The sequence below is a fragment of the Rattus norvegicus genome, chromosome 1, assembly GCF_021556685.1.
Source record: "Rattus norvegicus strain SHRSP/BbbUtx chromosome 1, alternate assembly SHRSP_T2T, whole genome shotgun sequence".
NCBI classification, from domain to species: domain Eukaryota; kingdom Metazoa; phylum Chordata; class Mammalia; order Rodentia; family Muridae; genus Rattus; species Rattus norvegicus.
In genome coordinates, this window is record NC_141534.1 from 174,760,848 (window position 1) to 174,832,936 (window position 72,089).

The following is a 72,089-nucleotide window of genomic DNA, read 5'->3' on the forward strand; positions in this document are numbered from 1 at the left end:
AGATTCCTCTGTTGAGAATTCTCTGTTTATCTCTGTACCCCATTTTTAAAAGGGTTATTTTGTTTGTTGAAGTCTAATTTTTGGAATTCTTTACATATTTTGTATATTAGTTCTCTATCAGATGTAGGGTTAGTGAAGATAATTTCTCCAGTGTATAATTTACTGTTTTGTCCTACTTGTCAGTAGCTTTTCACTCTTATGAAATCCCGTTAATCAACCATTGATCTGAGAACCTGAGCCATTGGTATCCTGTTCAGGAAATTATCTCTAGTACCAATGCTCTCAAGGCTATTTCCTATTTTCTCTTCTATTAGATTTAATGTACCCAGGTTTATATTGAGGTCCTTGGTCTGCTTGGACATGAGGTTTGTGGTGGGTGATAAATATGGATCAATTTTCGTTCTTTTTTTTTATGTTTTTTCCCAACTTTATTAACTTGAGTATTTCTTATTTACATTTCGATTGTTATTCCCCTTCCCGGTTTCCAGGCCAACATTGCCCTAACCCCTCCAGCTCCCCTTTTATATGGGTGTTCCCCTCCACATCCTACCCCTATTACCCCCTTTCCCCAATAATCATGTTCACTGGGGGTTCAGTCTTGGTAGGATCAAGGGCTTCCCCTTCCACTGGTGCTCTTAGGCTATTCATTGCTACCTATGAGGTTGGAGTCCAGGGTCAGTCCATGTATAGTCTTTGGGTAGTGGCTTAGTCTCTGGAAGCTCTGGTTGGTTGGCATTGTTGTTCATATGTGGTCTGTCTCAAGCCCCTTCAAGCTCTTCCAGTCCTTTCTCTGATTCCTTCAACGGTTGTCCCATTCTCAGTTCAGTGGTTTGCTGTTGGCATTCGCCTATGTATTTCCTGTATTCTGGCTGTGTCTCTCAGGAGAGATCTACATCCGGTTCCTGTCAGCCTGCACTTCTTTGCTTCATCCATCTTATCTACTTTGGTGGCTGTATATGTATGGGCCACATGTGGGGCAGGCTCTGAATGGGAGTTCCTTCTGCCTCTGTTCTAAACTTTGCCTCCCTATTCCCTCCCAAGGGTATTCTTGTTCCCCTTTTAAAGAAGGAGTGAAGCATTCACATTTTGGTCATCTGTCTTGAGTTTCATGTGTTCTGTGCATCTAGGGTAATTCAAGCATTTGGGCTAATAGCCACTTATCAATGAGTGCATACTATGTATGTTTTTCTGTGATTGGTTACCTCACTCAGTATGATATTTTCCAGTTCCATCCATTTGCCTATGAATTTCATAAAGTCATTGTTTTTGATAGCTGAGTAATATTCCATTGTGTAGATGTACCACATTTTCTGTATTCATTTTTCTGTTGAAGGGCATCTGGGCTCTTTCCAGCTTCTGGCTAGTATAAATAAGGCTGCTATGAACATAGTGGAGAACGTGTCTTTATTATATGTTGGGGCATCTTTTGGGTATATGCCGAAGAGAGGTATAACTGGGTCCTCAGGTAGTTCAATGTCCAATTTTCTGAGGAACCTCCAGACTGATTTCCAGAGAGATTGTACCAGTTTGCAAGCCCTCCAACAATGGAGGACTGTTCCTCTTTCTCCATATCCTCAACAGCATCTGCTGTTGCCTGAGTTTTTCTTTTCTTTTTTGTTCCGGAGCTGGGGACCAAACACAGGGCCTTGTGCTCCCTAGGCAAGCGCTCTACCACTGAGCTAAATCCCCAACCCCCTCTGAGTTTTTGATCTTAGCCATTCTCACTGGTGTGAGGTAAAATCTCAGGGTTGTTTTGATTTGCATTTCTCTTATGACTAAGGATGTTGAATATTCTTTAGGTGCTTCTCCGCCCTTTGATGTTCCTTAGTTGTGAATTCTCTGTTTAGCTCTGTAGCTCATTCTTTAATTGGGTTTTTTGTCTCCCTGTGGTCTAACTTATTGAGTTCTTTATATATATTGAATAAAAGCCCTCTATCCGTTGTAGGATTGGTAAAGATCTTTTCCCAATCTGTTGGTTGCCACTTTGTCCTAATGACAGTGTTCTTTGCCTTTCAGAACCTTTACCATTTTATGAGGTTCCATTTGTCAATTCTTGATCTTAGAGCATAAGCCATTGGTGTTCTGTTCAGGAAATTTTCCCCAGTGCCCATGTGTTCGAGATTATTCCCCACTTTTTCTTCTATTAGTTTGAGTGTATCTGGTTTGATGTGGAGGTCCTTGATCCACTTGGACCTAAGCTTTGTACAGGGTGATAAGCATGGATCGATCTGCATTCTTCTACATGTTGACCTCCAGTTGAACGAGCACCATTTGTTGAAAATGCTATCTTTTTTCCATTGGATGGTTTTGGCTCCTTTGTCAAAGATCTGGTGACCATAGGTGTGTGGGTTCATTTCTGGTTCTTCAATTCTATTCCACTAGTTTATCTGCCTGTCTCTGTACCAATAACATTCTGTTTTTATCACTATTGCTCTGTAATACTGCTCAAGGTCAGGGATGGTGATTCCCCCAGAAGTTCTTTTATTGTTGAGGATAATTTTAGCTATCCTGAGTTTTTTGTTATTCCAGATGAATTTGCAAATGTTTCATTCTAACTCTATGAAGAATTGAATTGGAATTTTCATAGGGATTGCATTGAATCTGTAGATTGCTTTTGGCAAAATGGCCATTTTTACTATATTAATCCTCCACTCATGAGCATGGGAAGTCTTTCCATCTTCTGAGATCTTCCTTAGTTTCTTTCTTCAGAGACTTGGAGTACTTATCATACAGGTCTTTCACTTGCTTGGTTAAAGTCACACCGAAGTATTTTTTTTTAATTATTTGGGACTATTATCAAGGGTGTCTTTTCCCTAATTCCTTTCTCAGCCTGTTTATCCTCTAAGTAGAGAAAGGCTACTCATTTGTTTGAGTTAATTTTATACCAGCCACTTTGCTGAAGTTCTTTATCAGGTTTAGTAGTTCTCTGGTGGACATTTTGCAGTCACTTAAGTATACTGTCATATCATCTGCAAATAGTGATATTTTGATTTCTTCCTTTCCAATTTGTATCCCTTTGACCGCCTTTTGTTGTCTGATTGCTCTGTCTAGGACTTCAAGAACTATATTGAATAAGTAGGGAGAGAGTGGACAGCCTTGCTTAGTCTGTGATTTTAGCGGGATTGCTTCAAATTTCTTTCTATTTAGTTTAATATGAGCTACCGATTTGCTGTATATGGCTTTTACTATGTTTAGGTATGGACCTTGAATTCCTGTTCTTTCCATTACTTTTATTATGAAGGGGTGTCGAATTTTGTCAGATGTTTTCTGAGTATCTAATGAAATGATCATGTGATTTTTATCTTTGAGTTTGCTTATACAGTGGATTACATTGATGGTTTTCTGTATATTGTACCATCCCTGCATACCTTGGATGAAGCCTACGTGATCATGATGGATGATTGTTTTGATGTGTTCTTGGATTCGGTTAATGAGAATTTTATTGAGTATTTTGGTGTTGATATTTATAAGGGTTTTTGTTCTGAAGATCTCTTTGTTTGTTTGGTCTTTGTGTGGTTTAGGTATAAGAATAATTGTGGCTTCATAGAAGGAATTTGGTAGTGCTCTGTCTGTTTGTATTTTGTGGAATAGCTTGGATAGTATTGGTATGAAGTCTTCTATGAAGGTCTGATAGAATTCTGTACTAAATACAACTGGTCCTGGGCTCTTTTTGGTTGGGAGACTTTTAATAACTGCTTTTTTTTCTTTAGGATTTATGGGGTTGTTTAGATGGTTTATCTGTTCCTGATTTAACTTTGGTACCTGGTATCTGTCTAGAAAATTGTCCATTTCCTCCAGATTTTCATATTTTGTTGAATATAGGCTTTTGTGGTAGGATCTGATGATTATTTTTAATTTCCTCAGATTCTGTTATTATTTCTCCTTTTTCATTCCTGATTTTGTTAATTTGGATATACTTTCTTTGCCCTCTGGTTAGTCTGGCTAAGGGTTTATCTCTCTTCTTGATTTTCTCAAAAAACCAGCTCCTAGTTTTGTTGATTCTTTGTATAGTCCTTTTTGTTTCTACTTGGTTGATTTCAGCTCTGAGTTTGATTATTTCCTGCCTTCTACTCCTCCTGGGTGTATTTGCTTCCTTTTGTCCTAGAGCTTTTAGGTGTGCTGTCAAGGTGCTGATATATGCTCTTTCCTGTTTCTTTCTGCAGGCACTCATAGCCATGAGATTTCCTCTTAGCACAGCTTTCATTGTGTCCCCTACGTTAGGGTATCTTATACCTTCATTTCATTATATTCTAAGAAGTCTTTAGTTTCTTTTTTATTTCTTCCTTGACCAAATTATCATTGAGTACAGCATTGTTCAACTTCCATGTATATGTCGACATTCTTTCCTTATTGTTTTTTTGAAGACCAGCCTTAGTCCGTGGTGATCTGATAGGATGCATTCGATTATTTCTAGTATTCTTTATCTGTTGAGGACTGTTTTCTGGCAAATTATATGGTCAATTTTGGAGAAGGTACCATGAGGTAGTGAGAAGAAAGTATATCCTTTTGTTTTAGGATGGAATGTTCTATAAATATCCGTTAAGTCCATTTGGTTCATAACTTCTGTTAGTCTCTCTATGTCTCTGTTTAATTTCTATTTCCATGATCTCTCCATTGATGAGAGTGAGATGATTGAGGAGATGTTGAAATCTCCTACTATTATTGTGTGAGGTGCAGTGTGTGCTTTGAGTTTTAGTAAGGTTTCTTTTATAAATGTAGGTACCCTTTTATTTGGAGCAAAGAAATTTGGGAATGAGAGTTCATCTTGGTGGATTTTTCCTTTGATGAATATGAATTTTCCTTCCGTATCTTTTTTGATGACTTTTGTTTGAAAGTTGATTTTATTCAATATTAGAATGGCTACTTCAGCTTGCTTCTTCAGACCACTTGATTGGGATTTTTTTCCCATCCTTTTACTCTTAGGCAATGTCTATCTTTGTCTGTGATGTGTGTTTCCTGTAGGCAGAAATATACTGGGTTCTCTTTATGTATCCAATATATTAATCTGTGTTTTCATTTGGGAATTGAGTCCATTGATGTTGAGAGATATTAAGGAATAGTGATTGTTGCTTCATCTTATTTTTGAATTTATAGGTGGGATTATATTTGTGTGCTTTTCTTCTTTTGGTTTTGTTGCAAGGAGATTAATTTCTTGCTTTTTCTAGGGTGTAGTTTCCTTCCTTGGGTTGGCTTTTTCTATTTATTATCCTTTGTAGGGCTGGATTTTGGAAAGATTTTGTGTAAATTTGGTTTTGTCATGAAGTAACTTGATTTCTCTCTCAATGTTAATTGATAGTTTTGCTGGATATAGTAGCCTGGTCTGGCATTTGCATTGTCTTAGGTTCTGTATGGTATCTCTTCAGAAACTTCCGACTTTCATAGTCTCTGGTGAGAAGTCTGGTCTAATTCTGATAGGTCTGCCTTTATCTGTTACTTGACCTTTTCCCCTTACTGCTTTTAATATTCTTTTTTTGTTTTGTGTGTTCGATGTTTTGATTATTAGGTGATGGGAGGATTTTCTTTTCTGGTCCAATCTAGTTGGAGTTCTGTAGGCTTCTTTTACGGTTATGGGCATCGTTTTCTTTAGGTTAGTGAAGTTTCCTCCTACAATTTTGTTGAAGATATTCACTGGCCTTTTAAGTTGGGAGTCTTCACTCTCTTCTATACCTGTGATCTTTTGATTTGATCTCATTGTGTCCTGGATTTCCTGTATGTTTTAAATTAGGAGCTTTTTCCCTTTTACATTATCTTTGACTGTTGTGTCGATGTTTTTCTATGGTATCTTCTGCTCCTGAAATTCTCTCTCTATCTCTTTTATTCTGTTGGTAATGCTCACATCTGTGACTCCTGATCTCTTCCCCAAATTTTCTACCTCCACGGTTGTCTTCCATTGTGCTTTCTTTATTGTTTCTATTTCCATTTTTTAACTCCTGGATGGTTTTGTTCATTTCCTTCTTCTGTTTGGTTGTTTTTCCTGTAGTTCTTTCAGGGATTTTTGTGTTTCCTCTTTAAGGGCTTCTACTTGTTTACTTGTGCTGTCCTGTACTTCTTTAAGGGAGTTATTTATGACCTTCTTAAAGTCCTCCATCATCATGATAAAATGTGATTTTAATTCTAAAGCTTTCCTTTCCAGTGTGTTTGGATATTCACTGTTTGCTTTGGTGAGAGAACTGGGCTCTGATGATGCCAAGTAGTCTTGGTTTCTGTTGCTTGGGTTCCTGCGCTTGCCTCTTCTCATCAACTTGTCTCTGGTGTTAGCTTGTCTTGCTGTTTCTGATGGTGGCTTGAACCTCCTGTGGCCTTGTGTGTCAGCACTCCTGCAGACCTGTTTTCTTTCAGCCACTTACGGGAACAGCGTGTTCTGCTCTCAGGCATGTAGTTGCTCCTGTTGGCTGGCTTTCAGCTCTAGGCAAAAGCAGCAACTGAAAGGGTCCTGCCACTATTGCTTGTAGGTCCCTGTGTGCAGGGAGCACAGATAGCACTAGGTGCTTTCCTCCTGAGTCGAGAATGTGGGCAGAGAATATTCTCTTCTGGTTCTCTTCAGGAGTGTCCACAGTTCTGAGGGTCACCAGATTTGGGTGCAGGGAGGTATTTGACTGGTTCAGTTCAGATCTGGGCACAGAACTAGACTGTGGGGCTCCTGCAGCTGACTACTTCTATATTCCTGTGTCCAGAGGCACTATTCAGTTTCTTCTTGGGCCAGTGATGTGGGATAATTGGGCCGAAATGGCAGGATTGCCTGCATTTCTGGGTGTTCAGCTCTCTCTCCCACAGGATTTGGTAGCAGGGCTTTGTGGGTCAGGATTAGAGAAGTTCCAGCCTCAGCCAGAAACTGGAAGCACTCAGTCCCAGTGGACTTCTGCCTTTGTGTGTCCTGAGTCCATCAGGCAGGTCACTTGGAGCTGAAGAGTTGGCTTTACCTCTGCTCTCAAGAGTGTAGTCGCTCCTTGTGGCTGGATTTCCTAGATTTCTTTTTGTAAGACGACCATATCCATATTAATCTTAACAATTCATAAATGTGGGAAATATTTTTTGTCTTCCAATTTCTTTCTCCATGGACTTGAAGTTCTTGTCATATAGATATCTCACTTGCTTGATTCAACATACACCAAGACATTTCACATTATTTGTTGTCAGTCTGTGTACTGGAAGCTATTCATAGAGACCTCTACTGTGGCCCAGTGGGAAGATTCAAGCTTGGGAAAGGCATAAAGAGGGATCTGGAAGCGCCATGTTTCCCTGATCTCTAAGACTTTTATCAAGAAGGATATTGTGTGTTTCCAAAGGGTTTTTCAGGTCTAAGAGATGTTCATGTTTTTTTTTTTCTTGATTGACAGTTTGTTTATATGATGGATTACATATGCATGGGATGAAGTCTATTTAATCATGGTGGATGATTTTTTTGATGTGTCATTGGATTCAGTTTTGAATATTTTACTAAATATTTTTGCATCACTTTTCACAAGGGAAATTTGTCTGTAATTCTCTTTCTTTGTTGGGTGTTTTTGTGGTTTGAGTATCAGGGTTACTGTAGCCCAAAAAATGAATTTTGCAATGGTTCTTCTATTTTTACTTTGTGGAATAATTTGAGGAGTATTGGCATCATTTCTTCTTTGAAAGTCCAGTAGAATTCCAACTAAAACCACCAGGCCCTGAGCTTTTATGGTTGAGAGATTTTCAATGATTGCTTCTATTTCCTTAAGAATTATAGGTCTATTTAAATTGTTTATCTAAATGTAATTTCACTATTTTAAGTGGTGTGTATCAAAATGTCCATTTCTTTTATATTTTTCTAATTCTTCAGCATCCATTGTTATGTCCCCCTTTTTGTTAATTTGGATATTTCCTTTAGGTCTTTTAGTTAGAACCAACTATTTCACTGATGTTCTCTTTGTTTCTATTTCAATGATCTCAGCCTTCAATTTGATTATTTACTGCCATCTATTACTCTTTAATATGTTGCTTCTTTTCATTCTAGAGCTTTCAGAAGTGCTGTTAAAATGCTGATGTGAGATCTCTCCAATTCTTATGAAGGCACTTAGTACCTCTTAAGAGAATTTTCCTCTTAATTTAACACTCATGGTGACCTACAAGTATGGGTATGTTGTACATTCATTTCCATTGAATTCTAGGTAGTCTCTAATTTCTTTATTTTTTCTTGACCCAGTGATCCTCATTTAGTAGAGAGTTGTTCAGTTCCCATAAATTTGTAGGCTTTCTGTTGTTTCTGTTGTCGAGGACCAGTTTTATAATGTGGTGGTTTGGTAGGATGTAGGGGGTCATTTTAATTTTCTTGTATCTGCTGAGGCTTGCTTAATGACTGAGTATGGGTCTATTTTGGAGAAAGTTCTGTGAGGCGATAAGAAGAATGTAGTCTATTGTGTTTGGGCACAATGTTCTGTAAATATCTGTTAGATCTATTCGGTTCATAATATTTACTAAGGTTCATTATTTTCCTATTTAGTTTTTGTCTGAATGACCTGTTTTGTTTATTGGTGAGACTAGGGTATTGAAGTCTCCCACTATTAATGTGTGAGGTTTAATGTATAATTTAAGGTATATTAATGTTGTTTTTATGAAAGTGGTTCCCCTGTTATTTAGGGCACTCACTCACACACACACACATACACACACACACACACACACACACACACAAAGATGTATCTGTATCTGTAGTTATATCTATATCTATATCTATCTATATCTATATCTATATCTTCTATCTATATCTATCTATACCTATATTATCTATAAAAGAATGGAGAGTCCATCATGATAGACTTTTCCTTTTAGGAGTATGAGATGAACTTCTCCATTGGTTTTGGTTAATTTTGTTTGGAAGTCTATTTTGATAGGTATTAGAATTGCTATACTAGCTTGCTTCTTTGTTTCATTTGCTTAGAAAATCTTTTTCTAATCCTTTGCTCATAGGAAATATCTATCTTTTTTTTTCCCTTTTCTTTTCTTTTTTTTTTTTTTTTTTTCGGAGCTGGGGACCGAACCCAGGGCCTTGCGCTTGCTAGGCAAGCGCTCTACCACTGAGCTAAATCCCCAACCCCGGAAATATCTATCTTTGATATTGAGATATATTTCTTGTATGCAGCTGAAGGATAGGTCCTGTTTTCACATTCATTCTTTAAGCTTGTATCTTTTTATTGTGAATCGTGTCCATTGATATTTAGAGATATAAAAAAGCAATTATTAATTCCTGTTTTTTTTGTTGTTGTTAGTGGTGGTGCTGATAATGTGCACATGCATGTGCGTGCATGCATGTGTGTGTGTGTGTGTGTGTGTGTGTGTGTGTGTTGGTGTGTCTTTCCCTTTTTTCATTTTGTTGGTACGATATTACTTATTTTCTGTATGGCTGTAGTTAACCTTCTTGTTTTGGAGTTTCCTTCTAGTACCTTCAATAAGGCTTTATTTATAGATAGATTTTGTTTCAATTTGACTATGTCATGGAATCTCTCTCTCTCTCTCTCTCTCTCTCTCTCTCTCTCTCTCTCTCTCTTTTGATCTATAGTGACAGGAAAGTTTGCTGGGCATAGAAGTGTGGGATGGTATTTTTGGTGCTGTTAACTCTTAAGACATCTGTCAAGACCATTCTGGCTTTTAGTATATTTGATGCGAAGTCATGCTTAGTCTTTTTGTAGTGTCTTGGACTTCATGAACTTGTGAGATTTACAATTTTTTGACCAATATATTTATTTCTTTTATCATGTCTTAATGACTGAGATTTTCTTTTCCTTCTCTTGTATTCTATTGGCCAAATTGTTCACTACTTTGACTATACACTTTTCTTCATGGGAGTAAAGTGTGAGATGCAAGGTTTAAGTAAAGGACATAAAAACCTCACCTTCATATAGATGAACCCTCTTCAAAATTTTCTTAATCCCAAATTACTTACCCTTGCCTTCTATGTTTGCCTACTGTGCTTTATCACTATTACAGTCCACAAGGTAGACATTTTTTAATTTTCTTTTCTGATGAACATATTCTTACACTTTATTTATTTATTTATTTATTTATTTATTTATTTATTTATTTATTGGCTTCCAAATGAATATGTTTCATATAAAATATAAATTAAAAAAATTTGAGATTACAATGTAATTACAATATTTCTCCTTTCCCTTTTCTCCATTCAAACCCTCCCATATATCTTTCCTTGCTGTCTTTTAAATTTATGGCCTTTCTTTTCATTAATTGCTATTACATGCATAAAAGCAAACATTTTTAAATATAGTCTGTTCAGCATGCACAATATGACTTATATATGTATTTTTTCAAGTCTCCCAATTTGATATAGGAAGTTATTAGACTTTTCCCTAGAAAACATTTTTCCCCAGAAACTTTCTGTTTTGTGGTTAGCAAGAATTTCTTTCTGTATCTGATGTTGGTGTCAAACTTACTATGTAGCTCAGTATGGCCTTGCACTCACAGAAATGCTGTTTTTGTTTTAGCCCTTTAATGTGTTACATATGGGCCAGCAAGCATGACTCTGTGACTTGTAAAATTTTCAAACATTTATTTTTTATTTTATCTATGAATATCCCTCTCTATTAATGTATTATGTACATGTGTGCAGGTGCCGATGGAAGACAGAGCAGGGCACTAGATCCCCTGGAGATGGAGCTACTGTGAGTTGCCAGAAATGAGTGCCGGGAACCAGACTTGGTCCTCTGGAGGAGCAGTAAATATTTTAAATTTCTGAGCCAACTCTCCTCTCACATGCCCCTTAACTTATGAGAAATATATAACATAGTTAGTTCGTGGGAACATTTAAGGTACATTTTGACTGTGAGACCACGGAGCTTTGTTTGTGTGAAGTCTACCTTCTTGGACACAAAGAGTATCAGAAAATCTGTGAGGGATATAAATGATCTTTAGTGAAAATTTTAGGACATTAAAGAAATTGAGATAAAAATGGATCTGGAGACAGACATTGCTAAACATGAGCTGGAAAAATAGAAAAATGTTAAAATATCTATGTTCTGCAAAGCAGCCTTCAGGTTCAGCTCAACCTCTAACAATTTTTAATGTTTTCTCTACAGAAATGGTAAAAAGAATTCTAAAATTCTTACTCAATTAAAAAGATTCTAAGTAGTTGAAGAAATCATAAGGGAGGAACAAAACTGCAGGCACCATCATTTTTGGCTTTTTGACTCATGGCTTAATGAAGTGTGGATGCTCAGATGTCTCAGAGGAGATTCTTAAGTTGTGCTACTGTGCCTCATGGGCGCAGAAGTCCAAAAATCCTTTTTAGAAGTCAGTTCTATTTATACAAACTTTAGAGTCATTTTTCTCTTTCTTCTGCAAAGTAGGTAACTAGGCTAAGTATCAATTTCATTCACTGCTGTACTTGCTTACTATTTCAAGCCTCCTCTTAAATTTGATTCAACAGTTATTAGAATTGAATAAAATACCATCACATTACATCAAAATAATTATTACTTTCAATGTCAAATATTATTTGTTGTCTGTTTCACTTTCACTAAATCAGAATAAAATAATCACAATGTATGCTATGTCATGTGGGAGTATCACCTAGGGAGGGCAAGCCAGGAGATAATGAACCACCTGTTTCTATAGGTTACTTCTGTATAAGAAACCCATGAATGTTTCTCTTAAGAGGCAGTAACAATAATCCCTGAAGGTTTGCCTGCTTTGATTAAGCCATTCTCCTCCTCATTTAACATGCTCACAAAGACACCCAACCTAATATTTTCTCCACGTGTTGGTTAGGCTACTTGACTGGTGTGTGCACTAATGGTTTTCATTACAGAGTGTGCACATTGCAAATTTCTCTATATATACTTTATTAGGTCCTCTTTGGATTTCAGTGTTATTATTGACTCTAAATGGTAAATGACATACTGATAAATTTATTAAGATGGTTTTTTAAATAACTCAAGAAGAATTTGAAAATTAGGAAAGTACTTTGAACAGTTTGAGCTTTTGACCCTTGTGGAAACTATGTCATTACCAAGAATTTCTGTACAGTGGTTTCCTGGCACATGTAGACCAGGATACATAAGGCATGTGGGTGCTGTGTGGATGATCTATGGAACCATTATTGTTGCTGGTCTTAATGAACTGGGTGAGACGAGGATAGAAAATAAGAAGAAACAACCTGATTTCAAGTAGGTAAGTTTCACTGTCCTATCTCCTCTATTTCCTACCACAGTGACTGAGTCTTTGAGGGAAAGGATATTAGAGTGGTCAGCATCCCTGACCTCATCTGATAAACATGAAAGCCAGAACAGATTTCTAGATATTAATTGTCCAGTAGAAAAGCAAAGCAAAGCAAAGCAAAAATTAGTCTACATATTTGCACTTGAAAAGTAGAATGCAAAAAAAAAAAGAAAAAAAGAAAAGTAGAATGCAGAACTAAGATTGCATAGTTACTGGATCACTTGTCTTGTTTTGGGATTTATGGTAAAACTATTAGACATGTTGAAAGCAAAACGGCCTGTTATGTGAATGCATTTTATGCCTCCCCTCACAATTCCTCCGTCAGCACTGAATAAATGGTGTGAACCAGAATGAGAACAGTGTTGCTGCTTTAAAGTCTGCTTGAGTCACAAGGTAGAGCTTGAAGGCTGTTTGGTGGTTTGTCTGTTCTTCAGCTCTGAGAATGTTCAGTGTGAAGAAGACCAGCAAATCTGGAAACCATGCTGCAGGTGGAGTGGACAAAGGGGCTGTGCATGGGTGTTTTGTTTTGTTTTGCTTTGCTTTGTTTTTTAGAAAAGTGAAAGAAAATGATGTGTGACAGCTTCCAACTTCCCAAAGATTTTGTATAGAAAGTCAATGTTTTGTACAAATAACGTTACGGAATATAATTGAAAAATTGATAAGTTTAAAAGTCAAATTTCTAATGACAGAGACATTGAAAGCAATAATCTATCTGGTACTATAGTAACTTAAAGAGGAATATCTCCTAAATAAAAGATGGAACATTCTTGGCTATTGATTCACTGGACTTCCCAATACACCAAGTCAGTCGATCAGTTGCATTAACAAATGGATTGTATGTTTATTTACTCTAGGGAAAATGTAAAATTTAGAAGAATGAATGCATTTAGAAGACATTTAATATGATAGCATTATATCTGGTAAATATTTTACTCCTTAAGAACTGATTATATTATAAGTACACTGTTACACTTCTATGAATATTATACCATACATAGGGAGATCAAAAATGTTAATGTTTTAGTCAAAATGCAGCCAGTGACATACCCATAGCCAATGACCCTTCAGTGAATAGGGAACAGTTTGCTTTAGTATTTTCACTATTGTAAATTTTAGTTGTAAATATACCATAAAGTACAGAACACACTTCTTTCAGTTTTGGATTTAGAAAAGTACCTATGCATGGAATTATTTAAATATATCTGAACACTGCAGGCTCAAACACACCTGTTTTCTCATATTGATACAGGAACATCACATGTTTGAGATGACCTGGGGCTAGTCTATGTATAGCAAGACATTATTTGAAAAATAGTTCTCTCTCTCTCAATATCATTTGTTAAAATGTATATTAAAATATTTAAAAGGTACGTAAAAAGATATGTAGAAAATATCTATTGATTGAAATGTGTGATAGGAACTGTATGTCAAAGGAATTTTCAATTGTTTTTTCCACCTTTGTTATTTAATTTCAGTTTAAACATTGGGAAAATGAAATGTGATTTATATTGCTTTGTAACTTATTACATGAGATATATAATTAACTGTATTATTTTTGAAGCCTGGTTTTCTGTACAGGAAGGTAAATTAATGCATGCTTAGTTTTCCAGAACGTTGTTACTACATTAATTATGCACCTACTCCTGATCTCTCTATGACCTTTAATATGAAGGGCTGTTGGAATTTGTCAAAAACATGCAATAAGATGATCATGTAATTTTTTTCAGTTTGTTTACATAGTAGATTACACTAATGGATTTTTGTATGTTGACCCATCTCTGGAATGAAGCCTACTTGATAGTGGTAAGTAATGTTTTTGATGTGTTCCTGTTCCTGGATTCAGTTTGTGAGAATTTTATTATTTTTGCATTGAAGTTTATAAACGAAATTGATCTGAAGTTCTCTTTCATTGTTGAGTCTTTATGTGGTTTAAGTATCAGGGTAACTGTGGCCACATAGAATGAATTAGGTAATGTTTGTTCTGTTTCTATTTCGTGGACAAGTTTGTGGAGTATTGGTATTAGCTCTTCTTTGAAATATAGTAGAATTTTGCACTAAGACCATCTCCCCTGGGCTTCTTTTGGTTGGAAGTCTTTAATGACTGGTTTTTTCCTTAGAGTTATGAGACTATTTAGATAGTTTATCTGGTCTTGATTTAACTTTGGCATCTGTCTAGAAAATCATCCATTTTGTCTAGATTTTCCCATTTTGTGGAGTAAAGGCTTTTGAAGTAAGACCTAATGATTTTTTTTAATTTCCTCAGTTTTTGTTGTTAATTTTCTTTTTTTATTTCTAATTTTGTTAATTTGGGCACCCTCTCTCTGCCTTTCAACGTTTGGCTAAGGGCTCATCTATCATGTTGATTTTCTCAAAGAACCAGCTCTTAGTTTTGTTGATTCTTTGTATTTTTCTCTGCGTTTATAATTGATTGATTTCAGCCCTAAGTTTGGCCACTTCCTGCCATCTACTCCTCTTTGGTGTATTTCCTTCTTTTTGTTCTAGAGCTTTCAGGTGTGCTGTTTTAAGTTGGTAGAATGAGATCGTTCCATTTTTTTTTTTAATGAAGGCATTTAGTGCTATGATTTTTCCTCTTAGCACTGTTTTCTTTGTTTCCCATAAGTTTGGGTATGTTGTGTCTTCATTTTCACTGAATTCTAAAAAGTCTTTAACTTCTTTCATTACTTCTTTGCTGACCAAATGATCACTAAATACAGATTTGTTCAGTGTCCACGAGTGTGTAGGCTTTCTGTCTTGTTGTTGTTGTTGGTGGTGTTGGTGAAGTGCAACTTTAATCCATGGTCACCTGATAAGATATAAGACTATTCAAATTTTGTTTTTTTCTTCTGTTGAGGCTTACTATATGACTGGGTGTATTGTTAATTTGGAGGTGGGACTATGAGGTTCTGAGACAGAAGTACATTCTTTTGTGTTTGGGTGAAGTGATCTGTAGATACCTGTTTGGTCCATTTGATTCACGACCTCTGTTAGTTTCATTATTTCTCTGTTCAGTTTCTTTCTCGATGACCTGTCAATTGGTGAAAATTGGGTATTGAAGTCTCTCATTACTATTGTGTGTGTGGGTTACTGTGTGTTTTGAGCTTTAGTAAAGTTTTTTTTTTCTTTTTTACAAATGTTGGTGTCTTTGCATTTAGGGCATAGATTTTCAGAATTGAGACTTCATCTTGTTTTATTTTTCCTTCCATAAGTATGAACTGTCCTTCCATATTTCTTTTGATTGCTTTTGGTTGAAAGTCTATTTTATTAGATATTAGAATAGCTTGTTTCTGAGTTCATTTGCTTGGAAAACCTTTTTTCCAGGCCTTTACTCTGAGGTAATGTCTGTTTTTGTTGCTGAGGCATGTGCTTTATAATGTAGCAGAATAATAGATCCTGTTTACACATCCAGTCCCTTAGTCTGTGTCTTTTTATTGGGGAATTGAGACCATTACTGTTGAGATATATTAATGACCAATCATTGTTAATTCCTAATATTTTGATGTTGGGCTATGAGTGTGTGTGTGTGTGTGTGTGTGTGTGTGTGTGTGTGAGTGTGTGTGTGTTTGTCTTATTCCTTTCATTTCAATTTATTGGTGTCTATCTATTTTTGGTGTTTTTTTTGGGTGTGTGTGATATTTACCCTCCTAATGAGGATTATTCTAATATCCTCTGTAATTCTGGGTTAGTGGGAAGATATTGTTTAAATTTGGTTTTGTCATGAAGTATCTTGTTTTCTCTGTGCAAGGTGATTGAAAGTTTTGCTGAGTATATAAGTCTAGGTTGGCACCTTTGATTTCTTTCAGTGTGTAAGACATGTGCCCAGGCCCTTCTTGTTTTTAAAGCCTCTGTTGAGAAGTCCTGTGAAATTCCCATAGGTATGCTTTTATATGTTACTTGGTCTTTAGGACTTTTAATATTATTTAACATTTACTGTTTTGATTATTTTCTGGTGGAAAGATTTTCTTTTTGGTCCACTCTTTTGGTGTTTCCTATGCTTCATGTATGTTTATAGGAATTTCTTTCTTTAAGTAAGGGAAATTTTCTATATGATTTTATCACAACTATTTTCTGTGATTTGGGTTGGAATCTTCTCCTTCTTCTATTCCTACTATTCTTAGGTTTGATTTTTTTCATAATGTGCCAAATTTCCTGGACGTTGTTTTAGCTTTAGCATTTTCTTGAGTGATGTATCAATTTCTTCTATGATATCTTTTGAGGCTGAAAGTCTCTCTTCTGTTACTTATATTCTGTTGGTGATATTTGTGTCTGTAATTCCTGTTCTCTTTCTTATATTTTCCATTTCCAGAATTGTCTCAGATTATATTTTCTTCATTGCTTTTATTTCCATTTTAAGGTCTTGAACAGTTTTATCCATTTCTTTCACCTATTTGATTGTATTTGTCTATTTCTTTATATGTATTTGCTTTCTCTTTAAGGGACTGTGCCTGTTTTATTGTGTTTTCTGTCTTTCTTTTCATTTTTTAAATTTAATCTTTTTTTACAGTCCAGATTTTACCCTCCTCCTGCTCCATCCTCTGACTGTCCCACATCCCATGTACCCTCCCACCATCACCGTGAGAATGTTTCCATCCCCGTCTCCCCTTCCACCAGACCTCCTGACTCCCTGTGCCCTCCAGATTCTTGAGTGTTAGGTCCATCTTCTCTGACTGAGTACAAACCCAGCAGTCCTCTGCTGTATATGTGTTGGGGACTTCATATCAGCTGGTGTATGACCTAGTGTCTGAGGGATCTGGAGGTTCCAGATTAGTTGAGACTGCTGGTGCTCCTACAGGGTTGCCTTCCTCCTTGACTTTTTCCAGCTTATCCCTAATTCACACAGGGGTCAGCAGCTTCTGTCCATTGGTTGGATGTAAACATCTGCATTTGACGCATCTGCTTGTTGGTCTTTCAGAGGGGAGTCATGATAGGCCCCCTTTTGTGAACATACCACAGCCTCTTTAATAGCATCAGACCTTAGGACTTCCCCTTGAGCTGGATCCCAGTTGGGCCTGTCACTGGACCTCCTTTTCCTCAGGTTACTTTCCATTTCCCTCCCTGCTGTTCTTACAGACAGGAACAATTATGAGTCAGACTTTTGACTGGGATAGCAACCCCATCCCTTATTTGATGTCTTTCTGCTGGAGGTGGGCTCAGCAAGTTCCCTCTCTCCACTGTAGGACATATCATCCAGGGCCGATCCCTTGAGTTCTAAGAGTCTCTCACCTCCCAGGTCTCTGGTACATTCTAGAAGGTCCTCCAACCTCCTACCTCCTAAGGTTGCCTGTTTCTATTTTTTCTGCTGGCTCTCAGGACTTCAGTTCTGTTCTTCCTACCCAGTACCTAATTGTGTTCCCCCTTTCTCCTCCCTGCCACTGTTTTCACTCAGGTCCCTTCCTCTCTCTGACCCCTCCTGTGATTGCTTTTGTCTCCCTCTCAAGTACGATTGAGGCATTCTCAGTTGGTCTCTTCAGCTTGTTAACTTTTTTGAGTTCTGTGAATTGTATCCTGGGTATTCTGTACTTTTTTGGCTAATATCCACTTAGTGAATATGTTGTAAGAACCCATAGTGGCCTTACCTCAGGAATGCAACCCACAGAGCACAGACTGACAAAGTGACCGCTGCAATAGCATGAGGGTATAAGGTTTTTAATCCACGTACGTGGGGGTTGCTCATCCATGCAGGGAGAGGCACCCCTAACCCAAAAAGCATACAACTTTTATCCGTTACAAAGGGCAGACTTCAGCAACAGGGTTAGCTGGCCTATTCTCATTGGTGGTACACAGGACAAAGGATCTGGTCAGGTATTGGCTGGCCTGCTCAAGGGGCTGTTCTTGGCTCAATTAGTCACTTTTCTTGTCCAGCTCTACACCTGGCCTTGAAGAATCACTGGGAAAGGGCTAAGTTGGCACATCCCTTAGAGGGGGGTGAACTGGGTAGTTGGGCAGGGTCAGGATGACATCTTGCAGGTTGTTCTCGGAATTTACCACAGGGAGGGATAGGGGTCTTTCTGAGAACAGTTGTTATTATTTTGTCTTAATTAGCTTAATCACCAAAACTTATTTCATATCACTGACATCCTGACTACCAGATGTATTCCTCAAAATCTTGCTTTTACAACTTTGTTTCTCATATCTATGAAACTATATTCTTCAAGTACATGCCATGCATGTCTTTTTGGGTCTGAGTTACCTCACTCAGGTTGATATTTTTTAGTTACATCCATTTGCCTGCAAAACTCAGGATGTTCTAGTTATTAAAAGCTGAGTAGTATTCCATTGTGTAAATGAACCACATTTTCTGTATCCGTTCTTCTGTTTTGGGAAATCTGGATTGTTTTCACCTTCTGGCTATCACAAACAAGGCTGCTATAAACAATAGTGGAACATGTGCACCTGTGGCATGGTAGGACATCTTTTGGGTGTATGCCAAAAGTGGTACAGTTGGATCTTCAGGTAGATCTATTTCCAATTTTCAGAGGAATCTCCAGATTGATTTCCAGAGTGGTTGTGCCAGTTTGCAATCCACAAGCAGTGAAGGAATGCACCTCCACATCCTTGCCAAAATGTGCTGTCACCTGAGGTTTTGATCTTAGACATTCTGATTGGTATAAGGTGGAATCTCAGTGTCATTTTGATTTGCATTTCCTTGATGACTAAGGACTTTGAATGCTTCTTTATGTGCTTTTCAATCATTTGAGATTCCTTTGTTATGAATTCTCGGTTTTGTTCTACATCCCATTTTTTGAATGGGTTGTTTGTTTTTTTGGTGATTGACTTCTTCAGTACTTTATATATTTTGTATATTAGTCCTCTATTGGATATGAAGTTAGTGAAGTTTTTTTCTCAATCGGTAGGTTGCTTGCTTGTCCTATTGACTATATACTTTGCATTACAGCAAATTTCCAGTTTCATGAGGTCCCATTTATTAATTCTGGCTCTTAGAGCGTGAGCCATTGGAGTTCTGATTAGGAAATTTCCCCCTGTCCCAATGAGTTTAAGGCTCTTTACCACTTTCTCTTCTATTAGATTGAATGCATCTGGTTTTATATTGAGGTCCTTTATCAACTTGGACTTGAGATTTGTGCAAGATGACAAATATGGATCTCTTTTCAGTTTTGTGCATAGGGACAGCTATTTAGACCAGCATGATTTATTGAGGATGCTTTCTTTTTCTCCACTGTATATTTGTGGCTTCTATGTCAAAGATCAAATGTCTTTAAACATGTGGTTTTATTTCTGGGTCTTCAATTTTATTCTATTGATCAACGGGTCTGTCTCTGTACCAATACCATGCAGTTATTATCTTTATTTTTAGGGTTTTTTTTCCTCCATCTTTATTAAATTGGGTATTTCTTATTTACATTTCAATTGTTATTCCCCTTCCCAGTTTCCAGGCCAAAATCCCTCTAATCCCTCCCTTTCCCCTTCTATATGGGTGTTCCCCTCCCCACTCTACTACCATTACCGCCCTCCCTCCAACAATCCCATTAACAGGGGTTTCTGTCTTGGCAGGACCAAGGGCTTCCCCTTCCACTGGTGCCCTTACTAGGCTATTCATTGCTACCTATGAGGTTGAAGCCCAGGGTCAGTCCATGTATTGTCTTTGGGTAGTGGCTTAGTCCCTGAAAGCTCTGGTTGGTTGGCATTGTTGTTCATATGGGGTATAAAGCCCCTTCAAGCTCTTTCCGTCCTTTCTCTGAATCCTTCAACGGGGTCACGTTCAAAGTTCCGTGGTTTGCTGCTGGCATTCGCCTATGTATTTGCTGTATACTGGCTGTGTCTCTCAGGAGAGATCTACATCCGGTTCCTGTCAGCCTGCACTTCTTTGCTTCATCCATCTTATCTACTTTGGTGGCTGTATATGTATGGGCCACATGTGGGGCAGGCTCTGAATGGGTGTTCCTTCTGCCTCTGTTCTAAACTTTGCCTCCCTATTCCCTGCCAAGGGTATTCTTGTTCCCTTTTTAAAGAAGGAATGAAGCATCCACATCATGGTCATCCTCCTTTAGTTTCATGTGTTCTGTGCATTTAGAGTAATTCGAGCATTTGGGCTAGTATCCACTTATCAATGAGTGCATACCATGTGTGTTTTTCTGTGATTGGGTTACCTCACTCAGTATGATATTTTCCAGTTCCATCCATTTGCCTATGAATTTCATAAAGTCATTGCTTTTGATAACTGAGTAATATTCCATTGTGTAGATGTACCCCATTTTCTGTATCCATTCCTCTGTTGAAGGGCATCTGGGTTCTTTCCAGCTTCTGGCTAGTATAAATAAGGCTGTTATGAACATAGTGGAGCATATGTCTTTGTTCTATGTTGGGCATCTTTTGGGTATATGCCCAAGAGAGGTATAGCTGAGTCTTCAGGTAGTTCAATGTTCAATTTTCTGAGGAACCTCCAGACTGATTTCCAGAATGGTTGTACCGTCTGTAATCCCATCAAAAATTGAGGAGTGTTCCTCTTTCTCCACATTATCACCAGCATCTGCTGTCCCCAGAGTTTTTGATCTTAGCCATTCTGACTGGTGTGAGGTGGAACCTCAGTGTTGTTTTGATTTGCATTTCCCTTATGACTAAAGATGTTGAACATTTCTTTAGGTGCTTCTCAGCCATTCGGCGTTCCTCAGTGTGAATTCTTTGTTTAGCTCTGAACCCTATTTTTTAAACTTATTATCTTTTTATTGGATATTTTCATTTACATTTCAAATGTTAGTCCCTTTCCTGGTTTCCGTCCATTGGCCTCCTATCGCATGACTCTCCCCTTTCTCCTATAAAGGGTGTTCCCCCTCCCCAAACACCCCCCAATCCTGCCTCCCAGACCTGAACTCCTCTACACTGAGGGGTCCATCCTTTGCACCACTAAGGGCTTCTCCTCTAATTGGTACCCAACAAGGTCATCTTCTGCTACACATGCAGCTGGAGCCATGGGTCTGTCCATATGTAATCTTGGGGTAGTGCTTTAGTCCCTGGAGCTCTGTTTTTATTATAGGGTTTAAACCTTCAACTCCTTCAAAATTTTCTCTAACTCTTCCAATGGGGATCCCATTCTCAGTTCAACAGTTTGCTGCTAGCATTCGCCTCTGTATTTGTAATGCTCTGACTGAGCCTCTCAGGAGACAACTATATCAGGCTCCTGGCAGCATGTAGTTCTTGGATCCATCAATCTTATCTAGTTTTGGTTCCTGTATATATATATATATATACACATACATACATATATATATATATATATATATGGTCCACTGTGGGACAGGCTCTGAATGGTTGTTCCTTCAGCCTCTGCTCTAATGTTTGCCTCCATATCCCCTCCTATGGAAATTTTTGTTCCCCCTTTAAGAAGGAGTGGAAGCATCTGCATCTTGGTCATTTTCTACTTTTAATAGTAAGAGATCACTAAAGAATATTGTTGTGAACAATCTGTGAGGGAAATAAGAAAAAACGTTAATTAAAAGTAAAATACAGAGACAAAACAATGGAGGATACAGGGAATATAAAACAAGAGGTGAAAAGACAAAATCAGAAAACAAATGATAATACTAACAAGATGTTTTATATTTGGTATAATGATGTTTCTCAGCCTCCCATATGCTGGAATTATAGGCATAAGCCATTAAACTCAGCTCCAGAATTTCTCTTTTGACAAACATCTGCAAAAGTCTGGTGAAAGCTTAAGGTGTGACATTCTTTGGTCCCATGACACTCTATAAATATAATTGTCTAAATTTTGGATCCTGGGACATAAAGATTAGCCATACAATGGACATTGGACCCTAATGTGAGAGACCAGTGGGTTCAAGGAGCTCCTGCATTATATATTATATATTTACTGAACTTTGATAACTGATAATCCAAACCAATGATAAGTGATAAGCATTAACATCCAGATCAATTAGATTTATATTTAATTTGACATTTTTAGGAATAGTTGAGGGAGATGATTTAAAGATGGCTCAAGCAACAATAATTTTGTTCCTTTGTGGCTTCAAATTCTTTCCAGACTACTATATCAGAGAGTTGAAACTATTATAAGAAGATACGGGAAAAATAACTATTTTAAAGTATTTGTTTAGTACTAAATCTATTCTAGAAACTGACTTAATACTAAATGTATGTCAATGATTCAAAGAATTCTCATTACCAGACAGAGCATTAGAGAATAAATTGGCATTTTAACTTAGAGCATGGTAGGTGGTATAGAAGAATGCACCAGTGGAGTTGATATAATTGACCAAAGGTATCCAGAGCAGTGTGGGTACTCTAAGTACAGACTAAATGACAAGAAATCCTTATACAGACAATGTTATTTGAATAGAGGACTGAGTGAACTTATTGGTGTACAAAATGGGGAAAATTTGCTAGATGGGGAATGGAAAACTCTGGAGCTTGATGATTTTAAGAAACAACAGGAGAATAAATACTGAAAAGATACTGCAGGACAATGCAGCAGGTATTTTCTTAATTATAATAATCCATGGAAAAGATGTCAAATCATAAATGTACTTCAATTTAAGGGATTGGAAATGTTCCCTTTAAGTCACTATATAGGACAGTCATTTACGAAAGTGTGACTATTCCGCTAATATACTCCAGAGTGTATTACACAGATTTAACGGGGATATAAATTACTACAACCAATTTAAAAAGAAGTATACAGGTTCCTTAAAATAAAAAAATAGACTGCAATAGGGTTTACAAATTACACTATTAAGTATATTTCCATAAGTTTGAAGTTGCTATTCTAAAAGGATTTTTTGTGTTTTCATGTTCATTTCAACATAGTTGATAATAACCATGATGATAGAACAAGCTACGTGATCACTAGTGAAATATCAGAAGATAGCATGGCAGGTTAATGCAATGGATTACTATTTATGCTTAAAGGGAAGAAAATGATATGATTTGCAAGACACGAATGGAACTGAAGCCAGTGTTCTAAATGAAATGATCTATGTACCACATGATCTCACTCATGTGTGGAATCTAAGAGTCAACCTGCTGGGAACATCAAGTAGAAAAGAAGGTGAGAGATGCTGATGAGCACAGTAGAGCAAAGGGAGGTGTTGAAGGGGAAACAAAACTGCAGTTAGGCTGGAGAGGTAAGTCTATTGCACTATTCAAATACCATCGCAAATATATAGCATATAATCACAAATACCAAAAATGGGTTTTTAGCTTCATGGTGAAAAATAAGTTGGTGAGGTGAAACATCATAGTTTAACCACCCTATAATAAATATCTCAAATTACAAACAAGTAATAAATATTTATATATATATTTATAAACACACATATACATATTACATACTTACACACATACACACATATTATATATATATAATTTATTAATTACAATGATTTAAAATCTATTAAAAATAGAAGATATTCTTAGATGATTGGGCTTGACCCTATACTAGAGACCCAATGCTAAATTTACCCCAATCCTATAGAACCTCCTAGAAAACTCTCAGATTATTATTAAAATACCCAGATTATTACCTTTACTGTATTTAGATGGCAATTATACTGGCAAGGAAATAAAAGAATAATTCTAGTCACAATAACCTCTAAAATTCTTTGGAATAAATTCAACAAAAGTAATGAAAGACTTCAAAAATAAAAAGTGTAACACTAACACACTTAACTAATCTCTCAAAGAAGACTACCTAAGATGGAAATCCCCCATTCCCATACCTGAACTCAGTCTTGGGAAAAGACAGTCATATTTATGTCAAACCAATGCCAGATAAATTTCCACAGCTTTTTCACAGAAATAGAAGAAATATTATTATAATTTATATGGAAATAAAAAAGACTATGAAAGCTAAGGCAATCCTGAGTAAAGCAAATATTGTTGCAGGCATTCCCTGCACTCCCTGATATCAAGCTGTAGTACAGAGGCATCAAAATAAACAATGTGGCACTGGCACAAAACAGACATGTCGATCACTGGAATAGATTAGAAGATCTATCTGCAAGTACATGCAACTATAGCTACCTGGGTTTTGACAGATGCCAAGTATATGTAGTAAAGAAGGATAGTGTCTTCAAATAATTGTGCTGGGAGATTTGGTTCTCTATAAACTGAAAATGAAATTACATCCTTATTGCTCATCTGGTACAGAAATCAATTCCAAGTTTAGCAAGATGGCTCAGTTGGTAAAAATATCAACCACTGAGCTTAAGGAATTCATATATACAACCACCAAAACTAGATAAAATGGATGAAACTAAGAAGTGCATGATGACAGGAACCGGATATAGATCTCTCCTGAGAGACACAGCCAGAGCATGTCAAATACAGAGGTGAATGCCAGCAGCAAACCACTGAACTGAGAACGGGACCTCGCTGGAGGAATTAGAGAAAGGACTAAAAGAGCTGAAGGGGTTTGTGACCCCATAAGAACAACAACACCAACCAATCAGAGATTCCAGGGACTAAACAACTACCCAAAGACTATACATGGACTGACCCTGGGCTCCAACTGCATAGGTAGGAGTGAATAGCCTTGTTGGGGCCCCAGTGGAAGGTGAAGCCCTTGGTTCTGCCAAGGTTGGACCCCCACTGTAGAGGACTGTTTGGAGGGGTTGTAATGGGGTGGTGGATGGGGAGGGGAACACCCATATATAAAGGGAGAGGGAAGGGTTAGAGGGTTGATGGACAGGAAACCAGGAAAGGGAATAACATTTGAAATGTAAATAAGAAATACCCAATTTAATAAGAATGGAAGAAAAAAATAAGGTACTAAAATTCCCCAGTAAAATGTAATTATAAGAGTTGCCATGGTTCATTGGCAGAATTAACATAGTAAAAATGGCCATTTTACCAAAAGCAATCTACAGATTCAATGCAATCCCCATCAAAATACCAATCCAATTCTTCAAAGAGTTAGACAGAACAATTTGCAAATTCATCTGGAATAACAAAAAACCTAAGATAGCTAAAACTATCCTCAACAATAAAAGGACTTCTGGGGGAATCACTATGACTGAATTCAAGCAGTATTACAGAGCAATAGTGATAAAAACTGCATGGTATTGGTACAGAGCCAGACAGATAGACCAGTGGAATAGAATTGAAGACCCAGAAATGAACCCACACACATATGGTCACTTGATTTTTGACAAATGAGCCAAAACCATGCAATGTAAAAAAGGTAGCATTTTCATCAAATGATGCTGGTTCAACTGGAGGTCAACATGTAGAAGAATGCAGATTGATCCATGCTTATCACCCTGTACAAAGTTTAACTCCAAGTGGATCAAGGACCTCCACATCAAACCAGATACACTCAAACTAATAGAAGAAAAAGTGGGGAAGCATCTTGAACACATGGGCACTGGAGAATATTTCCTAAACAAAACACCAATGGCTTATGCTCTAAGATCAAGAATTGACAAATGGGATCTCATAAAACTGCAAAGCATCTGTAAGGCAAAGGACACTGTGGCTAGGACAAAACGGCAACCAACAGATTGGGAAAAGATCTTTACCAATCCTACAACAGATAGAGGCCTTATATCCAAAATATACAAAGAACTCAAGAAGTTAGACTGCAGGGAGACAAATAACCCTATTAAAAATGGGGCTCAGAGCTAAACAAAGAATTCACAGATGAGGAATGCTGAATGGCTGAGAAACACCTAAAGAAATGTTCAACATCTTTAGTCATAAGGGAAATGCAAATCAAAACAACACTGAGATTTCACCTCACACCAGTGCGAATGGCTAAGATCAAAAACTCAGGTGACAACAAATGCTGGCGAGGATGTGGAGAAAGAGGAACACTCCTCCATTGTTGGTGGGATTGCAGACTGATACAACCATTCTGGAAATCAGTCTGGAGGTTCCTCAGAAAATTGGACATTGAACTACCTGAGGACCCAGCTATAGCTCTCTTGGGCATATACCCAAAAGATGCCCCAACATATAACAAAGACACATGATCCACTATGTTCCCAGCAGCCTTATTTATAATAGCCAGAAGCTGGAAAGAACCCAGATGTCCTTCAACAGAGGAATGGATACAGAAAATGTGGTACATCTACACAATGGAATATTACTCAGCTATCAAAAACAATGACTTTATGAAATTCATAGGCAAATGGATGGAACTGGAAAATATCATCCTGAGCGAGGTAATCCAATCACAGAAAAACACACATGGTATGCGCTCATTGATAAGTGGCTATTAGCCCAAATGCTTGAATTGCCCTAGATGCACAGAACACATGAAACTCAAGAGGGATGGCCAAAATGTGAATGCTTCATTCCTCTGTTGAAGGAACCAGAGAAAGGACTGGAAGAGCTTGAAGGGGCTCAAGACCCCATATGAACAACAATGCCAACCAACCAGAGCTTCCAGGGATGAATCCACTACCCAAAGAGTATATGTGGACTGACTCTGGGCTCCAACCTCATAGGTAGCAATGAGTTGCCTAATAAGAGCACCAGTGGAAGGGGAAGCCCATATAGAAGGGGAGGGGAAGAGGTTAGGGGGATGTTGGCCCGGAAACTGGGAAGGGGAATAACAATTGAAATGTCAATAAGAAATACTCAAGTTAATAAAGATAAAAACAAAACAAAACAAAGCAAAAATAAATAAATAAAAGAACCAGAACACCGACTGCTCTTCAAGAGTCCTGAGTTCAAATCCCAGCAACTGCATGGTGGCTCACAGCCATCTGTAATGGGATCCGATGCCCTCTTCTAGTGTGTCTGAAGACAGCTACCATGTAATCACATACATAAAATAAATAAATCTATTTTAAAAAAAAAGACTATCAATAGCTGTAAAAATGCATAAGGAACATGCTGTCATGAGTAACCCTTATAAACATGCTAAGCAGGGGGAAACAGTCATGATTATTCTGGGCTTTGTGAAATATCCTGAATTAAGTATATCTGTACAAATAGAAAGTAAATATTGTCCTAGAGTGTCAGAATAGGCAACAATGCTAAGGAGTTTCTTTTAGGGGTTAAAGAAAGTCCTAAAATTGATCATGGTGATGTATTTGAATATGTTTAAATTCTGTTTGGGGGGTAAATTTTGCAGTATGTAAAATTTATTTTTAAGAAATACAACAAAAAAAGAGTTGCATTGGTCATGATGTCTCTAAATACCAATAAAACCGTGACTCAGACAGTATGCACACACACATATCTATAATATATATGTTATATCATATATATATATATATCATAATCAAATACATTAAAAATAAAAAGTTTTCAGGAAAACAAAAGAATTTAGAAAAAACACTGAGTTATTTAAACCAGAATAAAATATAGGGATATGTCTTTCATATTGGCTATGGGAATGCTATTGCTTTAAAGTCTCAAATAACAAAATCAAATATAAACAAATACTACATTCAACTAAAATCATTACACATCGAAGGGAAAAAACAGAAAAATGAAGAGTAATGTATATATTTTGAGAAAATATTTGGTAACTGATATATGATTAATTTTAATATCTAGATAGCTAAGGAAATAATAGAATTTATTAGCAAGAAAAAATAATTTAGGTTTAAAGTTGGTAGAAAACTGTATGAACATTTTTCTACAGAATATGCACAAAAGAAAATGAGAATGTAGAACTTGTTAATCAGTGTCCAAAGTCATCAGGAACAGTGTAGTCAACCAAAACCTCTTGCCAACCCTGCAGTGAAATCCCAAAGGTGAAGGTGACTTGTGAAAATCTGAGGCTCTCTGGGACTCATTATTACCTGCCTCCTGTACTCCATTGTCTGGAAATTTTCTCACTCCCAGGAGCTGCGTCAAATTGCAGCAGTCAGAAAGAACATGCTCTTGTTCACTTTTCCGTACTTCTTTCTCCTCTTCAAACATGAAAATGGGAGTTGGAATTTAATCAATGAAGCTATTACTGTGTAGCTCTTTTATAAGTGGAAAAGTGGAAACTGATTTTAACAAACCAAAGCAAAAGATAAATGACAAATATTGAGAGTAGTAGTAGGGAAAACAAAGGCCCTGCACAATGTTGGCATGGCTATTAAAAGTTTTGCAAAAGCAAAAAGTAGAACCTTCATGTGATCTAACCGTGTGACCTAGCAATTCCTCTTATGGCTACACACTTAAATGAAGTTAAGTAGCAATCTACGAGGATATGCCATTCAGAAAATCAATTTTAGTTAGGATACTCAAGCTATAGAAGGAACTTATGTGTCTGTTAGTAATGGATGTACAAAAAATTAGGACACACACACACACACACACACACACACACAAACACACACACGAGTACCAGTGTGCCCCAAGTGTGCTTTCTACCTGTAGCAATATGGATGGAATTTGAGTTTATTCTGTGTAGAAAAAAATCCAAGTGCAGAATGAAAAAAAAATTTCAGAATCTCAGTCATGTGAAATTTTTTAATGTTCAAACTCAGAGAGGGCATACTTTGGTTATCAGGGAGGAAGTGTGGACAATAGATACAGAGGTTAAAGAGGACAAAGGCTATAATTATATAAAATGAAAGTCGGAAGAATGAATATAGAAAATGTGGTTCATTTACACAATGGAATACTACTCAGCTATTAAGAATGAGGACCTCCTGAGTTTTGCAGGCAAATAGATTGAGCTAGAGAATATCATCCTGAGTGAGGTGACTCGTACCCAAAAGCACATGCATGGTATGTACTCACTATTATGTGGATATTTGCCAATAAAATATAGAATATCCAAGATACAGTTCACAGAATTCAAAAAGTCACAAGCTGAAGGGCCCAAGTGAGGATGCCTCAGTCCACTTGGGAGGAAGAAGAAAACAACCACAAAGGGAGGGATAGAGGAAGGGACTGGGGAGGGAAAGGGGACAGGGTGGGAGAAGAGGGGAAAATGATCTGGTCTTGGGTTGGGGAAAAAGAAGTAAAGCCCTGAGAGCCAGGAGAATGGAAACAGGTGATGTTGGGAGTAGGAGGTTAGGAGAAACCTCCAGAATGGACCAGAGACCTGGGAGGTGAGAGCCCCTCCGGACTGAAAAGGGGGGAGCCTATATGAAATGCTCTACAGTGGGGAAAGGGAACTTATTGAATTCACTTCCAGCAGAAAGACAAGGCATCAAGTGATGGATGCGGTTGCCATTCCACAGTCAAAATTCTGACCTATAATTATTCCTGTCTGAAAGAACTACAGAGATGGAAATGGAGAAGAGCCTGAGAAAAAGAAGGTTCAGGGATAGGCCCAAAAGGGGATCCAGCTCAAGGGAGGTGGGGGCAAGGCTTACTGAGGCTGTGGATTGACCTATCATGATTGTTCTCCGAAAGACCCAACAAGCTGCCGAGTCAGATGCAGATATTTACACCCATCCAATTAACAGAAGTTGTTGATGCGTGTGCTTGAATTAGAGGAAAGCTGGAGGAAGCTGAGAAGGAGGGTGACCCTGTAAGGGGACCAGCAGTCTCAATTAATTTGGACCCCTGAAATCTCTCAGACACTGGATCACCAAGCAGGTAGCATACACCAGCTGATATGAGGCCCCTAATACATACACAGCAGAGCACTCTCAGGTCTGAGTTCAGTCAGAGAAGATGCATCTAACCCTCAAGAGACTGGAGGCCCCAGAGAGTTTCAAAGTTTGGTGAGGTGGGTGTTATGGGAACATCTTTGTGGAGACGGGGGGTTGTGGGGAGAAGGAATGAGATGTGGAACAACAGGGGGATGAACGGGGATGGGAATAAAATCTTGAGTATAAAAATAAAAGAATAAATAGATTTACAATAAAAGAATGCCTGGTGACCTACTGAACAGCAAGAGATTATTAATAGCATTTATTCTATGCTATAAATTTGCTTGAAGAGCAGGTTATAATATTTCTCACATAAAAAGATGTGAGATGATAGGTGTGCTGATTCTGTGGCTTGATATTTCATAGGTGAAGCAAAGGCACACGGCAGCAGAGTTAATTCATGAGAAGCAGTCTCGAGGACGTGAAGGATGTCAGCGTATTCAAGGGCTAAAAAGATTTAATCTTAGAGTTTGGTGTGTCCGTACAATGACACATCCCACAGAACAGCGAATTTCTCTAAGAAAATATTTTCCTGCCTATCTGTCTTTTCAGAGCACCCTTAATCTCATTATTTCTGAGACTGTAGATGAGGGGGTTCAACATGGGGATCACCACCATGTAGAACACAGACACCACCTTGTTCTGGTCTGTGGAGAAGGTGGACTTGGGCATCACATAAATGAATGTAATGGTCCCATAGAACAGAGTGACTGCAGTGAGGTGGGAAGTGCAGGTAGAGAAAGCCTTCTGTCGACCCTCGTTGGAATGCATCTTAAGAATGGTAATAAGGATGTAGATGTAGGAGATGGCTATGACAATCACTGTCACTACAATAATGGATCCAGCTGTGAATGAAGGAACAGTTGCAGAGACACTGACATCAGAACAGGACAGTTCTATTAATGGAGCAAAATCACAGAAAAAGTGATTGACGCCATTGGGCCCACAGAAGACTAATGAATAGAAACATATAGTGAAAGACCATGTGTTAAGAAAACCACCTATGTACGCAATTAGGAGCAATTGGACACAGACTTGTGTGGACATTTTGGTTGAATAAAGCAGTGGGTTGCAGATTGCCATGAAGCGATCATAAGCCATGGCAGCCAGAATGAAGCACTCGCTTGATCCAAAGAAGACAACTGAACCTAGCTGGATGGCACAACCAATGTAGGATATTGTGTGTCTTTCTACCAGGAAGTTGACAAGCATATTGGGTGTGACAGAAGATGAATAACCTATGTCAGCAAAAGCCAAGTGACTGAGAAAGAAGTACATGGGGTGATGGAGCTGGGAGGAGACTCTGATGAGAAGGATGGTGCTGAGGTTCCCAGACACAGTCACTAGGTAGATGCACAGGATGACGATAAAGAGGATGACTCTAAGAACTGGGTCACGTGTTAATCCAAATAAAATGAACTCTGTCACTGCAGTGTGGTTCCCATCCTCCAGGAAAGCCATAGGACAGTGTAGCTGCTGCCAGATCAAGGCTGTGATAATGATATTCCAGAAAGGAATTCATAAATATATCATTCTCATTAGTTCATAGGTGGAAATTATTATAAACAAATGCATTATTAAAAGTTGAACTTAAATTTTGTTTTATTGTATACTAAGGATTGTGTTCCAGTGTTTACAGATTTAAGTGCAATAAATATGTATATTTTAATATTTCTAGGTGGAACAACAGAAAAACATGTTTGAAGCATGTTTGTTTTTTATTGCTTTTGTAAACATTCTTTTAATGTGATAACTAAATAATGAAATGTTTGAGAATATGCAAATATTTTGGTATATCAAACAAACAAACAAACACAAAAGGATGAAAGACAAAAATCCATATATATATATATATATATATATATATATATATATATATATATATATATATATTCAGGATGGGACACTGGAGCCTGAGTAGCAGCTCACATTTATGTCCTGCTTTCTAGATGATGGACACAAAATTACCATTTTATGCCTAATTCTATCAAAACATCCATGAAATTGTTAAGTTTATTATTCCCAATTTATTGATGAGGAAAGTAAGATGTCTAGTAAGTTATCTAAAGTTGTCTATATGTTAATGAAATCAGAATGTGAGTCTCCAGGTTGAATTTAGTTTATTCCTTTTGTAAAGTTTCTCAAGTAAAATTACTTAGTAGTTACAATGGAGTTGAATATCTTGTAAATAGAAAGAAAATCGGTTAGATTTCAGTTCTATTGGCCAATGCATAAAAAGGTTTCTAGTTATTTACATGGTTTACAATGTCTGTCCATTAAATGTCCACAAGACATTTAAAAACAGCACTGTTATTGACAAGATAAGAAAGAAATAGAAAGTAATTTGAAATGTAATCGGTGCATAAAATTATTGTTGTAAATAATACCAATAAAATTATTATTCATCCATTTGAAATGTCAATCTATGTATGAAAAATATGACATGAATATTCAGAACTAAATTGTGATCTTGTATATTTGTCTGTATTCAATAGTATTTTCACATAATATTATTTAACTGCCGCATATTGGAAGAAAAGAATTTGAGTTTCGGCTCAGTGTACTAGTGAATATATTTGGATACTAGACAGTTAAAATGTGAACTTAGGTTTACATAGCTAGGGGCCAAGTTGACTCCGAAGATTCTTGCCTTCATATCCTACTCATTATCCAAAGTGTCTAGTTGTCTGCAATGCTGGAGGAGATTGAATAATATACAAAGTAGGTTTTTCTAGAAGATATTTTGATATAGTACTGGCAATTTATTTCAATGACAGTAATTTTAACACTATATTTGAGTGCTAAGTTTAGATGCTGTTAAACCTATGTAGAATTCTGATATTATAGTTGTATAAATGAGGAATATTGATAAACTGAATTATGCCTATCTAGCCACACTAATTCAATTTAATTCCACTTAATTTAAAGAAAAACTTTAAGTCAGTGAAAGATGCTAAGTGAATACAGAATTGTGTTTACACTTTCTAAGTGATAGCTTGTGAACACAATTTTGAAGAACACATATACATATTTTCTATAGTAAAGGGAAACCAATTAATTCACAAATTCCTAAATCTCACCTCTTGAAATCAGAATCGGCCCAGACTGCAGACAGAAAGCCAAAGTTATGATCATACAACCCTAAGCTTTCTTTTATTGTTATTTTTGTTAGAAGATCTCCCCGATGAGTCTAGAGAATCAAAAGTGACTTGGAACACACCAGGGATCATTATAAGAATCTCTAATGACTATTGTTTATTTCATGCAACTGTAACACACGTACAAGTAATCTTCAAGGACTACATTAATCCTCATTTTGTGTGTGTGTAAACACAAATATACTCTCATTTGTTAGTTATAAGAAATATAACAAATTATCTGAAAGATAAAAAGGTTGATGTTTATATCAGTATTTCAGATTAATGGGTACTCAGCTGCATATATAAAAGTGTAACAATGTTCTTTCACTTGGCATATGTAATTTTTAAAAAAATAATTATTTTATTAATTTTGAGACTTTTATATAATATATTGATCTTATTTACTCCAAATGCTCCCATACCCACACCCCTTCCTACCCACACAATTTTGTTATCACTATTATAAACTCATCTAGCCAATTTTATACTGACCATAGACTTCTGGGTCTGTATAGTTGACTTACAAGGATCACATCCTTCAAGAAAATTGGCTCTCCTCTCAACAGCTATCGATTTTTAATAGACTTCATTCAGGAAAGTGTAGGGCTCCACATCCACCTCCACTGTTCATGTTGGGATTTTGACTGGCTTGAGTTAGGGAAGATCATATGTATACTGTCACAATAACTGAGGGCTTATATATATAACACAAGTTATGAACTACTACTGTCTAGTACTATTGCTGTGTTTACTAAGGAAGTAAACACCTTAGGTATGACCTGAAGTTCCCACCTGCTTCTGTCCTTCCCATTCTCTTGTTTAGGCTCAGATGCTTAAAATTAATCATGTCTGTAGTCACTGGCCATTGCTTAAGAAGCTGACTGCTTTTTATGGCCTTGTCAGGAATAAGCCCCTTTGATTTTAGTACTTACATCCTTTTTAACAGTATACACTTTGCTCAATTTCTCCATTGTAATAGCTGTCTTAATTGACATTCTTATGTACAAGATGCCCTTTTTCATGATAGGCAGAGTTAGTTAATAATGTACTTTAAATTTACTCATTTTTTATCCATCAACTAATTCCATGTAGTTGAATGTCTCCTGTAAGAAACACAACCAATGGTCCAGCAACCTATCATTGCAAGTTTTGGTGCTATCTACAATTGTTTATATATCTTATTTTATCTCTGATATAAAATTGTCTCCTAAAAATTGATCCATTTCTTTTTGATTTTCCAGTTAAATGAAATGTAAGTTTTCAATATTCTTCCTGTTGATTTTCTGAATTTCATTGGTATTTTTTGTAATGTTTCTATTTCTATTTCTAATTTTATTAGTTGGATTTTCTCAGTCTCTTTTGTTTATGTGGAATAAAATCTGTTTGTTTTGTTTATCCCTTTGAAGAACGAATTCTTTGTTTCATAGTTAATTTTATTTCCTTTTAATTTCCATTTTATTAATTCCATCTTTGATCTTACTTTTTATGTTTCTTTTATTCATTTTTTCCTTTTTTTTCGGTGCTGGGGACTGAACCCAGGGCCTTGTGCTTGCTAGGCAAGCGATTTACCACTGAGCTAAATCCCCAACCCCCTTTTATTCATTTTTTAATTTAAAATCATTATTTTTTAACCTGTTATTGATTCTCGGTGAATTATGTATCATTCACCCCAATCTCATTCATTTATCCATCCCTCTATATCTACCCTCTGCTCTTGCAACTTTCTTCCAAATTAAAAGTAAAAACAAAAATAAATACATAAAAATTAAAAAATAAAAAGAACAAACCATCTTGTTATGTAAGCTGCAAATTTTCATGGTATGTTATATAGAACATCCATTTGCCCACATAACTTTACTTGCAAATATTCATCACAATGAGTCATTAGTCTTGTTTGAGGCCTTTAGCTTTGGCCACATTATTAGTATCCTTCCCAGACTCCTCTCACACACCCCATTGTTGCCCTGTGACATGTAAGTCCTGCAGCTTTGGTTCTGTAGGACCAGCACCTTCACATGCTCCAGCAGTTCATAGATGGTGTGAGGTGTTGGGGTGGGCCAATTGAAAGCCCTGGACTTTGGCCTGAGTAGTGGCTGAGTTGTAGATTCTGTTATGTCTCCTACCCCAGCACCACAAGAGCTAGTTCTCCTGCTTTTCCAAGGGAAAGGGCTAGTCAAGCTCTATTACTTGCTTTAGCTGGCAAGGGGTCATACTGGTTCTTTGACTTCTCCACCATCAGGCAAATTATCCTCCACTGCCCAGGCAAGGGTGTGGCCATTTCCCATGTGCTTCAGCCAGTGAGGGGTAGGAACATCTTTGTGCAGCCCTCAGCCTTCAAGATGGCCCCAGGAGGCAGTCCAAATCAGGGACCTCTGCACGACAGTGGTAACATGGGCCATGGACACTGACACAGACCAGTGCTAATTCAGGGTCACATACTCAGACATGCCCCACAGCAGCACAGGCTGGAATCTCACTATGGCTGCAGTGGAAGCACATGGCTATCCTTCGCCACCTCACATTTCCAGTTCCTTTTCATAGGATATAAATCACTCCCATTCTCTTGCTCTCTCAAGTCTCTGCTACATACTTGCTCATAATAATGGAGCCCACCCATCCACCAACACTTGGTGGCTTGCATGTTTCTGGGTGTCTTCAACTCCACGCTTTCTTTCTTGATCTTAATTATATCTTCCCATCTACTGATTTTGGTTCGGCATGTTCTTTTTTCAAGGCTTTAACATTTACCATCAATTTATTCATTTAAGTTATCTTTACCATGTTTTCTTTTTCTGTACAGTAGAAAATGAAGAACCGTTTCCACATTCTTTTATGGAGTCAACATTATCCTGCTACCCAAACAACCAACAATAAGAGAAAATTACAGGACAATATCTCTGATGAACACAGTCACAATATTTAAGAACAACCATTTGCAAAACAAATTCAAGAATATATTAAAAATGCTGTTCATCATGATCAAGTCAACTTCATCTTTGAGATGCAGGCTTATGTGAATCAATGAATAGACTAAAGGACAGAAACCATATGATTGCCTAGATGTATCTACATGCAGAATAAGCCTTTGATAAACTCTAACATCCCCTGATGATAAAAGTCCCAGAGGACTGACCTAGGCTCTCTGTACATATGTAACAGTTGTGTTGCTTAGCCTTCACTGTTAACAGTGGGAGCAGGAGCCTACTTTGACTCTGATGCCTACCTTTGGGTCCCTTTTCTTCTATTGGACAGCATTATCATTTGGAATACTTGATAAAGGTTAAGGCCAAGATATTAGTAAATGTGAATGGGGACATTCAAAGATCATGTAAATATAAGAAGTTAACCAAAATCAGTGCTCAGAAAGAAAAAAAATAAATATCAGGGTAAAAATTAAAAAAATGAAAATGAAAATAATACAAAGAATGATTGAATAAAACAGCTCTTCTTTAAAATTAATAAACAACATGGACAAACCCCTTTCGAACTGGCCAAAAGTAATAATGAAATTAGAGGTAAAAAGAGATACATAACAACAGACACCAAGAATATCCAGATAGCAATTAAGAACTAATTTGAAAATTTATATTATAATAGAACAAAAACTCTAGATTAAAGTGGATAAAGGGGATATAAAAGTAACTCAGAAATATATCTATGAAGTACAACAAAACTGGCCTTCTGCTGGGGCAGATCACCAGCTCATCTGCTTCCCTGACAGTCTGAAGGCATCCCAGGAGTTTGATGCATCCAGGGTAACTGGGTAACAGGCCCCACAGCCCGGAGGCCTCCCTGCAGAACAGCTAAACACAAGATAATAGTTTGACTGCTCATCTGAAGACCCAACAGTCTGAAGTCCTCCCAGGAGATCCTACAGCTGGGCAACAGATTAGTCTCTGCCTCTCTGAAGACCCCATAGCCTGAAGGCCTCTAGAAGTCATCCAGAGGAGTCACTTTCAACAGTCTGAAGGCCCTACAGGAGGTCTGTTATATCCAGGGCCACAAGCCTGTCATGAGACCTGAAACAACTCAGGGACAAAAGAGGCAGGCTCCAGACAGAGACACCCAGATGAACATACATTAGGGATAAACAGATGGTGAGAGGCAAGCACAAGACCATAAGCAACAGAAGCCAATATACTTTGACAATATCAGAACCCAGTTCTCCCACCATAGAAAGCCCTGTATACACCAACACACCTGAAAATCAGAAAGCTGATATAAAATTCTGTCTCATAAAGTTAATAGCATTCTTTAAGGAGGATATAAATGACTCACTTAAGAAATACAGGAAAACAAAGGTAAACAGGTAGAAGCCCTTAAAGAAGAAACAAATAAATCCCTTAAAGAAATACAGGAAAGCACAATCAAACAGGTGAAGGAATTTAATAAGGCAGTCCAATACTTAAAAATGGAAGTGCACATTGTAGATGTAAGCATCACCAACAGAATACAAGAGATAGAAGAGAGAATCTCAGGGGTAAAAGATACCTTAGAAGATATTAACACAACTGTCAAAGAATATTCAAAACATAAAATCTTCTAACCTATAATATCCAGGAAATCCAAAACACAAGGAAATGACCAAATCTATGAATAATTAGAATAGAGGAGAACAAAGATTTCAAGCTCAAAGGACCTGAAAACATCTTCAACAAAATCATAGAAGAAAACTTCCCCAAGATAAAGAAAGAGATGGTCATAAATGTACAAGAAGCCTATAGAACACCAACTGAATGGGACCAGAAAAGACAATCCTCTCATTACATAATAATAAAAACACTAAATGCACAGAACAAAAAGAGACTATTAAAAGCAGTAAAGGAAAAGGGCCAAGTTATGTATTAAGGCACACCTACCAGAATTACACCAGATTTTTCAACAGAGACATTAAAAGCAAGAAGAGCCTGGGCAGATGACATGCAGACTCTAAGAGAACACAAAAGTCAGCTCAGACTACCATATCCAGCAAAAGTCTCAATCAACATAGAAGGGAAAATCAAAGTATTCTAGGACAAAACCAAATTCAAACAGTTTCTATTTACCAATCCAGCCCTACAGAGGATTCAAGAAGCAAAACTGCAACACAAGGAAAAAATACGCTATACACCAAAGAAAATACAAAATATTAATCATTCCACAACAAAGCCAAAAGTAGAGAATCACATACACATAATGCCACCTATAAAAACAAACATATCACGAACTAACAATCGTCTCTCTTTAATATCTCTCAATAGTATGAACTCAACTCCCCTATGAAAAGACATGACTGGATATGCAAACAAGATCCAGCATTTTGCTGCATACAAGAAACACACTTCAATAACAAAGACAGACACAACTTCAGAGTAAAACGCTGAAAAATATTCTTCCAAGCAAATTGTCCCAAGAAAAAGCTGCAGTTGCCATCTTAATATACAATAAAGTAGACTTTCAACTAAAACTTATCAAGCAAGATAAGGAAGAACACCTCATATTCATCAAAGGAAAAGTCCATGAGGAGCAACTCTCAATTCTGAACATATATGTCCCAAATGCAAGGGCACCCACATTCATACAAGAAAATTTACTAAAGCTCAAAACACACATGGAACACCACACAATAATATTGGGAGACTAAAACACCCCACTCTCACTAATGCACTGGTGATCAAAACAGAAACTAAAAGAGACACAGTGAAAATAATAGAGATTATGAATCAAATGGATTTAACAGATATCTATAAAACATTTCACTTTAAAACAAAAGAATACACCTTGTTCTCAGCATCTTATGGTTCCTTCTCTAAAAATGATCATATAATCAGTCACAAAAAGGCCACAAGTGATATCAGAAGACTGAAATAATCCCATGCATACTATCAGATCACCATGGCATTAAAGCTGGCCTGCAATAACAACAAAACATCAGAAAACCCACATAGCCATGGAAACTGAACTACTCTTTACTCAATGATAACTTGGTCAGGTAAGAAATAAAGAAAGAAATTCAAGAATTCCTGAAATACAATGAAAATTATGACACAGCATATAAAAACTTATGGGGCACAATAAAAGCAGTGCTAAGAGGAAAATTCATAGGAGTAAGTGCCCTGGTAAAGAAATTGGAGATACCCTACACTAGCAACTTAACAGCATACCTGAGAGCTCTAGAACAAAAAGAAGCAAACAATCCAAGAGGAGTAGATGACAGGAAATAGTCAAACTCAGGGACAAAATCAACGAAATAGAAGCAAAAAGAACTGTACAAAGAATCAACAAAATTAAAAGGTGGTTCTTTTAGAGAATCAACAAGATAAGTAAATCCCTTGCTAATCAAACTAAAGAGCCCAAAGGTAGTATCCAAATTAACAAAATCAGAAATGAAAGTGAGACATAACAACAGAAACTGAGGAAATTCAGAAAATCATCAGTTCTTAATACAAAAACTTATACTAAACAAACAAACAAACAAACAAACACACACAAACCTGGAAAAGCTAGATGAAAAGGATGATTTCCTAAGCAGATACCACATACCAAAGTTAAATCGAGAACAAGTAAACTATCTAAACAGACCCATACCTCTCAACCAAAAAAAAAAAAAAAAAGCCCAGGGCAAGATGACTTTAGTGAAGAATTCTACCAGACCTTCAAAGAAGACCTAATACCAATATTCCTAATACTATTCCATATAGTAGAAGCAGAAGGTATACTACCTAATTTATTATATGAAGCCACAATTGCTCTGATGCCTAAACCACCAAGGGCTTCCCGCAAAAGAACTTCAGACTAATTTTGCTTATTAAGATCAAATCAAAAATACTCAGTAAAATTCTTGCAAACCAAATCCAAGACACATACAAATCATTTCACCATGATCAAGTAGGCTTCAATCCAGGGATTCAAGGTTGGTTCAATATAAAAAATCCATTAACATAATCCACTATATAAACAAATTGAAAGAAAAAAGTCACATGTTTGTCTCCTTAGTTGCTAATAAAAGCATTTGACAAAATACAACACCACTTCATGTTAAAAATATTGGAGAGATCAGGAATTCTAGGCCCACACTTAGACATAAAAAAAGCAATTTATACCAAAACAATGCACAATATTAAACTAAATGGAGAGATACATGAAGCAATCTCACTAGAATGAGGGACAGGAAAAGGATGCCCACTCTCCCCATACCTATTCAATATAGTACTTGAAGTTCTATCTAGAGTAATAAGACAACAAAAGGAGATCAAGGGATACAAATTGGCAAAGAAGTTAAGTATCACTATTTATATAGATCATATGATAGTATACATAAGCAGCCCCCAGAAGTTTACCAGAGAAGTTCTACAGCTGATAAACTTCAGCAAAGTGGCTGGATGTAAAATTTACTTAAATAAATCAGTAGCCTTCCTTTATACAAATGATAAATGGGCTAAGAAAGAAATTAGGAAAAGAACACTGTTCTCAATTGTCACAATTAGTATAAAATATCTTGGTGTAATGCTTATCAAGCAGGTGAAATATCTATATGACAAGAAATAATTCAAGTCCATGAAAAAAGAAATTGACGACCTCAAAAGATGGAAACATCTCCCATACTCATGGATTGGTAGGATTAACATAGTAAAAATGGCCATCATACCAAAAGTATTCTACAGATGCAACATAATCCCCATCAACATTCCATACAGTTGTTCACAGACATGGAAACATCATTTCTTAATTTCATATAGAAACAAACAGACAAATAAACAAACAAAAAACCCAGGGTAGCTAAAACAAATCTTAACAATAAAAGAACTTCTGGGGGGAATAATAATCCCTGACCTCAAGCTGTACTGCGGAGCAATTAGTAGTACAAGCTGTATGGTATTAGTACAGAGACAGGCAGGTTGATCAATAAATAGAATTGAAGACCCAGAAAAAAGCCCCCACATTTATGTAGACTTGATCTTTGACAAAGAAGCCAAAAATATATAATGGAAAAAAGAAAGCATCTTCAAAAATGCTGCTGGATTAACTGGCGGTCCATAAATATAGAAAGTAAAAATAGATCCATATTTGTCACCTTGAACAAAGCTCAAGTCCACATGGATCAAAGACCTCAACATAAAACCAGACACACCAAATCTAATAGAAGAGAAAGTGGGAAAGAGCCTTGAATTCATTGGCACAGGGGGTTTCCTAACCAGAACTCCAATCGCTTAGGCTCTAAGACCAAGAATTGATAAATGGGACCTCCTGAAACTGAAAAGCTTCTGGAAGCTAAAGGACATAGCCAATAGAACAAATTGGCAACCAACCAATAGGGAAAATCTAACCCCACATCCAATAGAGGGCTAATATCCAATATATATATATATATATATATATATATATATATATATATATATATATATATATAAACTCAAGAAGCTAATCACCAAGATAACAAACATCCAATCAAAATTGTGGTATAGAACTAAACAGAGAATTCACAAGAGAGGAACCTTGAATAGCTGAGAAGAACTTAAAGAAATGTTCAAAGTCCTTAGAAATCAGGGAAATGCTAATCAAAATGATACTGATATTTTACTTTACACCAATTAGAATGGCTGAGATAAAAACCTCAGGTGACAGCCCATGTTGGTGAGGATGCAGAGAAAGAGGAACACTCCTCCATTACTGGTCAGATTTCATACTGGTACATTTACTCTGGAAATCAATCTGGAGGTTCCTCAGATAATTAGAAATTGATCTGCCTGAAGACCCAAATATATCACAGTTGTGTGTGTACCCATAAGATGTCCTACCATGCCACAAAGGCATCTGTTCTCCTGTTCATAGCAGCCTTATTTGTGATAACCAGAAGCTGAAAACAACCCAGATGTCCCACAACAGAAGAATGGGTGCAGAAAATGTGGTTAATTTACACAATGGAATCCTACTATGCTATTAAGTATGAGGAAATCATGAGTTTTGCAGGCAAATGGATGGAACTAGAAAATATCATCCGAGTGGGGTAACTCAGATGAAAAAAGACATGCATGGCATATACTCACTAATAAGTGTATATTAGCTCTGTACCCAAATCCCGTGGGGGAGAGAGCTGGACTCTCAGAAGTGTGGAGAACCCTTAGAGCTCAGGGGAAACTGCCAATTCTGCTCACATTCTTGGCTCAAGAGGAACCTGCCTAGTGTCTTCTGGATACAGGAACATAGAAGCAGTCAGTGACAGGACCCTTCTGGTTTCTGTCTGTGTGAAGAGCTGAAAGCCAGTCACCCAGAGTACTGACACACTTGAGAGCAGAGGTAAGACTAACACTTCTGCTGCAAGTGACTTGCCTGGAAGCTTCGGGTCACGCAAACCCAGGAGCAGCTCTCTGTTCCCTGATCTGGCTGAAAGAAAACAGGTCTACAGAAGTGCTGACACACAGGCTTACAGGAGGGTCAAGCCACTGTCAGATAGCAAGACAAGCTAATACCAGAGACAACCAAATGGCAAGAGGCAAATGCAGGAACCTAAGCAACAGAAACCAACACCACTTGGCATCATCAGAGCCCAGGTCTCAGCCAAAGCAAATACTGCACATCCAAACACTCTGGAAAAACAGGATTTGCATTTAAAAATCACATCTCATGATGATGATGGAGGATTTTTTTTTAAATCAGAAAGGTATTTATTTACACAGAATGTCAACAACTAACATTAAAGACGAGTAACTGACTACATACTCTCCTTTTCAGTAACCCTCGACCTCCACTAAAATCCCATTGCAGTGTTGTACTCGTCTTGGCAATACTGGCAACAAAAAGTACATCACAATCCTGGTTCACAGACTGGACTTGGCTGCAGAGGCGGCATTAGAAAATAACATGGCGCCATGTTCCTCTGAGCATACAATTTCCTCAAGCTCAAAAACATTTGCAACTCTAGCCTACTTTTATTTTGTAGATGGTGACCAGTCTCAGGGCTTGTGGACCTAGAAATGTTTTGCTGCTTCACTTCAGAGTTTAGGAATTGATTTTTTAAATAATGCATTCACAATGATACAGATTTTTAAAGATGCATCTCTATATTAGGGTGCATTCTTTTTTCTCCATCTTTATTAAATTAAATATTTCTTATTTATATTTCAAATGTTATTCCCTTTCCTGGTTTCCAGGACAACATCCCCCTAACTTCACCCCTCCCTTTCTATGTGGGTGTTCCCCTCCCCATCCTTCCCCCATTACCACCCTCTCCCGAACAATCCCGAACTGGGGGTCCAGCCTTGGCAGGGCCAAGGGCTTCTCCTTCCACTGGTGCCCCTACTAGACTACTCATTGCTAACTATGAATTTGGGGCTCGGGATAAATCCATGTACAGTCTTTGGGTAGTGGCTTAGTTCCTGGAAGCTCTGGTTGGTTGGCATTGTTGTTCATATGGGGTCTCGAGCCCCTTCAAGCTCTTCTAGTCCTTTCTCTGATTCCTTGAATGGGGGTCCCGTTCTCAGTTCAGTGGTTTGCTGCTGGCATTCACCTTTGTATTTGCTGTATTCTGGCTGTGTCTCTCAGGAGAGATCTACATCCGGTTCCTGTCTGCTTGCACTTCTTTGCTTCATCCATCCTATCTAGTTTGGTGGCTGTATATGTATGGGCCACATGTGGAGCAGGCTCTGAATGGGTGTTCCTTCTGCCTCTGTTCTAAACTTTGCCTCCCTATTCCCTGCCAAGGGTATTCTTGTTCCCCTTTTAAAGAAGAGGTGAAGCATTTGTATTTTGGTCATCCTTCTTGAGTTTCATGTGTTCTGTCCATCTAGGGTAATTCAAGCACTTGGGCTAATACCCACTTATCAATGAGGGCATACCATGTGTGTTTTTCTGTGATTGGGTTACCTCACTCAGGATGATATTTTCCAGTTCCATCTACTTTCCTATGAATTTCATAAAGTCGTTGTTTTTGATAGCTGAGCAATATTCCACTGTGTAGATGTACCACATTTTCTGTATCCATTCCTCTGTTGAAGGGCATCTGGGTTCTTTCCAGCTTCTGGCTATTACAAATAAGGCTGCTATGAACCTAGTGGAGCATGCATCTTTGTTATATGTTGGGGCATCTTTTGGGTATAAGCCCAAGAGAGGTATAGCTGGGTCCTCATGCAGTTCAATGTCCAATTTTATGAGGAACCTCCAGATTGATTTCCAGAATGGTTAAACCAGTCTACAAGGCCACCAACAATGGAGGAGTGTTCCTCTTTCTCCACATCCTCGCCAGCATTTGCTGTCATCTGAGTTGTTGATCTCAGACATTCTCACTGGTGTGAGGTGAAATCTCAGTGTTGTTTTGATTTGCATTTCCCTTATGACTAAAGATGTTGAACTTTTCTTTAGGTGTTTCTCAGCCATTTGTCATTCCTCAGCTGTGAATTGTTTGCTTAGCTCTGAACCCCATTTTTAACAGGGTTATTTGTCTCCCTGCAGTCTAACTTCTTGAGTTCTTTGTACATTTGGATATAAGCCCTCTATCAGTTGTAGGATTGGTAAAGATCTTTTCCCAATCTGTTGATTGCTGTTTTGTCCTAACAACAGTGTCTTTTGCCTTACAGAAGCTCTGCAGTTTTATGAGATCCCATTTGTCGATTCTTGATGTTAGAGCATAAGCCATTGGTGTTTTGTTCAGGAAATTTTCTCCAGTGCCCATGTGTTCGAGATGCTTCCCCACTTTTTCTTCTATTAGTTTGAGTGTATCTGGTTTGATGTGGAGGTCCTTGATCCACTTGGACTTCAGCTTTGTACAGGGTGATAAGGATGGATCGATCTGCATTCTTCTACATGCTGACCTCCAGTTGAACCAGCACCATTTGCTGAAAATGCTATCTTTTTTTCATTGGATGGTTTTGGCTCCTTTGTCAAAAATCAAGTGACCATAGGTGTGTGGGTTCATTTCTGAGTCTTCAATTCTATTCCACTGGTCTGTCTGTCTGTCTCTGTACCAATACCATGCAGTTTTTTATCACTGTTGCTCTGTTATACTGCTTGAGTTCAGGGATAGTGATTCCCCCGGAAGTCCTTTTATTGTTGAGGATAGTTTTAGCTATCCTGGGTTTTTTGTTATTCCAGATGAATTTGCAAATTGTTCTGTCTAACTCTCTGAAGAATTGGATTGGTATTTTGATGGGGATTGCATTGAATCTGTAGATCGCTTTTGGTAAAATGGCCATTTTTACTATATTAATCCTGGCAATCCATGAGCATGGGAGATCTTTCCATCTTCTGAGGTCTTCTTCAATTTCTTTCCTCAGAGGCTTGAAGTTCTTAACATACAGATCTTTCACTTGCTTGGTTAAAGTCACACCAAAGTCTTTTATCATATTTGGGACTATTATGAAGGGTGTGGTTAAAGTCACACCAAGGTCTTTTATCATATTTGGGACTATTATGAAGGGTGTCATTTCCTTAATTTCTTTCTCGGCTTGTTTCTCTTTTGTGTAGAGGAAGGCTACTGATTTATTTGAGTTAATTTCATACCCAGCCACTTTGCTGAAGTTTTTTATCAGCTTTAGTAGTTCTCTGGTGGAACTTTTGGGATCACTTAAATATACTATCATATCATCTGCAAATAGTGATATTTTGACTTCTTCTTTTCCGATCTGTATCCCCTTGATCTCCTTTTGTTGTCTGATTGCTCTGGGTAGAACTTCAAGAACTATATTGAATAAGTAGGGAGAGAGTGGGCAGCCTTGTCTAGTCCCTGCCTTTAGTGGGAGTGCTTCAAGTTTCTCTCCAATTAGTTTAATGTTAGTGACTTGTTTGCTGTATATGGCTTTTACTATGTTTAGGTATGGGCCTTGAATACCTATTCTTTCCAGGACTTTTATCATGAAGGGGTGTTCAATTTTGTCAAATGCTTTCTCAGCATTTAAATGAAATGATCATGTGGGTTTGTTCTTTCAGTTTGTTTATATAATGGATCACGTTGATGGTTTTCCGTATATTAAACCATCCCTGCATGCCTGGGATGAAGCCTACTTGATCATGGTGGATGATTGTTTGGATGTGCTCTTGGATTCAGTTTGCCAGAATTTTATTGAGTATTTTTGCGTGGATATTCATAAGGGAAATTGGTCTGAAGTTTTCTTTCTTTGTTGGGTTTTTGTGTGGTTTAGGTATAAGAGTAATTGTGGCTTCATAGAAGGAATTCAGTAGTGCTCCATCTGTTTCAATTTTGTGGAAAAGTTTGGATAGTATTGGTATGAGATCTTCTATGAAGGTGTGATAGAATTCTGCACTAAACCTGTCTGGACTTTGGCTGTTTTTGGTTGGGAGACCTTTAATAACTGCTTCTATTTCCTTAGGAGTTATGGGGTTGTTTAACTGGTTTATCTGTTCCTGATTTAACTTCGGTACCTGGTATCTGTCTAGGAAATTGTCCATTTCCTGCAGTTTTTCAAGTTTTGTTGAATATAGGCTTTTGTAGTAGGACCTGATGATTTTTTGAATTTCATCTGATTGTATAGTTTTGTCTTCCTTTTCATTTCTGAGTTTGTTAATTTGGACACACTCTCTGTGTCTTCTCCTTAGTCTGGCTAAGGGTTTATCTATCTTGTTGATTTTCTCAAAGAACCAACTTTTGGTTCTGTTGATTCTTTGTATGCTCCTTTTTATTTCTACGTGGTTGATTTCAGCTCTGAGTTTGATTATTTCCTGCCTTCTACTCCTCCTGGGTGTATTTGCTTCTTTTTGTTCTAGAGCTTTTAGTTGTGCTGTCAAGCTGCTGACATATGCTCTCTCCTGTTTCTTTCTGCAGGCACTCAGGGCTATGAGTTTTCCTCTTAGCACAACTTTCATTGTGTCCCATAAGTTTGGGAATGTTGTACCTTCATTTTCATTAAATTCTTAGAAATCTTTAATTTCTTTCTTTATTTCTTCCTTGACCAGGTTATCATTGAGTAGAGCATTATTCAACTTCCATGTATATGTGGGTGTTCTTCCCTTATTGTTATTGATGACCAGCCTTAGCCCGTGGTGGTCTGATAGGGTGCATGGGATGATTTCTATCTTTCTGTATCTGTTGATGCCTGTTTTATGACCAAGTATATGGTAAATTTTGGAAAAAGTACCATGAGGTGGTGAGAAGAATATATATCCTTTTGCTTTAGGAGAGAATGTTCTATTAATATCTGTTAAGTCCATTTGGTTCATGACTTCTCTTGCTCTGTCTATGTCCCTGTTTAATTTCTATTTCCATGATCTGTCCATTGATGAAAGTGGGGTGTTGTAATCTCCTACTATTATTGTGTGAGGTGCAATGTGTGTTTTGATATTTACTCATCCTTTGATTTGGGAGTCTTCACTCTCTTATATACCTATTATCCTTAGGTTTGATCTTTGATCTTCTCATTGTGTCCTGGGTTTCCTGTATGTTTTGGGCCAGTACCTTTTTTCATTTTACATTACCTTTGACCCTTGTGTCGATAATTTCTATGGAATCTTCTGCTCCTGAGGTTCTCTCTCCTTTCTCTTGTATTCTGTTGGTGATGCTTGTATGCATGGCTCCTTTCCTCTTCCTCTGGTTTTCTATATCCAGGGTTGTCTCCCTTTGTGCTTTCTTTATTGTTTCTATTTCAATTTTCAATTCCTTCACTGGTTTGACCGTGTTTCCTGTAATTCTTTCATGAATTTTTGCGTTTCTTCTCTAAGCGCTTCTACTTGTTTACTTGTGTTTTCCTGCATTTCTCTAAGTGAGTTTTTTGTCTTTCTTAAAGTCCTCCATCATCATGATCAAATGTGATTTTAAATCTAGATCTTCTTTTCTGGTGTGTTTGGATATTCACTGTTTGCTTTTGTGGAGAATTGGGCTCTGATGATGCCATGTAGTCTTGGTTTCTGTTACTTGGCTTCCTGTGCTTGCCTCTTGCCATCAGGTTGTCTCTGGCATTACCTTGGTTGCTATTTCTGACAGTCGCCTGACCGTCCTATAGGCCTGTGTGTCAGGAGTGCTGTAGACCAGTTTTCCTGTTTTCTTTCAGCCAGTTATGGGAACAGACTGTTCTGCTCTCAGATGTGTAGTCATTCCTCTCCACTGCCTTTCAGCTGTTCCTGTGTGCAAGAACCAGGCCTGCCCCTACTTCTCCTATGACCCTATGCCCAAGGGGCCCAGATGGTGTTAGACTTTTTCCTCTGGAGTCAGAAATGTGGGCAGAGAGTAGTCTCTGGTTTCCCAGGTATCTCTGCCCCTCTGAACGTCTAGCTCTCTGTTCCATGGGATTTGGGTGCAGGGAGTTGTTTGACCGGGTTTGTTCAGATCTGGACATAGTCTGGACTGCAGGGCTCCTGCAGCTTGAGTACACCTATCTTCCTGTTCCCAGAGCCCCTATACAGTTTCCTCTTTGGCCAGGGATGTGGCCAAAGGTGGGTAGAAGTGGCGATCTCTCCTGCCCTGCAGTCTCAGGATTTCCCACACATCTGGGCAATCAGCTCTCTCTCCCACGGGGTTTGGGAGCAGGGAGCTGTGGGCTGGGATCAACAAGGTTCAGGCACCAACTAGAAACCAGAAGTGTCCGGTCCCAGAAGAATTTTGCTTTTGTGTGTCCTGAGTTCACCAGGCAGGTCACTTGGAGCAGAAAAGTTGGTCTTAACTCTGGTCTCAGGCATTAAGTTGCTCCTTGGGGTAGGTTTCAGCTCTCTGTGAGGGCAGCAACCAGAAGGGCCTGCCCCGCTTTCTCCCGGGTCCCTGTGGACAGGGGGCCCAGATGACACTAGGCGCTTTCCTCTAGAGTCAGAAATGTGGGCAGGCAGTAGTCTCCTCTGGTTTCCCAGGCGTGAATGCCTCTCTGAAGGTCTAGCTCTTGCTCCCATGGGATTTGGGTGCAGGAGCTGTTTGACCGTGTTAGTTCAGATCTGGGCACAATCTGGACTGCAGGACTCCTGCAGCTTTACTGCCCCTAGATGACGGAGGATTTTAAGAAAGACATAAATAACTCCTATAAGGAAATACAGGACAAGACAGCTAAACTAGTAAAAGTTCTTAAAGAGGAAACACAAAAATCTCTTAAAGAATTACAGGAAAACACAAACAAACAGGTTAAGGAATTGAACAAAACCATCCAGGATTTGAAAATTCAAAAAGAAATCACAAGGGGAGAGAACTCTGGATATAGTAAACCTAGGAAAGAGATCAGGAGTCAAAGATGCAAGCATTACCAACAGAATATAAGAGATAGAAGAGAGAATCTCAGGGGCAGAAGATACCATAGAAAACATCGACACAACCATCAAAGATAATGTAAAAAACAAAAGTCTCCTAATCCAAAACATCCAGAAATCCAGGACAAAACAAGAAGATCAAACCTAAGGATTATAAGTATTGAAGAGAGCGAAGACTCGCAACTTAAAGGGCCAGTAAATATCTTCAAAAAATTTTAGAAGAAAACTTCCCTAACATAAAGAAAGAGATGCCTATAAACATACAAGCAGCCGACAGAACTCCATAAAGACTGCACCAGAGGAGAAATTCCTCTTGTCACATAATAGTCAAAACACTAAACACACCACGCAGGCAGCATACACAGGTGATATAAGGCCCCGAACAGATATATGGCAGTGGGCTGCTGGATCTGGACTCAATCAGGGATGTACCTAACCCTTGAGAGACTTGGGTCCCCAGGGAATGGGGAGGTTTGGTGGGGTGAGGATATTCTCTTGGAGATAGAGGAGAGGAGATGTGGGATATAGAACAATCAATTGGAGGATGGACCAGGTTGGAGATAAAGTCTCTACTGGAAAAAAAGTTAAAAGAGAAATCATTATAAAAAGAACAACGAAGTTACAGTACAATAGTAATAAAAGAGTCTAGAGATGTGACTCAGAAAGTGAGTGCACTTCTTTTGCAAGCACAACTAACCAAATTTAAATTTGTCACACCCACATGAAATACTAGGCAAGGCTCTATATACTTGTAACCCCAGCATTTGGAGTGTGTATATAGACAGATTCTGAGACTTTGCTTGCCAGCTGGAATATTCAAAATATTGAACTTTTAGTTCAATGAGAGAACTAGCATCAAAAAATCAATGTTGAGAAGGCAGAGTTATATTTATAACAAATACAAAGACTCAAACAAAATGAAGGTAGCAGGCCAACCTTCCTCATAACGATGGATATAAATTTTTTAATAATATCATTTCAAATCTAATTGAGCTACATATCAGAAAGATCATTTATCATGGTCATGTGGATGAATTTGAGGGATACATGGACCATTTAACATTTGCAAATCCACAAACAAGATATCACATTGATGGACTCATGAACTAACAAACAAAAATCACATGATTTTATCAATAGCTAAAGAAAAGGCCTATGAGAAACCTTAATATTACTTCCTTATAAAAGCCCCGAGAAAACCAGAAGTCAAAGGAATATGCCCCAATACAAAAGGTTACATAGAACAAAGCTATAGCCTACAATACACAAAGTGGGAGAAAACCAACATACTTCCATTGAAATCAGAAATTAAAAGACTACTTTCTTCAATTTTATTCAGTGCTTCCTTGATGTCCTAGCTTGTGTAATGTCACAGGATAAAAAAAAAGTTACAGTCAGAAGGAAGAAGTAAAATTATCACTATTTGCAAGTAATGTGATCAGACATAAGAGGCAGCAAAAACAAAGCTAGAAAACTTTTAACTTGTAAGTACACTTTAGTACAGGTAAGCAGGACACAAAATCAGTATGTGAAAATCAGATTTTATTTTTATGAATGTGTTTATATTTTAAACTATTGTCATGATTTTTATAATTCCTTATTAAAACATGAAACATGGAAGCAGAGGGAGCAAAGGAAGGTAGGAGATTAGGAGAAGGGAGAATAGAGGAAGGCAAAATACTAGTAGGAAAGAGAAAGGGGCAAGTGTAAATAAAGGGATGGAGTGGTACAGATGAATATTGAAAGAATATACCTCTATGAAACCTATTACTATGTATAATGAATGTACACCAATGGAAAAAAATCTTGTAAATGTCCCAAATCATTGTTATGTATCAATGTTCATTAGCTATTGTGTGTCTGTTAGTAAGGTGTTGGTACCTAGTTAAGGTAATCAAAATGCCTCTTCCTAACAGATTTCCTAATAGACTGCCTTGCTAAGCTATGGAGTTCCTCTTGAACAACTATTTCTTCTGTATCTTTTATTATGCAAAATGTGGATTTGTTCTGAAACAAACAAACAAACAAACAAACAAACAACAAACAGAAGAATGATTAAACATTTGTGAGGGTTTATAGCCTAAGAGTACACATGGAGGGACCCATGGCTTCAGCTGCATATGTAGCAGAAGATTGCCTTATTCTGGCATCATGGGAGGGGAGGCTTTTGGTTCTGTGGAGGCTCAACGCCCCAGAGTAGGGGGATGCTAGGATGGTGAAGCAGGAATGGGTGGGTGGGTAGTACTCTCATTGAGGCAGGAGACAGGGGATGGGATAGGGGATTTGAGGAGGAAAAACTGAGAAGGTGGACAATATTTGAAATGTACATAAATAAAATAACCAATAAAAATTAGGAAAAATGTATAGACAAAACTGTATAGATAGAAAGGGATTTTCAAGCAGAAGAAATATGGAGAAGTTCAAGTGAAATGAGAATTTAAGGCAGACCACCAATTGGCTTCCTTATGGAATTAGTATTGTAACAACGGATATTAAGAGAAAAACTGGAAAAGTGGGGATAAAGGTGGGCTTTTCTTGGGACCAAGGCTAGAGTGCACTTTGGGGACTGGGCTTCCTCTTCAGCAAGGTCACTCCCAAGAAAAAACATTCCCAGTGTGTACGCTCTGTGGTATTTTTTCATTCTTGCTTCCTTTGCTTCCCCAGACAATTGCTTCTTTTAGCACTGCAGTCTCGTCCTGTGAACAGGTGGAAGAGCTCTTAGATACTTGGCAAATTTTCAGAATTTTAAAATAAAAAGAAATGGTATCATGTAATAAGTAAACTATGCCCACGGGAATCATATGCATTTCAAGATATATTTTCACTAAGTTAAATTTAAATTATTTCTATTGTTATTTGGTAGAACCACAATAAGTATAAGTAAAAACTCCCCATAGTTTTGAAGAGGAAATGACAATTTTGGTGGGCATTTCTTGTATGATGTTCCTTGTATCTAGAATGAAGAGTCTCAAAATGATGGTCCCTTGGGCCTCAGGACTCTTGTTAAAACATCTATTGTACTGAGCTCCATTGACTATAAATGAACACAGAATTGCCCTTTATGGAGTCTAAATTTATAAGGGATTCATCACAGACAGCTAAAGGGGAAAGTACTTAAAACTTTAAAAGTTATACCTACACTGTGAGACTAAATTTTTCCTGCAGCTTACTTACTTTGTTATTTTTAAAGATTAGAAAGTGAGTCTTCCTTTTTCCAAGCTGGCAGTCTATGAGCAGTTTTGATGTTACTCTTAACGAATATTATTCTAATGATCAAGTGCTAGTTAGGGTTTATACTCTGTTAGTAAGTACCCAAGAATTTATATGAATAGATTAGCTGGAAGATAAACAATTCTGCCAGCTGTTTTTTTTTCTTAGTAGAGCAGGAAATCAGGTGTAGAAACCATTGATGATGTGAAATAGAGATAGGAATGTAAAACTCAAGACAAACAAGAGGTGTACCTATAAAAAAGGATTAGGTCTAGGCAAAACAAAGACAATCATAGATCCTGTGTTAGTGGTATTCTATTCCTCAGTGGCTGTAAGGGTCATTGGGAAGAACAGAAATATTACCATACAATCATATGCCCTGTCCCAGCTGCACCTGAATAGTATGAGGACATCAGAATCTATCACCAACATATATGAGAACCATTATAACAATATCTATCAACTAAAACTTTTAACTAAAAATGCTGAGAAACATTGTCAAGCTACATACAATGAGGTATGGACTAGAAATTTTCCTAAACTTGTGATGTGTGGTGTGTGCATGTGTAAGTAGACACATGTGTGTGTTTGTGCATATGCATGTGCATGTGTGTGTGAGGAGGGGGTGGATGTTAGAACAGGAGTATGTAGTATTTTGATACTCTCTTCTAGCAATTCTAAAACTTCTTTAGGAAGATTATTTAGAGCTTGAGTGGAAATTGATAATATAGAAAATATTGAAATCTGTCAAATATAAAATTATGATAGCATTTCCTCTGGAAGCTGTTACACAGTTGGAGTTTTAGGAGGCATCTGATTGCTTTTATTGTTGTCAAAATTCATTAATTTAATAACATAAGCATTTATAAAGTACCTGTTCTCACAACTTCCTTATAAAGAGCTGATTTTTAAAACTTGTTTTGAGAGTAGTCACCTATTTCAATGCGTATTTAAATACAGCCAAATGGATTGGATAGTGTATTGGAGAGCAAGCAGCAAGCAAACTGAAGTAGCACATGTGGATGACTTTCTTCAGACTAGAGGGCTTCTGCTTTTTTCCCCTATGGTAATTTAATAAGCAGTACTCACGAGTCACATTCACTCACCTTAGGTTGAAAGTTGGGGCAAATGAGAGTTGACACAAGCCTTTACCTTATTTTATATAAAAATCAATCTTGAACAAAAGTTCTCATCACCATAAAAGTTATATTAATCCAGAAAAAAATTGACTAACAACCAGGATGACGTAGGAAGGCTTCTAAGAGTAAGTGGTATTCAAACTGTATTTTCTTGTGTTGTTATTATTGTTTATTTATTTATTTTGTTGTTTTTGGCAAAAACGGCAAACAGACATCCATTTTAATTTTGAAAAATATGTAAAGTAGAAGAGTTAAGAAAGAGTGTGCTGCATTTTAGAAATAGTGAATGCTGTTCCTATGTGGTTGACAAGAAATGAAGATGGGCAGTTGAGCAAACATGCTAAAGCATGTATGTTTGGGGAGGAGTCTTTGTTAGTAGTGAGGCAAGTAAATTGTTCTCCATCCTCTTAACACTGTGCTAATATACTGTCCATGTAGAAATACCACCTGTGTTATCTCTGAAGGTCAGACATCTCTCTGAGCTGCAGTTTCCTCCTCATAAACAAAACCATTTTAGTAGATAGTGTTAAAGCAGTATATTATGACCTGTTTACTAAAACATTTGGACTGGGAGTTATTAGCACCATCTCTCCTGTAAGTAATGAGGATCAAAAAGCAACACTAATGGAAACACAGATTGCATAGTTATGACATTCAAAAAGCCAGAAGGAGGTATGCAACATGAATGGGAAGAGGTAGGCCCTGTATTCATCCTGCTGATAGATATGGGGGGAAAGCAGGCCAGAAGGTTTTACTCAGATCAAGATATCATGAACCAGAGCTCTGTACTTATGGAAGGGACTTACCAATATGAACAAGAAAAATATTTTATTCAATAGTCGGAGGAATTATGACACTAGTTATGTACCAGGAAATGTTACAGTGTGTTTCTGAGACAAAAGTTTGTTTCATCCAGTCTGGCCTTGGACTTATGATGTAGCCAAGACTGCCCTTGAACTTCTGATCTGCTCACCTCCTTCTAAGTTCTGGAATTATAGGAATGTACTGCCAAATCTAGATAAGAGCATTTTTATAAGAGCTAGTACAGTAGCTCACATATAGAACAATTTTCCTTTTGAGGTAAATTGACCAGGAAGCCTTCAGAGAAAGAAGCTGAGTGGGGTGAACTTGAAGGCAAGCCCTAGGAATCTGAGCAAGGATTGCTTGAGTAGATCTGTTCCTCTGTGTCTTGGCTGTTCCCTATGCAACTGAAGTTCTCTGTCAATTTTCACATGCAGTTTGTCATTCTTCTGTCCATCTTAGAATGTCACTTCCTCAGATAGGGCTTCCCTGATTGAATAAATATTCATGCTCTGCCACATCACTTAACTCCACATTGTGTTTCTCATAGAACTTTTAAGTTTCTGGAACATCATTAGAATTTAGTTAACGTATTTGAATGAATTAATGACCTCTAATAATTGGACCTTCTGAACCTAAAACTCCTTTTTGTAAATCTTAACTGCTAACCCTATCACATGGTTTCTGAGGATTCCGTGAAATAGCAGTACCTTACCCCAATACATTTGTGACATATTGTTAGTATGAAACATATGCCATTTTTCTGGCCTGACTACTATTATATTCTGTACCTAAATCCACAATGAAAATACAAAACAGTAACTTTTCAAGTGAGAAATGTAGCTTTGTATTTTATCATTTTAATTTAATCTTAGTGAGTATTACTGGATAATTTCTGGTAGCATCCCTTTCTTTTTTTTTTACATTTTATTTTTTTATTAACTTGAGTATTTCTTATATACATTTCGAGTGTTATTCCCTTTCCCGGTATCCGGGCAAACATCCCCCTCCCCCCTCCCCTTCCTTATGGGTGTTCCCCTCCCAACCCTCCCCCCATTGCCGCCCTCCCCCCAACAGTCTAGTTCACTGGGGGTTCAGTCTTAGCAGGACCCAGGGCTTCCCCTTCCACTGGTGCTCTTACTAGGATATTCATTGCTACCTATGGGGTCAGAGTCCAGGGTCAGTCCATGTATAGTCTTTAGGTAGTGGCTTAGTCCCTGGAAGCTCTGGTTGCTTGACATTGTTGTACTTTTGGGGTCTCGAGCCCCTTCAAGCTCTTCCAGTTCTTTCTCTGATTCCTTCAACGGGGGTCCTATTCTCAGTTCAGTGGTTTGCTGCTGGCATTCGCCTCTGTATTTGCTGTATTCTGGCTGTGTCTCTCAGGAGCGATCTACATCTGGCTCCTGTCGGTCTGCACTTCTTTGCTTCATCCATCTTGTCTAATTGGGTGGCTGTATATGTATGGGCCACATGTGGGGCAGGCTCTGAATGGGTGTTCCTTCAGTCTCTGTTTTAATCTTTGCCTCTCTCTTCCCTGCCAAGGGTATTCTTGTTCCCCTTTTAAAGAAGGAGTGAAGCATTCACATTTTGATCATCCGTCTTGAGTTTCATTTGTTCTAGGCATCTAGGGTAATTCAAGGATTTGGGCTAATAGCCACTTATCAATAAGTGCATACCATGTATGTCTTTCTGTGATTGGGTTAGCTCACTCAGGATGATATTTTCCAGTTCCAACCATTTGCCTACGAATTTCATAAAGTCGTTGTTTTTGATAGCTGAGTAATATTCCATTGTGTAGATGTACCACATTTTCTGTATCCATTCCTCTGTTGAAGGGCATCTGGGTTCTTTCCAGCTTCTGGCTATTATAAATAAGGCTGCAATGAACATAGTGGAGCACGTGTCTTTTTTATATGTTGGGGCATCTTTTGGGTATATGCCCAAGAGAGGTATAGCTGGATCCTCAGGCAGTTCAATGTCCAATTTTCTGAGGATCCTCCAGACTGATTTCCAGAATGGTTGTACCAGTATGCAATCCCACCAACAATGGAGGAGTGTTCCTCTTTCTCCACAGCCTTGCCAGCATCTGTTGTCCCCTGAGTTTTTGATCTTAGCCATTCTCACTGGTGTGAGGTGAAATCTTAGGGTTGCTTTGATTTGCATTTCCCTTATGACTAAAGATGTTGAACATTTCTTTAGGTGTTTCTCAGCCATTCGGCATTCCTCAGCTGTGAATTCTTTGTTTAGCTCTGAACCCCATTTTTTAATAGGGTTATTTGTTTCCCTGCGGTCTAACTTCTTGAGTTCTTTGTATATTTTGGATATAAGGCCTCTATCTGTTGTAGGATTGGTAAAGATCTTTTCCCAATCTGTTGGTTGCCGTTTTGTCCTAACCACAGTGTCCTTTGCCTTACAGAAATCCCTTTCTTTATTTGTCTTCCATGCCTTTGTTTTCTATTCAACTTTCTTAGAGTTTTCCCCTTCACCTTTAACTGAGGTTAAAAAGAAAAATTTTCTAAAGAGGGTTTCTGACAATTTCTTGTTCTACTTTTCTTCATCAATTATATGCCAAAGGAACAGACAAGATAGAATTCTGACTGTGTGAGATTGGTCTGAAGAACTTAAGTTGTTCTTTTCATGCCTGCACTGCAAAGAGAAATGTTCAACTTCATCAGCAAGAAAAGGCACTGAGCGTTCAGCTAAAAAATGTTAGAGGTCACAAGACCACTGTGACAACAATTTGCAGTTCTGAAATAAACCTAAGTCTTTGAGATCATGTTAACTCCTGCTGAGTTCATTATATCATCTAAGTATTGGACAAGAATTATGATGAGAGCTTAACTTGTGTAAGTACTTAAAAATTATGCTGTGCTTAAAGAACATGAGAACTGTGGATTTTATCATTTTCAACCTTAAATTACTATACTAAGAAAAGAACTAGGAATTTACTTATGCTGATTTTATTTATTCATCTGACCTGGTCATTGGTGAAAAAAAAAACATTCTTGGAATCCTTAAGTGATGGAGAATACAAACAGTAATGACCACACTGAAAACAGGGGGAATTTCCTTTAGAATTCCGTTTTATCTCTGCAGAATTTTAAAAAATCATGTCGATTCGAAAACAAATTATTCAGTTACTGTGTGTTTTCCAATAAAAGGTTAGTAAACAATGTTGAGAGGCCAGGGCATCATGTAATGCAAAATATCATTTGAAAACTGTAGCATATCAAATCAAGTGACTGAGACATTTATACTTCCTGTTTTCTTTTGTGAAGACCAAGAAAAGGAAAAAGAGTGTTACAGAATGCTTTGTGAGGAGACTCCAAGAAGATATTTGGGTCCAGTCTGTGAGTTTCATGCAGATTTCCATTTTAGACTCGTTGGCCCCTGGCTTGATTTAATTTGGTCCACATTTATACACGCATACATACATTCATTTGCTTATCCATTTGTGCATATGTATACATGTAGTGGTGTGTGTGTGTGTGTGTGTGTGTGTGTGTGTGTAAGCACATTTGATGGTACATGTGTGGGAGTCAGGTTTTCTTTTTTTCTTGAAACTTGCGGACATTTGAGACTGAACGCACATCATCGGACTTAGCTGGAAGTACCTTTATTAGTCGAGTTATTTCAACTCCATTATCTCCCCTTTTACAGGCTTCTTTATTCATTTGTTTTAAACTACCTGGAAAGTCTTGGTTAAGTAACTGACAGCATCAGTGCAGAAGCTCCTCACAATCATCTTAGAGCCTTGACCTTAAGCACATATTCATCTTTGGGTAAAAATTGCTGCCACCTAGAAGATGGGCAATCACACCACAGTGACCACATTCCTTCTGTGGGGTTTTTCCAGTTTCCCAGAGCTACAAAATCTACTCTTTGTTGTGATTTTCCTTTCCCATATGACCATCCTCATAGCAAATGCATCCATTATGGTGGCCATCAAACTCAATCACAACCTTCACACTCCCATGTACTTTTTCCTCTTTGCTTTGTCCTTTTCAGAAACAAGCACCACTATGGTGATCTTGCCCCGAATGTTAGTGGACTTGCTTTCAGAGAGCAAGGTCATCTCTCTCCCTGAGTGTGCCACACAGATGTTTTTCTTCTTTGGGCTGGCTGGTAACAACTGTTTCATCATGGCTGCCATGTCCTATGACCGTTACACTGCCATTCACAGCCCTCTGCATTATCATATCTTTATGACCCAAAAGGTCTGCTTTCAGCTTATAATGGCTTCCTGTGTCATTGGGTTCCTTTGTTCTCTCAGCATCACCTTCACCATATTCAACTTGTCTTTCTGTGACTCCAACACTATCCAGCACTTTTTCTGTGATATTTCACCCTTGGTTTACCTTGCATGTGACTACACTGCTCATCATGCAATGATTATTTTTATGCTTTCTGCATTTGTTCTGGTGGGCAGCTTTGTTTTAATCATGATTTCCTACATCTTCATAGTATTCCTTGTTGTGAAAATGCCTTCTGCACAGGGGAGGCATAAGGCATTCTCAACCTGTTCCTCTCACCTCACAGTTGTGACTATGCACTATGGATTTGCCTGCTTTGTCTACTTGATACCCAAGAACAGTGGGTCCTTCCATGAAGACATGCTGATGGCTGTCACATATACAGTACTGACACCTCTGCTCAACCCCATTGTTTACAGCCTAAGAAATAAAGAAATGCAGACAGCCCTGAGGAAGGTACTATACAGTGTCAATAAAATTTTACCTTGTTTGGCAATTACAAATCCTGAACATTTAAGAACAACTATTAAACACTGACAACAATAGTGGGAAATTGGGTATTTCCATCAAAAAACATTATTTAATGTACAAAGCAATTAAAGTATTATCTAACTGCCTGACTTGTCCTGGTTTTACCATTTTCTACAGCAAATAGATCATGGTTTTAAAACATTTATGAATACATGCATACCTTTAACAAGCATTTCAGGATGCTTTGGAACACTATTTTCATGATTATGGTTGCTTTGGTGGAAAAGAAAATAATTGCATTAGTAAGACAAAATGAAAGGAAACAATAGTGAAGAAAAAGAAGGCTAGGGATTAGATAGAAAAACAAAAGAGGAAGAGATGGGGAGGGAGGAGTACAATGAGTAGAAATTAGCAGTGTGATTGGCTGATGAAGGAGAACATATAAACTCTAAGCTAGAACAGAGAATGACATATGATCATTATAATATAAAACTTAATGTCGACTTAAAAGAATGATTTATTCCTATTAAAAATCAGAGCTTAAATATAATGGATATATCCCTGTAAAAAATAAACTGATACAATCTCCAGATCAACAGATACCCACTCATTTCACCATTCCTTCACATCCACCCTCTCCCTCGCAGCCTCCTCCACAAAATAAAGTAATATAAAATAAAATGAGATAGATTAAGATAGATTTAAGTCTTGTGTAAAGTGTAGTGTTACAGTATGTCACACACTATGCCATTTTGTTTACACATCTTTATTTGTAAATGTTCATTGCAATGGATCATTGGTCTGTTTTGAAACCTCTGGTCATAGAAATCCTATGGATCTGCAGAACTAGCCCTTTCATGTGTTTCAGTAAATCACAGATGGGATAGATGTTGGGTGGACCAAATCAAAGCACTGGATCTTGAACTGGGAGGTAGCTGAGTTGATCAGCCAGCAACCTCACCTGCACCCATACCACCAGGGCGAGCTATCCCAGCACATTACCTGCTATGATAGCTCACTCAATGCTTCAGCCTGTGAGGATCAGGAACAGCTCTTGTGCTCTCATGTCCTTGGGGCTGGCTCACCTACATGCCTGTCACCAGTATCATCTCTACTGTGCTGCCCATTGAGGTACAGGGTCTGTTCTGAGTGCCCAGCTAATTATGAGCAGCATCAGTTCTCCTGCTTCCATGATCTTGGGCCAGCTCTCCTGCCTGCCACAGACAGCAAGGGATTGGGGGAAGGGCACCTCACCCAAGCCACCCTAGGCAGACTAGAAATGGGGCTCTAGCTCTCCTGTGCTCACACACTTGGGGCAGGCTTACCTACCGCCTTCCCACTAGGATCAGGTCTACTATGCTGCCAGGCTAGTGGCCAGGCCAGCTCTCCCAAGTGTGTTGGCCTGTGAGGGACAGGGCCAGTTCAGCATAGTACCTCAGGTGTCAGTCTAGACCAGGGACATCTACAGAGCCTTTGGTGATAACACATGCCTGGAACATTAAACAGCTGCCATAGGACCACAGAACCAGACATGGCTCCCAGCAGCAATGTACCAGATGTCCCCATGGTAGTGCGTGGCACTCAGATCAGCAAGTTCCCCATTGGCAGCAAGTCCCTCAGATATCCCCATTGCCTCTGGTGGCAGCCTAGACCATGGACATCTGCTTGGTCTTTAGTGGAAACTCTGGTCATAGACGTATTCCAAGACCTTAGCTGTAACGGGACAATGGACCCGGATGTGGGCCTTGGTGGCAGCCCAACCCAGAACCTCACCATGACTACAAATATCTATCTGTTCCTCATTGCCATGGAGTCTCCAGTTCCACTTTTCTCCATAGTGTGCTTTTGTTTCAGTTTGCTTTTGCTTCCATCTCTCTACCACATACTCTATTATCCCATCTCTCTACATATTTGTCCCATGCAATTCTTGGGTGTCTTTCTTTCAGCCACCACAAGCCAGCACAGGATCAGGCACTTGCATGTTTTTCTTCTGGCATCCCAGGCTGATGTGGCTAGGACTATCAATAGACATTTTAAATATACTAATTATCATAGACACTTTGGTCAAATGCTGTTTTCCTATTTTCTCTGATATGGGTGCAGGGTCTTCTAGACAAGTAGTACATACTTGTAACTGCTGGGACATATCTTTCATCCTACAATAGTGTTTTACACATTTGTTCAGAATATCAATAATTTGTATTCATTTATTGATTAATATTATTCTATTGTGTAAATACACTATTATTGGTCAACCATTCTACACCAAACACTCCCATAGATATCTCCTCACTTGTTACTTGCTCCATTTCAAACCATGACCTCTTTCTCTTTAATTGGTGAGTGTGTGTGTGTGTGTGTGTGTGTGTGTGTGTGTTATCCATTTTGATAGTCATACGCAGTGCTAGAAAATAGAAGCCAAAGAACCAGCTTTTAGCTTCACTGATTTTTCTGTTAAACTCTATTTGTTATTATATTAATTTCCATTTTAATATTCATTTTATATTTATGTACTTACAAGCTTGAAATAGTCCAAATTCTCATTAGTAGATGAATGGTTGATCAATAATGGTGTATTCACACAATGGAATAACATTAAACAATAAAAGAATGCAAATTATTAGTATTTGGAACAAATGTGGTTGGGCAGGAGAGATGTCTTGACAGATACAAGTATGTATTGTTCTTCTATAAGACTTTCCACCCACATCAGGCAATTTACAACCACCTGTAACTCTAGCTCCAGAAATATGTAACTCCTCTGGCCTCTGTAAGCATCTGTACTCATGAGCACATACCCATACAGAGGCACAAATATACATACCAAGAAATAAAAACAATAAAAGCAAATTAATAATGCATTGTACTTTCTAAAAGAAATCTTATGATTATAATAGATACATATGACATGGGAAAAAATCTCAAATCTGCTATTAATCAAAACAATAAACTCCTCAGCATAGTGCAAGGCAAAACTGACCAGAAAGGACTGTATGTGAATTTCCCAGGCCGATGTTAACTCATGTAATGGGAGGCATTCTAGTTACACAACTTTATGTATTTCCTAGCATAGTAAATAAACATGGAAAGCATTTCATGTAAATTTATTTTAAAATACAAAAAATAAAGCAGATAAAATAATGATTGTTGCTATTGATTTGTGAGCAGAAATAATTATAGGGAAATATACTGATACCCAAAATTTCCTTTAATACACATTTAAAAGATTATATATAACAGACATATAAATTCATATGTAACAATGATGAAACAAATGTAAATTTATTATAGGTACATAATGTCCTTTACAAAAGGGTTGGCAACAGTAATTTTAGCCATTCATGCTTGACAGACATTGTCACTGACATGGCAAGACCTTAAATACAGTCACTTCTACAGACAGCAGAATTTCAGTACATTATTTTCCATTTTATAGAAAATAAATTATTTTCTCAAACAATATGTCCTGGTTTCATTTTTCTTTTCCTCTACCCTTCCAAGTTCCTCCCTACCTTCTCTACCATCTGAACATACCCCCTTTCTGTTTCTCATTTCAAAAGAATAGGATTCTAAGAGAAAACAACAAAACACAAAAATTAAAATATAAGACAAAGACCATCACATTAAAATTGAACAAGGCATACCAACAGAAGGAAAAGAGCCCAAGAGAAGGCACAAGAATCAGAGACCCACTCCTTTACACACTCAGGAGTACCATAAAAGCACTAAACCCACATCATAATGTATGCACACAGGTCTCTGTGCTGACTGGTGCAGACCCTGTGTATGTTGTTTCAGTCTTTGTGACTTCATATGAGCTTTCTTTGGTTGATTTAGAGGGCCTTATTCTTTTGGTGTCTTCTATGCCTTCTGACTCTCACATGCTTTCTGTCTCCTCTTTTGCAGGGTTCCCTGAGCCTTGTGGGGAGTGATTTGATAGAGAACTTCCATTTAGAGTTGAGTGTTCTAAGGTTTGACACTCTCTGAATGATATCTAGAAGTAGATCTCTGTATATGTTCCCATCTGCTGCAGGAAGAAGCTTCTCTAAAGGTAGCTGAAGAAGGCATTGATCTATGAGTATATCAGAATATTATTAGGAGTCATTTTATTATTATGACCCCTTTGGCTAACAACTAAATTGAATATAACCCAGTCCTGGTACTTGAAGCTTCATTTGAGGGCAAGAGATGGCCATTTGAGATTCTGTCTCCCTCGTTTGTTAGAGACTTCATCAGGATCACCTTCATATATTTTAGGAAGGTTTCACTGTACTAGATACACATACCATCTTCCAGAAAGAAGCATGTGTCCTCCATAGTTCCTTCCTCAATATCCAATCTCTCTGGCTCTACAGATTGTAGGTTGTTCATAATCCACTTATGCTAATATCCCCATTGAAATAACCTATTATTAATTGGTTGATGCCAACCTGTGTCCATAATTTCAGATGTATGCTTTTTATTAAATAGTGTGCATCAGAAATGGACAATTTCCAAGACAGATACAAGGTGTCGAGGTTAAATCAGGAACAGATAAACCAGTTAAACAACCCCATAACTCCTAAGGAAATAGAAGCAGGCATTAAAGGTCTCCCAACCAAAAAGAGCCCAGGTCCAGACGGGTTTAGTGCAGAATTCTATCAGACCTTCATAGAAGACCTCATACCAATATTATCCAAACTATTCCACAAAATTGAAACAGATGGAGCACTACCGAATTCCTTCTATGAAGCCGCAATTATTCTTATACCTAAACCACACAAAGACCCAACAAAGAAAGAGAACTTCAGACCAATTTCCCTTATGAATATCGACACAAAAATACTCAATAAAATTCTGGCAACCCGAATCAAAGAGCACATTCAAACAATCATCCACCATGATCAAGTAGGCTTCATCCCAGGCATGCAGGAATGGTTTAATATACGGAAAACCATCAACGTGATCCATTATATAAACAAACTGAAAGAACAAAACCACATGATCATTTCATTAGATGCTGAGAAAGCATTTGTTAAAATTCAACACCCCTTCATGATAAAAGTCCTGGAAAGAATAGGAATTCAAGGCCCATACCTAAACGTAGTAAAAGCCATATGCAGCAAACCAGTCGCTAACATTAAACCAAACGGAGAGAAACTTGAAGCACTCCCACTAAAATCAGGGACTAGACAAGGCTGCCCACTTTCTCCCTACTTATTCCATATAGTTCTTGAAGTTCTAGCCAGAGCAATCAGACAACAAAAGGAGATCAAGGTAATACAGATTGGAAAAGAAGAAGTCAAAATATCACTATTTGCAGATGATATGATAGTATATTTAAGTGATCCCAAAAGCTCCACCAGAGAACTACTAAAGCTGATAAACAACTTCAGCAAAGTGGCTGGGTATAAAATTAACTCAAATAAATCAGTAGCCTTCCTCTACACAAAAGAGAAACAAGCCGAGAAAGAAATTAGGGAAATGACACCCTTCATAATAGTCCCAAATAATATAAAGTACCTTGGTGTGACTTTAACCAAGCAGGTAAAAGATCTGTACAATAAGAAATTCAAGCCTCTGAAGAAAGAAATTGAAGAATGCCTCAGAAGATGGAAAGATCTCCCAAGCTCATGGATTGGCAGGATTAATATAGTAAAAATGGCCATTTTACCAAAAGCGATCTACTGATTCAATGCAATCCCCATCAAAATGCCAATCCAATTCTTCAAAGGGTTAGACAGAAGAATTTGCAAATTCATCTGGAATAACAAAAAACCGAGGATAGCTAAAACTATCCTCAACAATAAATGGACTTCAGGGGGAATCACTATGACTGAACTCAAGCAGTATCACAGAGCAATACTGATAAAAACTGCATGGTATTGGTACAGAGACAGACAGATAGACCAATGGAATAGAATTGAAGACCCAGAAATGAACCCAGAAACCTATGGTCACTTGATTTTTGACAAAGGAGCCAAAACCATCCAATGGAAAAAAGATAGCATTTTTACCAAATGATGCTAGTTCAACTGGAGGTCAACATGTAGAAGAATGCATATTGATCCATTCTTATCACCCTGTACAAAGCTGAAGTCCAAGTGGATCAATGACCTCCACATCAAACCAGATACACTCAAACTAATAGAAGAAAAAGTGGGGAAGCATCTCGAACACATGGGCACTGGAGAAAATTTCCTAAACAAAACACCAATGGCTTATGCTCTAAGATCCAGAATCAACAAATTGGATCTCATAAAACTGCAAAGCTTCTGTAAGGCAAAAGACACTGTGGTTAAGACAAAACAGCGACAAACAGATTGGGAAGTTCTTTACCAATCCTACAACAGATAGAGGCCTTATATCCAAAATATACAAAGAACTCAAGAAGTTAGACCGCAGGGAAACAAATAACCCTATTAAAAAATGGGGTTCAGAGCTAAACAAAGAATTCACAGCTGAGGAATGCCGAATGGCTGAGAAACACCTAAAGAAATGTTCAACATCTTTAGTCACAAGGGAAATATAAATCAAAACCTCCCTGAGATTTCACCTCACACAAGTTAGAATGGCTAAGATCAAAAACTCAGGTGACAGCAAATGCTGGCAAGAATGCGGAGAAAGAGGAACACTACCACATTGTTGGTGGGATTGCAGACTGGTACAACCATTCTGGAAATCAGTCTGGAGATTCCTCAGAAAATTGGACATTGAACTACCTGAGGACCCAGCTATAGCTCTCTTGGGCATATACCCACAAGATGCCCCAACATATAACAAAGACACATGCTCTACTATGTTCATCGCAGCCTTATTTATAATAGCCAGAAGCTGGAAAGAACCCAGATGCCCTTCAACAAGAGGAATGGATACAGAAAATGTGGTACATCTACACAATGGAATATTACTCAGCTATCAAAAACAATGACTTTATGAAATTCATAGGCAAATGGAGGGAACTTGAAAATATCATCCTGAGTGAGGTAACCCAAAAACAGAAAAACACACATGGTATGCACTCATTGATAAGTGGCTATTAGCCCAAATGCTTGAATTGCCCTAGATGGACAGAACACATGAAACTCCAGACGGATGACCAAAATGTGAATGCTTCACTCCTTCTCTAAAAGGGGAACAAGAATACCCTTGGGAGGGAATAGGGAGGCAAAGATTAAAACAGATGCAGAAGGAACACCCATTCAGAACCTGCCCCACATGTGGCCCATACATATACAGCCATCCAATTAGACAAGATGGATGAAGCAAAGAAGTGCAGGCCGACAGGTACCGGATGTAGATGTCTCCTGAGAGACACAGCCAGGATATAGCAAATTCATAGGCGAATGCCAGCAGCAAAGCACTGAAGTGAGAACAGGACCCCAGTTGAAGGAATCAGAGAGAGGACTGGAAGAGCTTGAAGGGGCTTGAGACCCCATATGAACAACAATGCCAACCAACCAGAGCTTCCAGGGACTAAGCCACTACTCAAAGTCTATACATGGACTGACTCTGGACTCTAACCTCATAGGTAGCAATGAGTAGCCTAGTAAGAGTACCAGTGGAAGGGGAAGCCGTGTGTCCTGCTAAGACTGAACCCCCAGTGAACGTGATTGTTGGGAGGATGGTGTTAGTGGGGGGAGGATAGGGAGGGGAATACCCATATAGAAGGGGAGGGGGAGGGGTTAGCGGGATGTTAGCCTGAAAACCGGGAAAGGGAATAACATTCAAAATGTAAATAAGAAATACTCAAGTTAATAACGAAAAAAAAACAGAAAAAAAAGGAAAAAAATAGTGTGCATCAATGGTTGGGGCATATATATTTAGGATTGTGATGACTTCTTTGGTTAACTGTTCCCTTGATTAGAGTAAGGTGTTACTCTTTATTTTTTCAGATTAGTTTTAGTTTGAAGTCTATGTTTTGAGATTATAATAGCAATACTTCCTAGTCCTTTGTGCTTATTGTTTCTATTTGCTTGTATTACTTTCCATCCCTTTACTTTGAGGTATTGCCTACATTTAAATTTTATTTCCTACGTCTATCTCTTCATTTGATTGCAGTTTTCAAATCCTAGATTGTTTTAGTCATTTCTTTTTCCTGCATTTTTTTCAAGATAGGCTCTGTGTAGTCCTGGCTGTCCTGAAACTTTCTCTGTAGTCCAGAAAAGCCTGTAACTCAGAGATCCACCTGTCTGTGCCACACAAGTCTTGAGATAAAAGTATGTTTCAGCACACTGAGCTAGAGAAAACTTTTATGTGCACTTAAAGTTTAATTATTTTATTTTGTATAATTTTAAATAAAACATTAAGAATATTGAATCTTTGGTATTATTTAATGACAGAAGTGATTAGAGAAAAGGTTTTGGATGGTCATAATTCCTTGAAAACAAAATGCCTTTTACTACTCAATGGGCTAAGCCTAATAGTAGTTTTCCAAAGATGCCCTGGAAAAAATATTCATCAACTAGCAATATGATAAATTACTCAGGTAAACTAAATTCACTAGTCAGTTGATAAATAAATTGTCAAGGTGGACTTGATACAACAATAAAAGTTCTTAACAATAGAAGATTAGATGAAAAAATTTAAAGTTGTAACTTAAAAAGAAAAATATACATAAAACTTTACTGGTGGAGAATACAGAGAAAGAAAGCTAGCAACCAAGAAGAGAGTGACTTCTGATTGTCTCTTAATCCTCAAGGACAGCTTTATGCTATTTCCTCCTTAGCTGCATCTCAGTAAGAATTATACCGGAGTTTAGATATTCAGAGTTATAAGATAATGATCTTTACTGCTTTAAGGTAATAACCTGTAGTAGCTTCTTATGGCACCAACAGAAAACTAGCAGAGTGTGATATTTAGTGTAACAGTGCCCCCCACCTCCTTTGGTGCTGGGAAACTGAGGTTATGCATACTATCTTATACCTTTTCTCAGGGTGTTTTTATAATTCTGCAAGATAACAATCCAAACTCATAGGTGTTATCTTTCAGCTGGTATCATGACCAAGTCTTTCTCATGATGAATCAAACTGCCACCAGATGACTAGAGTATAACTGGACTAGGGTATAACTGCCACTAGGGCTAGGATATAACTGAAATACTTTGTTAACAGTGGACATATCTAGACTGATTTCGGTGAGCTAAAGCCCAGAAAAGACTTTATCAGAAAATGCAAGTATTCAATCTAAATTACTCATTGAATCTACCAACATGCTGCCTTCTCAGATAAGACTATTGCTCCTTTTGTTTCTCTAGAGAATCTCCTAAACAACTACACATTAACACTTCTTAGTCTAAAATTTATTTTTGTATCTGTCTGTCATGACTGTCTGTTATGGTCACCACTTTGAAGATGAGTGCTAGGTCATTCACTTATTTAACTTCTATTCCTTGATACCATTTAGGCTTAATCATGCACATGAAATAGGGGAATGAGTATATGGATAGTTGTTAAACATGAACTTCCCAGAGCAGAATTCTTAGACACTGATAATCTACATGCTCAAAACCAAAGAGGCTGAAAGCAGTTGGACAGTGTCCAATGATTGTATAAGATATATTCTTCATGGCATATATAATTTAGAAACCTTAGTTACTTGAATTTATAGTTTAAGTGTGCCTTTGCTAAAATACTTAATCACACCAGGATCTTTGATGGCCTAATTTCACAGCATATTTATTCTCCATTCCTCTTGTCTTCTTTTTATGTCTTCACATTAGATTAGATTCTATGCTCTCACATAAAAATTATTCACTTAGCTATACCCGAATTAAAAGACCTGAATTTTTGGTCTTTTATATTTTCTTATTCTACTGGTGCAATCTTAAACCTCTATAGGTAAATACACAGCTATTTACATAGAGAAGGAACAATCCAATTGACAGACTAATCCAATTACAACTGAAAAATACAGGTAGAGCTTGGATGATGGAGGGAATACAAACAACCACATTCGTAGACTGAATACTCATCATACCTAGCCCATTCTTTGTGAATTTGAAAGATGCCAGCTGCAGCTGTTTTAGGAAGCTCCTTGGGGCACTGTTTTTTTTTTTTTTGGAACTTAGGTGTTCAAAATTCAAAGTAAGGACAATCTGAAGTGAATTCTGGAAAGGCTACATATATAAAGAATGGTCCTTCCCTAAATTTTTATGGTTTCACAAAAAATTTTAAAGATTCTATTGCTGGCTTCTTCATCCCTAGATCCTAATGGAAATAAATCTTTATAATATACATTTATACAGCACAGTCACTAAATACCTGGGACTACAGAACAATTCTCTAAGGACCAGTGTTATCTTTTCCTTTCCTATTATGTCATACGGGATTTGTTTGCAGACCATATTATGGTCTCTGGTACCAATTATACATGTAGTGCTTCATCTTAAATAAACCTCTAGGGAAAACTTTAGTCAGAGAGTTAGCTTAGGAAAGACCAACAATTTATTATTATTTAGAGTAGATAATAATTTGTATAGTTTGATATTAAAACATTACTGGAAAGTCAAAAGAAGTAGAATTTATGAGGCTCCCATCAAACTTTCAATTTCAAACTCTTACTGCCACAGATGCTGGTTTTTCCAGCACTCAGAAAATTGAAGACTGTGAGAACATTGCTCATCTGTAATGTAGGATGCTTTAAGATTGATCAAATATCTGCACTTTGGTCATCCGACTTCTTGAGCTTCATGTGGTCTGTGTACTGTATCTTGGGTAATTCAAGCTTTGGGGCTAATAGCCAACTATCAGCGAGTGCATACCATGTGTAACTTTTGTGATTGGGTTACCTCATTCAGGATGATATTTTCTAGTTCCATCCATTTGCCTATGAATTTCATGAAGTCATTGTTTTTAGTAGCCAGTAGTACTCCATTGTGTAGATGTACCACAATTTCTATATCCATTCCTTTGTTGAAGGGTATCTGTGTTGTTTCCAGCTTCTGGCTATTATAAATAAGGCTGCTATAAACATAATGGAGCATGTGTCCTTGTTATATGTTGGAGCATCTTTTGGGTATATGGCAAGGAGTGGTATTGCTGGGTCCTCAGGTAGTACTATGTCCAATTTTCTGAGGAATTTCCACACTGATTTCCAGAGTAGTTGTACCAGCTTGCAATCCCAGCAACAATGGAGGAGTGCTCCTATTTCTCCACATCCTCACCAGCATCTACTGTCACATGAGTTTTTGATCTTAGCCATTCTAACTGGTGTGAGGTAGAATCTCAGGGTTGTTTTAATTTGCATTTCCCTGATGACTAAAGAAGCTGAACATTTCTTTAGGTACTGCTCAGCCATTCAATATTCCTCAGCTGAGAATATTTTGCTTAACTCTGTGCTCCATTTCTAATAGGGTCATTTATTTCTCTGGAGTCTACCTTCTTGTATTCTTTATATATATTGGATATTAACCTTCTATGGGATATAGGATTGATAAAGATATTTTTCCAATCAATTCCCAGTGTAGGGGAATATCAGGGCAGAGAGGCAGGAAATGGTGGGTGGTTGGGTATGGGAACACCCTCATAGAAGAAGAGGGAGGTGGGATGGGATGGGTGCTTATGGACAGGAAACTTGGAAAGGGGATAATGTTTGAAATGTAAACAAAAATATCCAATAAAAATAAAAACCCTATCTGTTCTAGAAAAAATGTTGATCAAATATTTATATTTTCACTATAAAACAGCTACATAAAATGCTATACTTTTTGTTTAAAATCGTTTTCACAAAAGATAATTGGTAGGTAATTGACAAAAGGGCTTGATTATAACACAAATAATTTTAAATCTAAATGAAATAGAGAAAAATGGTTCAGAGAAAGAATTCCAAAGACTACTGTTTTTCCAATAATGTATGTATAAAAATGTGAGAGTATAAGGCTGGATATGGCTTGGAGGTTAAGAATACAAGTTGTTCTTGCAGAAGACCATGTTTTGATTTCCAGTTCCTTAATAGTGGATGTCCCAGTTCAGAGGATATGGCACACTCTTCTGACCTCCCTGGACCCAAGCAAGCACATGATATTCAGGTATACATGTAAACAAAATACTCATGCACAAAAAAAGATAGATCTTAAAAAAGAAAACAAAAATTTTCAGCTCTAAAGTAAATAAAGAAATAAATTGTTTAAAAATACTATATGCAACATATTATTTTCAATAGTGAAATGTCTTAAGAATACATCGAGTGCTTCACCTCCATAGGAGCAAGGCAACCCCAATTTTCCACAGTAGAGTATCCTTGTCAGTAGATTCATAAATATGTAGTTTCCAGATTCCATCTCTGTCAGGAAATAAAAATGAGATGCTATTAGAATGGAATCCAGTATTGTTCCTTGCATATTGTTTTCATTATATAAATGACAAAACATGTGCAGGTACATGCTGTTGCATGATACCTCATGAAAGAACTTATAAATTTCAGCTTATAAATTTCAATGATTCATGGTCATTCATGATTTGAAAAATTTATTTCTTTGATATATTTAAATCATATGTACCTCATGTTGGTAGTTTACATTTCAGTGAGTAATAAAGTCCCATTGAAATGGGGAAAATGTATTTTCTTTCTAAAGATCAGTGACAAGGCACGTGCACATAGGTCTTGGCTTTATGACTAACAACCTGTGGAGTTTTAGACAATTGGCATATAAAACACAAAACCCACCATTACTTCGTCATAAGGTACTTCAGCATGTACCTCGTCATAGAATTCTTATTTTGAATAAGATGAATATATATGACAATTCTCTGTATTGAGCATAGGTGAATGTGGGACAAATTATCAATGCCTTAACATAACCAATATTTAAGTTGTAACGAAAAATGAGAAATAATCATTATGTATCAGCAGGAAAAAAATTGTTACCTGTTCAGACCTGTACCTCAACAAGAGTGACAAATGGCAAGAAATTGCCAATGTAAAATAAAGCAAGGTTATGTATATGAGAAACAGTGCCTTTTGGGATATAACCCCTCGAGTACTTGTCTTGTTTGTTAAAATTCCACTGATAATCCATCTGGACTGTGAAAATTATAGATGCTTGTGTTTGTATAAACATGAATTATCTGCTAGTTAATTTTCATGTGCATCAACTTTTTTGGTGTAAACCTTTCCCAAAACCTATTCTAATTCCCTTGGAATTTGGAAAAGCGAACAAGGATGCACCATGTAGAATCAGTTTCAACTCGAAGTTTAAAACTTCCAGGAAATGATTGTTTATTTTTT

The 72,089-nt window shown here is 37.6% G+C and overlaps 2 protein-coding genes across 2 annotated transcripts; one reads left to right on the forward strand and one right to left on the reverse strand.

Moving 5' to 3' along the window:
• Nucleotides 1–30,233: 30,233 nt before the first annotated feature.
• On the reverse strand, nt 30,234–31,178 carry Or5p6 (olfactory receptor family 5 subfamily P member 6). The gene has a single exon (NM_001000214.1). The coding sequence runs from the start codon at nt 31,176–31,178 to the stop codon at nt 30,234–30,236; it is 945 nt and encodes a 314-aa protein (NP_001000214.1).
• Nucleotides 31,179–57,965: 26,787 nt separating this feature from the next.
• Nucleotides 57,966–58,949, forward strand: Or10ab4 (olfactory receptor family 10 subfamily AB member 4). The gene is given in 1 exon segment (NM_001000215.1): nt 57,966–58,949. A coding segment is annotated over 1 exon segment (984 nt).
• Nucleotides 58,950–72,089: the final 13,140 nt, after the last annotated feature.

Coding starts and splice junctions, on each gene's coding strand:
- Or5p6 (NM_001000214.1), bottom strand. CDS start 31,178: ATGGCTTTCCTGGAGGATGGGAACCACACTGCAGTGACAGAGTTCATT.